Below are 71,152 nucleotides of genomic sequence, written 5' to 3'. Positions count from 1 at the left end.
TTCCATCAGAGGTTGCCAACCCCCCCAAAAAAGCACACACAATGGCTGCCACTTTGGCTAAGGCTTTTGGCAAGGCAGGAGGTGACATTGTGACAGCCCTTGAGGTGTTGAAGAGGGCTTTCTTCTCTCCTCTCAGTCTCCTCTTTTACAGGCTAAACACACCCAGCTCCTTCAACCGTTCCTCATCAGGCTTGGTATCCAGACCCTTGATCATCTGACTGTAAAGAATAGCCCCATAAGAAACCCATTTTTACAACTCAAACTGACATGTCAGAATAAAAACATTCCTTCCAGTAACACCTTAGAGACCAACGAAGTTTGTTATTGGTATGAGCTTTCGTGTGCATGCACACTTCTTCAGATACATGCACACGAAAGCTCATACCAATAACAAACTTTGTTGGTCTCTAAGGTGCTACTGGAAGGATTTTTTTATTTTGTTTTGACTGCGGCAGACCAATACGGCTACAACATGTCAAAGTTTAGCTGAATCTGAAAAGATGATTGCCCCGATCAAGAAGCCCTTAGAATCATAGAATTGTACAATTGGGACCCAAGGGTCATTTGGTCCAACCCCCTGAAATGCAGGAATCTCAGCTAAAGCACCCAGGACAGATGACCATCCAACCTCTGTTTCAAAAAACCTCCAGTGAAGGACAGTCCACCACCTTCCGAAGGAGTCTTTTCAACTGTCGAACACCTCTTACTGTCAGAAAGTTAATCCTGACATTTAGTTAGAATTTCCTTTCTTGTAACTTGAATTGGTTCAGGTCCTGCCCTCCAGAGCAGGAGAAAACAAGCTTGCTCCCTCTTCCATGTGACAGCCATTAAGATATCATATCTCCTCTCAGTCTCTTCTTTTCCAGGCCAAACATACCCAGCTACTTCAACTGCTCCTCATAAGTCTCGTGTGCTGGGCCGGGCAATGCGGTCCAGGTCCGGTCCCAAATCCAAGGGTTCTGCAAGGAGTCAGTCCAACAGGGTCAAGACAGGACACGAGGCAGGACAACAGGCAAGGCCAGGTACAGGATCTAGCATACAGCAACGTTGCTCCCGCAACCTGGGGCAGGGTCCAACAGCCTTTTATCTTTGTCGGGGTAACGGCCGGTCCTGATTCCCCAGTGACTCACATCCCTGTCTCACCCAAAGGCCTGTCTCCTCCTGCGAGTAATCAAGTCTCTCCTTCTCTCAGACCTGAGTCTCTGCAGCTCGGGAGACGTCGGTGGGTTACTAGACCCAGAGTCCGTCTCAGCCTCCCCTGACCCAACCAGTAGTGGAGCAGCTGTAAGCGATGGCCCAGCTGAAGGCAAGGAGGTCATCCCTGCATCTGGAGCCAGGGCAGACTCAGGCCCCTGACTCGGCCCAGCTGGTGCTTGTTGCAGGGGGAACCTGTGCAGACTGGGTCTCTTCAGGATCAGGCCCCAGACTTGGTTCAGATGCCACCTGAGGCAGAGGATCCGGTGCAGACTGAGTCTGAGCCCAAGTCCCAGGCCATCACAGCTTGCTCTCCAGACCCTTTATCATCTTGGTTGTCCTCCTCTGCACACCTTCCAGCTTGTCAACACCCTTCATAAATTGTGGTGCCCAGAACTGGATACCGTATTCTGGGTGTGGTTTGACCAAGGCAGAATAGAATGGTACTCTTATTTCCTGGACGCTAGACTTCTGTGGATGCAGCCTAGAATAGCATTAGCTTTTTTCGCTGCTGCATCACCCTGTTGACTCATGTTCAGGTTGTGGTCCACTAAGACCCCTAGCCTAGATCCTTTCCGCATGTACTGCTGTCAAGCCAGGTCTCCCCAATCTCATATTTGTGCTGCTGGTTGTTCCTGCCTAAGGGCAGAACCTGACATTTACTTCTATTGAAATTCCTTTGGTTATAAAGGGTTATAAAGACTAGGACTAGCCGCCTGAGAAACAGTTTCTATCCAAATGCGATTTTGGTTTTAAACGCAGTGTAAGGTAGTCTCTATGGGAGTATATTGTATTTAATTATGGGGTATCAGAGTTTTTAGGGGGCTAACCAGGCTGGGATAGCTGGGATAGCAGGCTTGTTGGTTTCTGAATGTTTGATATAGATTATTTTCCATTTCATTGTTCTGTATGGGACACTGACAATAAAGATTATCGTATCGTATCGTATTTTGGGTGTAGTTCAAGCGTCAGCGAATTTGCTCCCAATAAACACCCCATTTTGAGTTTTGATCTCACTTCATTATCCGTGTTTTCTCCAAATCTTCAGATACTCCCTGAATATTCACTGAACATTTGAACTTTGCATTTGTCCCTATTGAGAGTCTTTTTGTTACTTTGGGCCCAGTTCTCCTTTCTGTTGAGGTCATATACTGAATCCCAATCCTGCCTTCTGCAGCATTGGCTCCCAGTGGGGCTGCGTACACCCCCTTCTGAAACGTTGTAGAGCAGCTGCCGGTCTGTGGGAACAATACTGAGCTATATAGACCAGTGGTCTGACTTGGTAAAACTATCTTCCTACCTTCCTGGGCCAACCACTAGGGAAAGCCAGCTGCTAAAGGAGAATGAAAATAAGTGAAAATAAACAAGAGTAAGGCCCACAGGGAAAGAGCTGCTCTGCTCACTAGGTCTGGCACTCCACTAATCTGTTTTGTTGGCAAAGCATTAACACCCACTTCATTGTTTTTTTTTTAGGTTTTGTTTTTTTAAATTTTACAAATAATCACAATACATAACATCGTATCCTCTTACTAAATCTCTTGGCTCAGTCGGGCCTAAACGGCTTCCCTCCCTCCCTAATAGCTTACAAAATTAAATTTTACATTTTTGCTCTTCACTTCCTTTCCTTTCCTTAGAATCATAGAATCATAGAGTTGGAAGAGACCACAAGGGCCATCGAGTCCAACCCCCTGCCAAGCAGGAAACACCATCAGAGCACTCCTGACATATGGTTGTCAAGCCTCTGCTTAAAGACCTCCAAAGAAGGAGACTCCACCACACTCCTTGGCAGCAAATTCCACTGTCGAACAGCTCTTACTGTCAGGAAGTTCTTCCTAATGTTTAGGTGGAATCTTCTTTCTTGTAGTTTGGATCCATTGCTCCGTGTCCGCAGCAGAAAACAACCTTTCTCCCTCCGCTATATGACATCCTTGTTATATCATTACTTAAAATATGAAATTACTCAACCTGAATAAGTAACTAATTCAACTTACAAATCTTCAGATAATCCTGCTAATGGTGTTAATTGCTTACAGTTGTCTTTCAAATATAATATAAATTAGTTCCAGTCTTTTTGGAATACTCGATCTTGCTGGTTCCGGATTCTACTAGTCAGTTTTGCCAGCTCTGCAAAGCCCATCATTTTCACATGCCACTCTTATTTTGTTGGTACTTCATGCCATTTCCATTTCTGGGCTAATAAAATTATTGTTGCAGTTGTTGCATATAACAACAATTTTTTAAAATCTTGTCTCGGTATCTCTTTACCCACAATACCCAGGAAGAAAGCTTCTGGTTTGTTTTTTTAAAAAACAAAAGTGTTTTTAAACATTTTCTTTAACTCATTATATATCATTTCCCAGAAAGCTTTTACCTCTTTACATGTCCACCACATGGGGTAAAAAGCACCCATGTTAACTCCCACTCTGAACAGTATGATATCCTGGTGGCTTGCTCTGTGACCCTGGGGCTGCAGAGGATTGAGCCTGGACCCTTCTGCGTGCGAGGCATACATCCTGTCACTGACTCATCTCAAGATGATGATGATGATGATTTACACCCCACCCATCCGGCTGGGCTTCCCCAGCCACTCTGGGCGGCTTCCAACAAAATATTAAAATACAGTAATGCATCAAACATTAAAAGCTTCCCTAAACAGGGCTGCCTTCAGATGTCTTCTAAAAGTCTGGTAGTTGTTCTCTTTGACATCTGGTGGGAGGGCGTTCCACAGAGCAGGTGCCACTACTAAGAAGGCCCTCCGCCTGGTTCCCTGTAGCTTTGCTTCTCGCAGCGAGGGAACTGCCAGAAGGCCCTCGGCGCTGGACCTCAGTGTCCGGGCAGAACGATGGGGGTGGAGACGCTCCTTCAGGTATACTGGGCCGAGGCTGTTTAGGCCTTTAAAGGTCAGCACCACCACTTTGAATTGTGCTCGGAAACGTACTGGGAGCCGCACGCAGGGCGAGGTCTGGCTCTCCGACTCTTTGACAGCTCTTGCCGCTTGCTTTGCTATGGGGTTGGCGATGCCCCCTCTGCTCACGTGCCTGCTCCTCCCACCTTGCCTGCAGCTCCTGAGCAAATCCACCAGCAGCTTGGAATGAAACTTCACCCATCTCCTACACACCTAGCCTCTGAAGCAAACACGTTTCCTACGCAGCTTCTTCTGCCGAAATTATACTTTCTGCCTCCTCCACTATCCATCACTGCTTGGAGTCACATCTCAGTTCCAGCAGCTCTTAAGATTCTTCTTCTTCTTCTTCTTCTTCTTCTTCTTCTTCTTCTTGGTGGGGAGGGGCCTCTTGTTGGAGGGAGATGGGAAAATTAGGGTCCTCTGTGTGTGGATGGGAGAGAGAGAGAGAGAGAAATGTGAGTGTGTGAGAGATTGTCAGTGTGAGAGATGGATTTGAATGCGAACCTTCCTGATTTGCATTTCCTGAAACAGTGGATGAGCAAAAAGCGCAGCTCTCTTTCCAAATCCACACTTTCCCAGATTACGATATGCCACGTGGACGTGTGCAAAAAATGCACATCTTGCGGGAATGTGTGCATCAAGTTGCATATGTTATTGAAAAGGCACTGTAACACAGGAAACCATTTGCAAAAAAAATGTGTGTGTTCAGGCAAAATTGCATAGAAAATATGTGTTGAAGGAGAAATGGGCCCTAAAATGATGGTGAGTTTTGGTGAGACCTTTTTTATATAAAATTTTAAAAAATGTGCAAAGTGATGCAGAGCCGACTCTTACTGGAAATATTTTCCTTAATGGGATTGTGCAAAGGAAGGCAAAGACTCCAGCAAAGGTAAATGATTATATAATTATTGGCTTGTTTTATTATCCCCAAGGATATGTCAATACTTCCTCAAAACTCCCAATACACATTTACCCTGAAAACAAACAAATAAAGTGATTCAATAACCGAATTTAGGTTGGAAAAAATAAGGAGATGGATCTGTGGTTGTAGCAATAAAGAACAGAACTGAAGACTGGAAAATAGAAACAGAAATAGAGTTGTCTGTCTCAACGTCTGAGTAATTCCTACTTTTACTCTCAAAGGCTCCATCCTTTTCCCCTGCAAAAAGTGTTTTGCCCAGTTTTGACTCAGAACTGTGTGCACCTCAGCTATCAAACAGTTGGGGAACGCTGATGCAGAGAGCGAACGAAAACAGAAATCCAAAATCTGTGGGTAATCATACCAAACGTTCCCGTTAGAAAAGGCCACGCTGACACCCAAGTGCGGCTTGCGGCTGCTAGTCTGAATGAGCCCCCGGGCCCCCCACCCCAATGGCACAATCAAATAATTTCTATCAAAGGCGACTTTAACATATTATCTTTAAATAGCACCCACACTGAACTAGGTTATAATTACTGACAGCTTCTAATTCTGGGAAGCTGTTTCAACTCCCTGCAAATCTCTGCGTTGTTATTATGAGAATAATCTTTTATTACTCAGTCCCCATAGCTTCATCTCTGATTTCCTTAACTTGAAAGAGAAGGAGAAACAATTCCGTTCCATTATCGCGGTGGGATCCCGGTTCCTTATCAGCAAATAACAAAATTTGCTATGAACCGGCTGGAATAGTCGCGGCGAATGAGGAGCCTTGCGCCTGAGTGTTCGTTCTCTTTAATGGAAGTGGTTACGGTTCCTCGTCTGACCCGGCCATCTTTGAAAGTGAGGCCCATTTAATTGACAGCTGATATATAGTGCTATATCAAAGTGATATCAAAGTGAGGCCCATTTACGTAGCTGGCAGCTGATATAGATGGTGCTATATCAAGGTGATATCATTGTGGTCTTTGCGGAGGGGTCAGTCTGGATGATGCCCCGAGCCCCCTTCCGTTTCTTGGGCCACGGGGAGTTACAAGTTTGTGCCTCCTGCATCTTAGCATCTGGCTGCTATTTCAGCTCCTAGCTTATTTAGAGCTTAGCGTCCATTGGATCTGACGCTCGCCAGATGTTCATTTCATCATATAGGGAGATTCTTGGCCCCAGGAGAAATCACATGATGACACGTCCCTGGACTAATATGCATCCGATGGAGACCAAAGATCGTGGCAGATTGGAAGCAGGCTGTTTGCAGCGAGCTGTTTGCGGCCGCATGTTGCCTCTTCTGTGTTTGCGGGGGGGCGGGGAGAAAATGTGCTCACACCAGAGAGGCACTAACTCTAGGCCTGGCAGGTTCAAATCTCCACTTGGCATGAAGCTCTTTGGATGACCTTCGACAACTCACTCTTTCTTCCCCAAAGCTACCTCACAGGGTTGGTGTGAGCATAAAATTACTTTTCAAAGTGCTGGTGTTTGACCCATAAAGTCTTACTGTGCTGGGCCCGGGGGTAACCCATGAAACTTGGTCCAGGACTGGACCAGAATCTGGAGGTTCCGCTAGAAGTCAGTCCAACAGGGCCAAGGCAGGACACGAGGCAGGAAACCAGGCAAGGACAGGTACAGGATCTGGCATATAGCGATGTTGCTCCCGCAACCTGGGGCGGAGTCCGACAGCCTTTTATCTTTGTTGGAGTAACGGCCGGTCCTGATCCCCCGGTGACTCACCTCCCTGTTTCGCCTGAAGACGAGCACTCCTCCTGCAAGTACTCAGGTCTCTCCTTCTCTCAGACCTTAGTTTCTGCAGCTCAGGAGATGTCGGTGGGTTACTAGACCTAGAGGCCGCCTCTGCCTTCCCTGACCAAACAGATAGTGGAGCAGCTGTAAGTGATGGCCCAGCTGGAGGCAAGGAGGTCATCCCCGCATCTGGAGCCAGGGCAGGCTCAGGCCCCTGACTCGGCCCAGCTGGTGTTTGTGGCAGGGGAACCTGTGCAGACTGGGGCTCTTCAGGATCAGGCTCCAGACTTGGTTCAGATGATGCCTGAGGCAAACGATCCAGTATAGACTGCGTCTCCTCTGGTTCCGAGTCCAAGGCCATCACAATTACATTGCTCTGGACCTCCATACCTTAAGGACCTCCTCTCCCCATACACACTGTCCTTGACCTTGCACTCATCAACTGAGGACTTTCTCCATGTCCCCCATCACAGAGAGGTTTGAGGGTAGCAGCATGATAACGGGCCTTTTCGGTGGTGGCTCCCTAATTGCGGAATGCTCTCCGCAGAGAGGCTCGCCTGGCACCATCCTTACATGTCTTTAGGTACCAGTCGCGCCTGCCCTCCCATCAGATTTCAAGGAAATACACAACCATCTGACTTTTAGAAGACATCCGAAGGCAGCCCTGTTCAGGGAAGTTTTAAATATTTGATATTGTATTGGGTTTTTTGTTTTTGTTTATTTTTTAAACATCTTTATTGAAAGTTCAAGAAGTGCATAATTATACGTGCACCAAACATGGTGAGATACAAACAGAAAAAGAGAAAAAGAGAAAGAGAAACAGAACCCGGCCAGAAGGGAAAACAAAGTAGGGAGGGGGAACCCAAAACTATATTTTACAAGGTTGTTGTTTTACTTCACCAGATCTTAACATATTGCAGTATTTGTAAGAATGGATTCCAAATATCATTGAATTTGTCCATGGCAAGTCTGCGTTTATATGCAAGTTGCTCATATGTTGCGAATTTGTAGAAATCTTCAATCCAATCGTAGAAGGGATGTTGTATTGTGTTTTAATTTGTTGAAAGCCGCCCAGGGTAGCTGGGGGAACCCAGTCAAATGGGCGGAATATACATCATCATCATCATCATCATTATTATTATTATTATTATTATTATTATTATTATTATTATTAAAGGTAAAGGTACCCCTGCCCGTACGGGCCAGTCTTGACAGACTCTAGGGTTGTGCGCCCATCTCACTCTAGACGCCGGGGGCCAGCGCTGTCCAGAGACACTTCCGGGTCACGTGGCCAGCGTGACATCGCTGCTCTGGCGAGCCAGAGCCGCACACGGAAACGCCGTTTACCTTCCCGCTAGTAAGCGGTCCCTATTTATCTACTTGCACCCGAAGGTGCTTTCGAACTGCTAGGTTGGCAGGCGCTGGGACCGAGCAGCGGGAGCGCACCCCGCCGCGGGGATTCGAACCGCCGACCTTTCGATCGGCAAGCCCTAGGCGCTGAGGCTTTTACCCACAGCGCCACCCACGTCCCCATTATTATTATTATTATTATTATTATTATTATTATTCCTCTTTACCCAGTCCTTTGACCATTAAATAATCTGTGGCCTGTTAAATGTGAAAGGGATGTTATTATTAATTTGGGGATGGTTGTTTTAACTTGAGAAAAGTACCATTTTTGATAGCTGTGTTTGCATATTAACTTGAGAAGTGTGAATTAGATCGTTTCTGATTAAAATACAAACAAAATCTAATAGAAAGATCTCAGCTGCATCCTTAGTTCCTGCAGTGAAATTATCTCTTCCGTAGCAAAGAATCTTTCCTGAGAGTTGCTGCTATGAGCCAGTCATGGAAGACAATACTAGGCTGCTTACCTGATAGTTTTGGGCTGAATTCTCATATTATGCTAACCAACAGTTTAGCAGCACAAACCATGGTGTCCTGGTTTCACATGTCTCAAATAGTGTCAGAGATCAAATTGCTGAAATCAAATACCCTAAGATTTCAGCCGCATCTGTCAAATGCTCAGTGAATACAGTGGTACCTCGGGTTACATACGCTTCAGGTTACATACGCTTCAGGTTACAGACTCCGCTAACCCAGAAATAGTGCTTCAGGTTAAGAACTTTGCTTCAGGGTGAGAACAGAAATCGTGCTCCAGCGGCGCGGTGGCAGCAGGAGGCCCCATTAGCTAAAGAACAGTTTCAGGTTAAGAACGGACCTCCAGAACATATTAAGTACTTAACCCGAGGTACCACTGTATTCAACAAGTATCTGAAGATTTGGAGAATACATGGACAATACGTGAGATCGAAACTCACAGAGGGGAATTTATGGGGAGCAAATTCACTGCAGCTCAAGCAATAAATAAGGGGACACCAGCAACTACAGGGTATCCTTCAAAAATGGTAATTTAATCCGCTGACGTTAGCGAGGCATCCGATGTTGATATGATCTCGGTTTTGTTGACCCATTCATAGCTAGGCTTGATGGTGATTTGAGGTGACAATGTTCCTGTTGCAAAGAACACTGGCTCTAATCTTCTCGACTCTCTGGCTGGTCCCAGGGCCGGAGCTAGGAAAACAGAGGGGTCAGCGGGGCAGATAGTTGCTGAGATAGTGGACAAACAGGCCCCTTCACTCGCTACATTACTGTATTAAAGAGCCAATGAACCAAAGGAGTGTTTCTGCCACTTTGCAATCTTCACCAGAGGAATTTTTCACCCCGTAACTCTAACACTTCCCATGAGAGTTAAGGACAGACCAGAGGTCCCAGGTCCATTGGTGTCTGATCCAAAAATGGAAATCTGGACACAAAGTCATTGAGTTTTTTTGCCATGGTTGTTGAGCTTTTTGGGGGAGGGGGTTGTCGAGTAGGGATGGTCCTTAGTCTAGGGTTACCAGACATCCCTGGTTCCCGGGGACAGTCCCCGGATTTGTAAATCTGTCCCTGGACAAATTCCGTCCCCGGAATGTCCCCAGATTTGCAAATCTGTCCCCAGGAAACGTGGCAGCGGGAGCCTCAGCAGCCCGGAGCCAGCCTGCTAGCGCAGTTGGCTCTGGCTGGCTTCAGGAGCTGCTTGCTGCTTGCTGCCATGGCGCCTGCCATTTTTCCTTGCCCGAAGCCCCCATATGATGTGTCTTGTGCGCAACACATCATATGGGGACTTCTGGCGAGGAAAAATGGCGGACACCACGGCAGCGAGCAGCTCCTGAAGCTAGCGTGCTTTCGAACTGCTAGGTGGGCAGGAGCTGGGACCGAGCAACGGGAGCTCACCCCGTCGCGGGGATTTGAACAGCCAACCTTCTGATCGGCAAGTCCTAGGCCAGGGGTCAGCAATCTTTTCCAGTCGTGGGCTGGTCCACCGTCCCTCAGACAATGTGGTGGGCCGGACTATATTTTTTTTTGGGGGGGGGGGGAATGTGAACAAATTCCTATGCCCCACAAATAACCCAGAGATGCATTTTAAATAAAAGGACACATTCTACTCATGTAAAAACACGCTGATTCCTGGACCGTCCACGGGCCGGATTGAGAAGGCATCCAGCCCCTGGGCCTTAGGTTGCCTACCCCTGCCCTAGGCTCAGTGGTTTAGACCACAGCACCACCCGCATCACATCTTAGCAAGTCTATTCAGAGTTAAATACCATCTATAAAGACAACTCTGAATCTCATGCTCTCCTCTGCTGACTTAGCTATCCCTCAGGTGACCATATACTGAGTCACAGCATTGTTCCTTCTAGCTCAGCTCCACTGACCGTCAGCAGCTCTCCTGAGGTCTTTCAGCAGGGAGTTTCTCCCAGCCTTCCCTGAATATGTTGAAGAGGTTGAACCTGGAGCCTTCTGCATGCAAGGCACATGACCTACTGCTGAGCTGCGACCCTGCCCCAAAGGCACAGCTGCAATGGAATGCAGAAGGAGCCAGGTTTCAAGACTTTCAGGCCCCCTCTCATGCAGCGACTGCCGTGCAATAAAAAGGGGGTAGTCCTTTTTTACAATGGTAAAAGGTAAAGGGACCCCTGACCATTAGGTCCAGTCGCGGATGACTCTAGGATTGCGGCGCTCATCTCGCTTTACTGGCTGAGGGAGCCGGCGTACAGCTTCTGGGTCATGTGGCCAGCAGGACTAAGCTGTTTCTGGCGAACCAGAGCAGCGCACGGAAACGCCGTTTACCTTCCCGCCGGAGCGGTACCTATTTATCTACTTGCACTTTTGACGTGCTTTCGAACTGCTAGGTTGGCAGGAGCAGGGACTGAGCAACGGGATCTCACCCCGTCTCGGGGATTGGCAAGTCCTAGGCTCTGTGGTTTAACCCACAGCACCACAGTGGTACCTCGGGTTAAGAACTTAATTCGTTCCGGAGGTCTGTTCTTAACCTGAAACTGTTCTTAACCTGAAGCACCACTTTAGCTAATGGGGCCTCCTGTTGCTGCCACGCCACCGGAGCACAATTTCTGTTCTCATCCTGAAGCAAAGTTCTTAACCCAAGGTACTATTTCTGGGTTAGCAGAGTGTGTAACCTGAAGCGTATGTAACCCGAGGTACCACTGTACCGCAAAGAGCCCTTGAGCTAAATAATAGCATTTATTGACACATGGGGTACCTTTGGTGCGCGCACACGCAGAGGAACGTTATTCTGATTTCCCTGGCAGTTCCAGATGTGTCACAGATGCATCTGCTAAATTGGGTTGCATAACCACTTTTTTACAAAGAGAAAGCACTCTAACGCATGCTGCTGGTCTTGTTAGCTCTCTTATCTGGTGAGTGAAAACGGAAAACATGGTTTCTTTCCTTAGAAAACGGCCCCTGGCAATACCAGGGAACTCCAAACCTGTCTTTGCCAAGCGTGAGAAGCTGGGGGCGAGGGGGCAGTCGAAGTCTGAACCCAAAGGAGATGCGTCTCCTTTGTGAATCCACAACTTCCAGGGCCAGGTGGGGATTCGAACCCTGGTCTCCCAGCTCCTAGTCTGACACTCTAACCACTACACCACGCTGCCTCTCAAAATTAAAAAGCCAACCAATGTGGGAATCCACTGCGTCTGCATGCTGTGAATGAAAGAAAGATTCTGGTTGGCAGGAAGGACAGGCATCAGCTTGATGCCAGAGTTCACCTGGCTTATACTGGACTCCCCGGTCAAATTTTGACCTCTAAAGCCTTAAACGGCTCAGGACCGCAATACCTCAAGGACCACCTTTCTCCATATGAACCTACCCAGACCGTGAGATCACCTTCTGAGGCGCTCCTTCGTGTGCCCCCTCAGTTAGAGTTCCGGAGGGTGGCAACACGAGAACAGGGCCTTCTCTGCAGTGGCTCCCCATTTGTGGAATGCTCTCCCCAGGGAAGTTCTCATGGTGCCTTCATTATACACCTTTAGGTGCCAGGCAAAAACATCCAGACCTTTGGATGATGTGATTGACTTCCTATGCCCCTTTAAAATGTGGGGTTTTGTTTTGGAGGAGGTGTTATTGGGTTATCATTTTTATTTTGATCAGTGCTTTTTTCGGGGGGGGGGGTGGTATGCAGGGGTACGCATACCCCTAAACATCTTGTGAATCTTTGTACTTTTGTCCATTTACTGTATTTATTTATTTTTATTTACTTCTTTTCCCCGATTTGAACTATAAAATGGTGATTTTCTTGAGTCAAAATGAGAGTACCTCTGAACATTTTTTTAGGGGGGGGAAGCACTGATTTTGATTATGTATTTTGTAGTTTTATATTTTGATTTTATTCTGTGAACCGCTGAGACCTCCGGGTATAGGGCGGTATATAAATTCAATTAATAATAATAATAATAATAATAATAATAATAATAATAATAATAAATAATAATAATAACAATTCATTTCATTAGTCACCATGAAGGGGTCCACTTTGCTCCTGACCTTACGCAGACGGCTACAATGGCTTAGGCGGGAGGTCTTTGGCATTCCGAGCCAAATTCCTAGAAAAAGCTAATTAAATTATGCCGACAGCCTCGGTGTGCTTTATTCCGCCGCGGCTTCCTGCGGCAGGCCGGCAATTCAACACTCTGCAACTGCCTCGCGGCGCTTTTGTGCTTTGTTTACCCTCTCTGGTCACTGTTGCCGCGCCAAATGACAGGGTCGCTCCAACTCTGGGGTCCCTGAAATCTGTATAATCAAGCCTCTGAGCCGCAGGTCTCTTTACGTGTGGGTCAGGGCCGGGGGTGCCAATAAGCGGCGAAAGGGTCCTTGTCGGCGGCTGCTACGGTCATCTCCGTTATGCGCCTCGGCACATCTGTGGCATGTGGAGAAAATGACACGGAGGGAACTTTATGCTGCAGGGTTTGAAATGTGCGCATACCCAAGCGGGGTGGGTAACCTTGGGCCAGTGGGCCAAATACGGGGCCCCCAATAATAATAATAATTTATTATTTGTACCCCGCCCATCTGGCTGGGTCTGCCCAGCCAGTCTGGGCGGCTTCCAACAAAGATAAAAAAATACATTAAAATGTCACACATTAAAAACTTCCCTGAACAGGGCTGCCTTCAGATGTCTTCTAAAAGTCGGATAGTTGTTTATCTCTTTGACATCTGATGGGAGGGCGTTCCACAGGGCAGGCGCCACCACCAAGAAGGCCCTCTGCCTGGTTCCCTGTAGCTTTGCTTCTCGCAGGGAGGGAACCACCAGAAGGACCTCAGCGCTGGACCTCAGCATCCGGGCAGAATGATGGGGGTGGAGACACTCCTTCAGGTATACCCAAGCCACACCCCCTCTTCTCAGGCCACGCCCCCATCCAGACCATGCCGTTTGACGCAGCGAACGAGGGGTACCGGCTTGGCTGAGGATGCCAACCTTCAGAGAGAGGAGCATCCTCTGCAAATTAGGACACCCTGCCACCTTGCTTTCCCGGAGAGGTGGGTCTGATCCTGCTCCCATTCCTGCGCTCCCCAGCTGCGCAAGGTGCCAGCGGCCTTACTCCCTGCCTTAGACGCGGGAACGCCCAGCAAAGCCACTTCCACCTCTGTGCTTCTGTAGCGCCGAGTGGTGACTTCGCTGCTCCGCATTCCCATTCAGGCGAACGAGCTGCCGAACATCAAAGATGAGAGAGGGAAGACAGATTGCCATAGCAACCCTCTCCTTCAGTGACTTGATGATGGGATTGCCTTACATCACCGGCTTGGCTGAGGCAGGTCAAGCAAAGGTGCCACCTTATTTTGCCAACGGGCCTGTATTTTTTAGAGGCGACCGCCCACCCTCGCCCGGCAGCATCAAGCTGCACAATAAAACCCTGATATAAATAATAAGATGCTCCGTTCCATGATATTCCTCCCGCCGCCGCCGCTTGCCAACATCAAATCACAAGTTTTGCAAATGCTTTAAAAAAAAAAAAGGAGATTCAGGAGAGAGAGAGAGAGAGAGAGAGAGAGAGAGAGAGAGAGAGAGAATTTGTACAGGATTGTTGCAATTGCATATTAATTTTTCATCCGGTGCTGCTTTAGAGATGATCCGCTTGTATACCAACCTCGCAATCGCTGCCAGTTTGCAAATGAGGAACGCTCAGATTCTGCGTTCGAAGAGGAAAAGGGTTTAAGAGGGTCTTTAGCCAAATACCTTGCGGCGGGTCCCCTCTTAAGATGGTGTCCGTCTCCCAGCCCAAACATTGGCTAAACCTGTGGCAGTTAGGAGTTGGCTACTGGTCACCGTTTTAATTTTCCCACAATGCTTTTCATCTACAGCATTAAAGTTGTGAAAGACTCCCAGGAGAATTGCCACTTATTCTCTGTGTCTTTTATTGCCCTTTTGCGGGCAGAAATTCAAGGGGTGCCGTTCCTCTTTGCAGACAATGGGTTAGCACATGTCAAACTACTAATTTAAACTCAGCTAATCATATGCAGGGAGGAGACTCTTGAGAGTCACATGGACTGCAAGAAGATCAAACCTCTCCATTCTTAAGGAAATCAGGCCTGAATGCTCACTGGAAGGACGGATCCTGAAGCTGAGGCTCCAAGACTTTGGCCACCTCATAAGAAGAGAAGACTCCCTGGAAAAGACCCTGATGTTGGGAAAGATTGAGGGCACAAGGAGAAGGGGACGACAGAGAATGAGATGGTTGGACAGTGTCATAGAAGCGACTAACATGAGTTTGACCAAACTGCGGGAGGCAGTGGAAGACAGGAGTGCCTGGCATGCTCGGGTCCAGGGGGTCACGAAGAGTCGGACACAACTAAACGACTAAACAACAACAACAACAATCATATGCAGATCAACGGGTTAAATCTGCATAGAATGAAAACAGATCGGAAGCTGCCTAATATACTGAATCGAAACATCCGCTCCTCTAGATCAGCGCAGTCTAAACGGACAGGCAGGAATCCTAGCATATCACTTAACAGTGTAACATTACAAAATAAGAATACAGGTCTCTGCCCCTCAGAGCTTCCAGTCTAAATAGTGGCAATGGGAAAGATGACAGAGAGGAAGGGAGGAAATCCAATTATCAAAGTATTATGTCCTTGGAAGATGCAACTATTAATGGCTGTTTGCCTTTAAATCTCAGTGGAACCTCCACATTAACAGAAAGTATACCTCTGAATATTACACTAAATGTAATGGTCCATTTAGCTGAGTATTGGTCACACCGAGCGGATTTTAGATAGGCCTCTGTCCCAGTCCTACCTGGGACAGTGAAGCTGTGGCTCCAGAAAGGCAATCTTGAGGGATCCCCGTCCCACCTTGCCGGTGGTCTCTGGGCCCTGGAACCCAGCCTGACCTTGCCACGGTGTCCCTGGTTTCTTTGCTGAATGGTCGCGCGGCCAGCACTTCCTTGCTCCTCTCGAAGGGGTGACCCCAGCGTGGCCCAACCCCTCTCCATGGGCATCGGGGGCGTGGGGTTCGCCCACCAAGGGCTGTGTCGGCCGGCCGGGCTCCCTCCTGCGCTGGCGGGTGGGCAGGCAGCACGGCATGGCCCCGCTTGGCTCCAGGGGCAAAGGCTGGGCTGACGTGGCGGGCTCTGTGCCCTATGCCTGCCTAGCGTGTGCCCTGGGCACCAGCAACCCATGCTATGCTGCTGAGCTCCAGTAGAGACATATACAGCGTCCTTCCCCACTCCCCAAGAAATCTCACCATATTGCAACTGCCCCACAGGCATGTCTAAATCTGCTTTTGTTCTTCTTCTTCTTCTTCTTCTTCTTCTTCTTCTTCTTCTTCTTCTTCTTCTTCTTCTTCTTATTTTTTGCTAATGGCATTCGTACAGTTGATTGAGAAGACTGAGATTATCCTACATGCAGTAATAATCATCCGCAGAGGAGTTTGCTTGATTCGCGCGGATGCACAGTGGAACGAACGGGGTGGGTTGAAATAAAAGTTGAGGAGTGAGATTGAGGTTGAATCCTGACAAGACAGAAGTACTGTTTTTGGGGGACAGGACGCGGGCAGGTGTGGAGGATTCCCTGGTCCTGAATGGGGTAACTGTGCCCCTGAAGGACCAGGTGCGCAGCCTGGGAGTCATTCTGGACTCACAGCTGTCCATGGAGGCACAGGTCAAATCTGTGTCCAGGGCAGCTGTTTACCAGCTCCATCTGGTACGCAGGCTGAGACCCTATCTGCCTGCAGACTGTCTCACCAGAGTGGTACATGCTCTGGTTATCTCCCGCTTGGACTACTGCAATGCACTCTACGTGGGGCTACCTTTGAAGGTGACTCGGAAACTACAACTAATCCAGAATGCGGCAGCTAGACTGGTGACTGGGGGCGGCCGCCGAGACCATATAACACCAGTCTTGAAGGACCTACATTGGCTTCCAGTACGTTTCTGAGCACAATTCAAAGTGTTGGTGCTGACCTTTAAAGCCCTAAACGGCCTTGGTCCAGTATACCTGAAGGAGCGTCTCCACCCCCATCATTCGGCTCGGACGCTGAGGTCCAGCGCCGAGGGCCTTCTGGCGGTTCCCTCATTGCGAGAAGCAAAGCTACAGGGAACCAGGCAGAGGGCCTTCTCGGTAGTGGCGCCCGCCCTGTGGAACGCCCTTCCAGCAGATGTCAAAGCGATAAACAAATACCTGACATTCAGAAGACATCTTAAGGCAGCCCTGTTCAGGGAAGTTTTTAACGTGTGATATTTTACTGTATTGGTGGGTTTTATGGAAGCCGCCCAGAGTGGCTGGGGAGGCCCAGCCAGATGGGCGGGGTATAAATAATAAATTATTATTATTATTATTATTATTATTATTATTATTAGTTACGTATAATCCTGGCACCCAGTTTATGGAGTCTGCACCCGCAGCCGCTCTGCTTAGCTCCTGTTATCGTCGGCTGGAGCACTACTTGGGACATCTCTTCTTTCCACTTTCCTCTTTTTTTTCATTGCTCCATTGTTTGGGGGTTGGGGCTCGTTCCCGCTGCGCACAATGGCTCTATTCATACAAACCGTTGGCTCGGTGAAATAAATAAATAAATGAAATTAAAAAGGTGAATGATTAACCTCGAATGGAGGCAAAGAGCCCTGGGAACCTGCGGGCAGAAATGGGATCCAGAGCCTGAGGGGTCCAGCGCATGACTTTGGAGGTGGGGAAATTAAGGGAAGAATAGGTAATGAAACTTTCACTAAGCGGCGCGACTCTGGGCAAGCCAACCTGCTCTTTGAATTGCAGCAGCGGAGTTTCGAGTAACCTTGCTGTTGCCCTCCAGAGTTCCTCTGCCATGCTTGTGCACGGTTGCTATAGAGACGTGTCACACAGAAATCCGAGAGACACTGCTGCCATCCCCTGGGCAAGGCACAGATTGTCCCATTTTTGGACCTCGACAGTACAGACCCCCTCCAGACAAGCTGTTTATTCAGGGTTCCTCCCGAGTTGATTGCACAAGGCTTATGAGGGGGCTAGACAGCGCCCAGCCTTTACAGAGCATTTGTTCTGCTTTGTTTACAGGGCAGTCATACAGCAATGAGCGTCCGTCCTGATTTTTTTGCGCAAAGCTATTTTGGTGGTTAAGGGACGTGGGTGGTGCTGTGGGTTAAACCAGAGAGCCTAGGACTTGCCGATCAGAAGGTCGGCGGTTCGAATCCCCGCGACGGGGTGAGCTCCCGTTGCTCGGTCCCTGCTCCTGCCAACATAGCAGTTCCAAAGCACAAAGTGCAAGTAGATAAATAGGTACCGCTCCGGCGGGAAGGTAAACGGCGTTTCCGTGCACTGCTCTGGTTCACCAGAAGCGGCTTAGTCATGCTGGCCACATGACCCGGAAGCTGTACGCCGGCTCCCTCAGCCAATAAAGCGAGATGAGCGCCGCAACCCCAGAGTCAGCCATGACTGGACTTAATGGTCAGGGGTCCCTTTACCTTTACCTTTTTATTTCGGTGCTTAGACTGCAGGCCGCTCCTGATATATTTTTTCTACAAAAATATTATTATATTTTTACTCCACCTTCTCCTCCCAGGAACTCAAGGTGGCACCGTTCTGCCCCTTCCCCATTTTATCCTCACGACAAGCCTGCGAGGTAGGTTAGGCTGAGAAAACATGACTCTTAACTTGCTGACTTGCACCAAAAGGACTCAAATTTGTCTATGGTACAAGGAGTTGGCGCACACCCCATCCCACCAAATATTATGGCACATTCTCCAGCTGCGGTTTTCAGTAGTTTTATAAAGAGCTGGGAATTGAGGACTGAATAACAGGACATGTATATAAACTTAAGCACTGCCCAGCGCTGTTTCTTAATGAAGGAAAGGCAGATTTGGGAGAGGGGCAGAGAATCAGAAATAAATTTCCCGTCTGCAGCTTCTCTGCCCCAATGGGTGTCTCCCAATGCAGTTCAAATGAAAGCTAAACGCAGATTTTTGGACCATGGTGGTGCTGGGGTGGGAGTGGGGGAGGCAAACCAGAGAATCTGTAGCAGTGGCGTAGCGTGGGGGGTGCAGGGGGGGCCGGCCGCACCGGGCGCAACATCTGGGGCTTAGGGTTAGGGGGCGCAAATCCACGGTTTAGGGGGCGCAAATCCACGGGTTAGGGGGCGCAAATTACTTGCCTTGCCCCGGGTGCTGACAACCCACGCTACGCCACTGATCTGTAGTCATAGAATGGGTTAAGTTACTCCCCCTGCTTCTTCACGCCAAATTCCTTCTCACCTCCCGAAACTGCTTTTTTAATAGCATCAGGGCTGTATGCCTGATGTATGCTGATGAGATGAATAGCTAGCTGCTTTCACTTCCAGCAGATTTTCCTTGCTCTAAGGCTGCCTTGGGGTGCCTCTCCTCCCCACCCGATGTTGCAAACATCATGCTAACCTGATGTGGACCATGAAACAAGGTGACATTGCAACACGGGGAGAAAGGAAGACTTGGCTCCTGCCCACTTCTGAAATCTTAGGAGATGATGCTGACATCATCTTGGAAAAAAGGAGATGACTCCTACAGTCCTAAGCCATGCAAATGTATTTTCAGGGCCACTAGCTCTTTAGCAAACAATTCCTCCCCTGTTGTTGCCTCTCCTCCTTTGGATCCTTCTCATCGCTGCATAAGAAGTGGTACCCAATGTTATGTACTGAAGTTCTCACCCTGGGCCAGCAGGGGGATACTGTAGATAGTTTTCACTCAGGTCCACATATGCAAATAAGGAATTGAAAGTGACGTTCAGTGATTGGATAGTTACAGAAAGTTGTTACTGTTGCTTTGTAGTGGAGCTCTATATAAGCAGGTTGGTTGAACCCTTCAGCTCAGTTCTGTTCTGGCCTGCGAATAAACAAGAGCTGTCTGAAGAATTGCTGTCTGATATGTTCACCCACAACTTAACACCCAAACTTCAGCTGGTTCCTGGAGGCAGGATACATAAACCTGGAACTGGTGGTTTTGGAACAGAACACCAAACAAGACGTTGTTTCTTGCCTAGGTTTATTTGCCAACCTTTATTGAAAAGCAGTGTGATTTGGTTGGTGGTCACAACGATGGGCAGATTTGGATGCAATCTTCTCACCTTCATAAACAGCAGCTAGGAACAAGAGCTGGGCATCTATTGCTCCTCCCCTCCTGCTCTGGCAGGTTTTCTTTAAACCAGAATTCCCCACTACACACAACTCTATTTGACAATCATCACTTAATATCCTAGCTGGGACACTAACAGCAAAGCAGAGTTCCCCTTTTGGAACTTAAACAAACCAGGACTTTCCACATGAGGGTAGGGGTGAATTCATAGTTTTCACCTTCGTTTCAGGCTTCACAAACCATGGTTTCCGAACCAGGGAGTGCTGCATCCAAACCAGACCATTGGCAGGGTGTTTAGACTGTGCAGCAGGTTGTGGGCTTCTCTGTGGCGTTTTCGGCTGCGCTGACGCTATTCTTGTCTGCTGAGCTTCATCGCCAGAAAGCTTAGCGTGCTAGCTAAGCTCGCGAAGGCAAGGGACAGCAGGGCGATATAAAAACTCTCTCCTAGGTAACTGAGCAACTCGGCGTTCATCAGATCATCCCTGTAGATCCGTTCGTTAACCGTCACAAAACACCAGCAACAGATTCCAATGAGGATTACAAGGAAGATGCCTGCAGGGGGAGGGAAAAGAAAGGTCTCATTAGAGTCCAATTCTTCCTGTTTGTGTCACAGAGATGGAACAGGCAGGCAGGGCAGCTATGAGCTTATCTGTTGACAGCTGTTGGTTCTGGGAAGCCATGCACAGTGCTTAAATTTTATCTATCTATCTATCTATCTATCTATCTATCTATCTATCTATCTATCTATCTATCTGTTATGTACTGAGTTGAATAGGATCCAGAATGCAGCAGTCTGATTGGTCCTATAACAATAGGATTCAGAATGCAGCAGTCTGATTGGTCCTAGAACAATAGGACCCAGATTGCCGCAGTCTGATTGGTCCTAGAACAATAGGACCCAGATTGCAGCAGTCTGATTGGTCCACAGGAGCCACCCAATCCAGCTCCAGGTGGAAGTGAATCCGCAACCTGATTGGCCTACAGGAGAATCCCGGAATTAGCCAATAACGTATTAGCCAATAATGTATATAAAGCAGACATTCTGGGGGAACGCCTATTGCTCCTCACCACTATGAGCTGAATAAAGAGCATGAAATCTACTCTCGACTCCGACTATATTTCACTATCTATCCTGAGCCCTGCAGGATCAAGCCAGTGGCCCATCCTGGGTGATGCACAAGACTATTTAAAACAACACGTAAAATCTAAATGTCAGTTAAAAGCCATTCAACCAATAAAACAGTTCAGCAACAATAAAAAGAAAACAGATTCCACCTAGAGTGTTGCACCCAAATGCCTGCATGAAAATGGGTACTGTATTTTTCGCTCTATAAGACTCACCAGACCATAAGACGCACCTAGTTTTTAGAGAAGGAAAACAAGAAAGCAACGCAAAGCCTTTTAAGCGAAAAGGGAGGAGCGCTTCCGCTGCGCTAAAAAGGCTTTGCGTTGCTATCCCTGAAGCCAGAAGAGCAAGAGGGATCGGTGCACACCGATCCCTCTTGCTGTTCTGGCTTCTGGGATAGCCGCACAGCCTGCATTCGCTCCATAAGACGCACACACATTTCCCCTTACTTTTTAGGAGGGAAAAAGTGAGTCTTATAGAGCAAAAAATACGGTATATTATTGCCTTCTGTTATGGAGGGGGATTGCCTTATCTCCAGAGGTGTGAGTTCCACAACCAGGGAACCGCCATGGAGAAGGCTCTAGCCCCCATCACTGCAAGAAGCTGCCTTATATAGAGTCAGACCATTGGTCCATGTTTTAATTATTTTTTTAAGAAGAGTTTGGATTTGATATCCCACTTTATCACTATCCTAAGGAGTCTCAAAGCGGCTAACATTCTCCTTTCCCTTCCTCCCCCACTACAAACACTCTGTGAGGTGAGTGGGGCTGAGAGATTTCAGAGAAGTGTGACTAGCCCAAGGTCACCCAGCAGCTGCATGTGGAGGAGCGGAGACGTAAATCCGTTTCACCAGATTACGAGTCTGCCGCTCTTAACCACTGCACCACACTGGCTCTCACCATTGGTCCATTTGACGCAGTGTTGTCAACACTGACTGGCAGCAGCTCTGCAGCATTTCAGGTAAGGGTTGTTCCCAGTCCTACCTAGAGATGCCAGGGAAGGAACTGGGAGCCACCGTGTGGAAGACAGACCCTTTACAGCGGAGCTACAGCCTTTCCCCAAATGTTCAGCCCAGCTTGGGATTATTGATACCCTGAGCCAGCAAAGTTATTGACATAAATGTGAGGCAGACCCGCTCCATGGCATTTAGGGTGTGAGAAAATTAATGCAGACAAATACAACAGCATTCTTAACCCCGTTGCCTGCTGGCAATCTATGCTTAGTTGAATTTGTCTGCATTAAATCCCCCACAATCCCCTTCTCACCATGGACTCAGCTATACAGCGGCAAATAAAACGTTTTAAGTGTGTTCTAAGTACAATATACAATGTGACACTAGACGGCGATGGCAAAACTTATGGAAAACTCACTGTATTTTAAAAAATGCTTTAAAAAAAGCATTTTCAAAACAGTTTTTATATGTTTGTAGATTCCACCAGCATGGCATGCAAAGTTTTATTAAACTACTCTCAGTCACATTGTAACCTCACAGGGCCCAATTGGAGAGATACGGGTGGGTCGGGTATAAATTAAATTTAAAATCTACTCTGCCTTCTCTTTGTGGATAAATGTGCAAGGCACACCCAGAAAATTTATACCCATTACTTTTCTTCTCTCACTGACACCTAGATTTTGACTGTGGGCTCTTTGGGAATTTTCCGTGTCTTGTGCCTTATTCACTGGTGCATATTCCACAACAACCATGAAAACTATCAAGACCTGCGACAACACATTGCTGTGTGGGGTGTTCCTGTCCAGGGTTCAAGCCAGCCATGCCCCCTCCCAGATTTCCCCATTGCATTCCTCCACCTCGGTTTTCCATTCTCCACAAGAGTCACTTATTGTTCTGTGAGCCACAGAACACGTCGAGTCGGGACAAAGCACACAAGGGCCGCTCTCTTCTGCAGTGGCGTAGCGTGGGTTGTCAGCACCCGGGGCAAGGCAAGTAATTTGCGCCCCCTAACCCATGGATTTGCGCCCCCTAACCCGTGGATTTGCGCCCCCTAACCTGTGGATTTGCCCTAACCCCAGATGTTGCGCCCGGTGCAGCCAGCCCCCCCTGCACCCCCCACGCTACGCCACTGCTCTTCTGTGAGCCAGCTATGCATGCAAACTGAAGATTTCCCTTGCTCAGTTTTTTTAATACCAATGCAATTATGGGTTGAGTTGAAACTGTCCCTTATCAGCGTTAGATGCAAAAGAACCGGCAAGTCTACGTAGAAACTGGCAAATTACCTGACAAAACGTGCAGGGAAGTAGCAACGGCTGTTTTATGCTTGCCTAGGATCTCAATTTCCATGAAATCCAGGAGAAAAGCTGCAAAGCCCAAGAACATGCCCACGAAACATATGCTGATAAACCACGGCACGAAAGCAGTGTTGGGAAAGAAATGAACATCCGCTGTCGGAATAGAAAGGAGAGGGAAATTCATATGGCAAACTGTAAAGGTAAAGGTACCCCTGACAGATAGGTCCAGTCGTGGCCGACTCTGGGGTTGCACGCTCACCTCGCTCTATAGGCTGAGGGAGCCGGCGTTTGTCCGCAGACAGTTTTTCTGAGTCATGTGACCAGCATGACTAAGCCGCTTCTGGCGAACCAGAGCAGCGCACGGAAACGCCGTTTACCTTCCCGCCGGAGTGGTACCTATTTATCTACTAGCACTTTGACGTGCTTTCGAACTGCTAGGTTGGCGGGAGCAGGGACTGAGCAATGGGAGCTCACCCCGTTGTGGGGATTCAAACCGCCAACCTTCTGATCAGCAAGCCCTAGGCTCTGTAAAGCACAACGCATCTGCTCAAAAAACAGAATCATTTTGTACCCATTTTTTCACCCAAACTGCCAAGGCCTCCCCCCAAAAATCCTGGGAAGTGTAGTTTGGTGAGCTTATTGAGGAACACAGGAAGTTGCCTGATACAGAATCAGATCATTAGACTACCAAGCTGTCCAGGCTGAGAGGCAGTAGCTTTCCAAGGTTTCATTCAGGCAGGACAATAGCCTTTCCTAACTTTAAATGGAGATGCTGGGGGCTGAACCCACACACTTCTGCATGCAAATCAGATGCTCTGCTACATGCTATGGCCACCTCTCTGTTAAACTATGGAACTCACTGCTACAGGAGGCAGTGATGAACACCAAGGTAAAGGTAAAGGGACCCCTGACCATTAGGTCCAGTCGTGGCCAACTCTGGGTTTGCGGCGCTCATCTCGCTTTACTGGCCGAGGGAGCCGGCGTACAGCTTCCGGGTCATGTGGCCAGCATGACTAAGCCGTTTCTGGCGAACCAGAGCAGTGCACGGAAACGCCGTTTACCTTCCCGCCAGAGCGGTACCTATTTATCTGCTTGCACTTTGACGTGCTTTCGAACTGCTAGGTTGGCAGGAGCAGGGACCGAGCAACGGGAGCTCACCCTGTCGCGGGGATTCGAACCGCCGACCTTCTGATCGGCAAGTCCTAGGCTCTGTGGTTTAACCCACAGCGCCACCCACGTCCCGAACACCAATCTATGACTGTGACAAATTCACGGACAAGAGGGCTGTCGATGGCTCCTAGCCAGGATGGCTCTTCTCTGCCTCTACAGTCAGAGACAGCGATGCTTTTGCATACTACCGGTTGCTGGAAACTACAGGAAGGGGAAGTGTTCTTGTTCTTAGGTTCTGCTTGCCAGTTTGACACAGGCATCTGGTTGGCTACATCTTGTGAGAAAAGGATGTTGGATCCACCTAACCCCAAGGCTGTCTGTTCTGACTGGCAGCAGAGCTACTAACCCAGCTTGTGGTACCCATGGCGCTTTTATCTAGAGATGCTCTGGTTTGTTAAACAGGAACCTGATACTTTGGAGCATATTTTCTTTTCTTGTGATTTTGGCATTTATGCCAGAAGAAAATGATTAGAGGCCTTACAACTCAATAGGCAGATTTCTATGCTACCAACGGTTCAGGGCCTGCTTTTGGATGGGAATGATCAAATTACTTTAATAGTGGCTGAATTTTTGAGTGCTGTCCATGTAGAAAGACTGAGCCATTATAAAGAAAATTAGTGGTTCTTAATTGATCGGGGATTTGGTAGTGCTGTATTGTATTTTTTTATGCAAATTGATCTTCTCTGGAGTCAAAGATATGACTGGGACAAACCTTGTTGAGTTCGTATTTTGCACAATTTGTATACGGTGTCTGTTTGATAATGTGTGGTTTGATATGCCTAATAAAGGATCTTGATTAATAATTGTTAAACCTTGCCAGTCTGCCTACCAAGCCCTGAAGCAAGACTTTGGAACTCCCTCCCTAAAGAAGTCAAACTGGCCCCCTCCTTGTTGTTCATTTGCTAGCAGGTGAAGATTTCTTGGTTCAACAGGCTTTTGGGAACAGATTGCTTTTAATGAAAAGGGTGGTGCTGTGCTGTTTTAATTATACCAATGTTTAATTGATTTTCAGTTGTTTTCCCTCTGTGTTTTTAGCTGCTCTTACAGTGGAACCTCGGGTTGTGGACGTAATCCGTGATGGAGGCACGTCCGCAACCCGCAGTGTTCGTAACCTGCAGCGCCACGTCTGCGCACGCGCGTGATGTGATTTAGGGCTTCTGGTGAAGTGGCGAAATCCGGAAGTAACCCTTTCCGGTACTTCTGGGTTTCCTGTGGCCCGCAACCTGCAAACGCGCAACCTGAAGCGTCTGTAACCCGAGGTACCACTGTATTTTTATCTGTAAACGGCCTTCACTGTCAGTGGAAAAGACGGAATAATAATAATAATAATAATAATAATAATAATAATAATAATATAATAATAATAATTGGGGTTCAACTCCCAATTTTAAAATAGTTTGAACAGCGAACCACAAGAGCAAATGAAAGCACTGTAAACATACCCACCTACGCCTAGCTGATAACACCAAGGTTTCAGGTTTGATCTCTATATGGGATAGAGGGGGTTGGACTAGATTTGTGCCCACTTGGTGCAGAATCCCCACCCACCCTGAAACAGCGCAGGAGCAGGGGCTGTTTGGGGGAAGAAGGCCCTCTTACGAATTTCTGTGCCGTTGGGTTGCTGTGTCTCGTACACTTCCATCACGTCGGGCACCCCGAAATTGTACGTCACCCACCGCTTCGGCTGCCTGGTGTACGGATATTGAACCACGGCCACCCACTTGAGCAGGGAAACGGCCACGCAGAGGCTGGCCAGGCTCAAGCACTGCATCAGAGCGGCCAGCAGGCAGTAGATGGTGGACAGAGACAAGCCATCGAGCTGTTCGTGGATGGAGCGGGCCCGCACGCCTCTCGACGCCAGCAGGACGCTCAGCACCTCTGCAGACTGGATCGATTCTTGCTGCGACTTGCACACGTGGGCCTCCTGCAAAGACAAAGGGTGGGGCCAGTTCCATACATGCCACAGACGCTCGGGTTGAGGTTTCTGCCTTGCAGGGGGTTGGACTAGAGGACCTCCAGGGGTCCCTTCCAACTCTGTGGTTCTCTGTGTCCTGCTCACTGTGGCTCTCAATGCACCCAGGAAGCTATTTTTCACAATCGCTGCAGGCCTCCTTCCAGTGGAAAACCTGAAGCTGTCTTTGGCCCCATGTGCATACCTCGCAGGTAAAAGGTAAAGGTACCCCTGCCCGTACGGGCCAGTCTTGACAGACTCTAGGGTTGTGCGCTCATCTCACTCAAGAGGCCGGGGGCCAGCGCTGTCCGGAGACACTTCTGGGTCAGGTGGCCAGCGTGACATCGCTGCTCTGGCGAGCCAGAGCCGCACACGGAAACGCCGTTTACCTTCCCGCTAGTAAGCGGTCCCTATTTATCTACTTGCACTTTGACATGCTTTCGAACTGCTAGGTTGGCAGGCGCTGGGACCGAACAACAGGAGCGCACCCCGCCGCGGGGATTCGAACCGCCGACCTTTCGATCGGCAAGCCCTAGGCGCTGAGGCTTTTACCCACACCGCCACCCGCGTCCCTGCATACCTCGCAAGTATCCCAGAAAAACATTTCTCTGACGCAAATAGGGATGTCCTATTCCTCCATCATCATCATCATCATCATCATCATCATCATCATCATCTTATTATTTAGACCCTGCCCATCTGACTGGGTTGGCCCAGCCACTCTGGATGGCCTCCGACATACATAAAAACGTAATTAAACGTTTCAAAAAAACCTTCCCTACACAGGACTGCCTTCAGATGTTTTCTGAAGGTTGCCTAGTTACTGATCTCCTTGGCTCAGGGGGTCGGATAACTCTAGACCCGTGGTTCCCAACGTGGGCCATATTAAGGGGGGGGGCAATTCGAGAACGAGTTATTAACAGTTAATGGCCTTTTAGGCTTCCTCCATGTGAATAGGAGTTCACTATTTGAATAATAAGAATTATATGTCACAGGGGGTGGTGGGTGGCACCAGGATTTGAGAGATGCTAAAAAAAAAGGTTGGGAACCACTGCTCTAGACCCTCCAACATAATCATCATCATCATCATCATCATCAACATCATCAATTATTTGTACCCTGTGGCTTCCAACAGGGATTAAAAATAGGGACATCCTAAGGGAAGGTGGGACATTCCAGGCTCAAAAAATTTACGGCTTCTGTAAATCTGGGATTGTCTCTGGAAAATAGGGATACTTGGGAGGGATATCCCATTTTTTAATCACGAGATAACGGCCGCCATATAGGTTGTGGCTCCTGTGTCTGCGAACCTTGGGGAAGGGCGCCATCTTGTCCTCCGCCTCAGGCCGCAAAATGTCTTGGGAAGGCCCTGCGAGAAGCCCATGCTTCCTAGGGCCTCAATCTGAGGCCTAACCTCTCATTTATGGCATGGATTCTGGATTCTGGCCTCATGGCTTGCTCCAGCCTTCGGAAAGGCCTTCGCTTTGCCACATACACGGACGCCTGAGGCGCAAGGCTTTCGCCTGCGCACCAACGATGCCGGCTCCTCAGGCCTGTTCCTCAGGCCCAGCCTCAACTGTTGCTCGGCAACTGTTATGCGCCCAAGGGAGGTTGCGCTCTCCAGCCCCAACCACAACCTCCCCACAGTTGCCTTGCGCCCTGCGCATGGCGGCTCACCGGGACTTCTTCGTTCTGTAGCGCCATGGCTGCGTGTTTCCCTCCAGTCCCATGTGGCTGTGCGCAGACCAGCGCGCGTGGAAGCGACAGCAGGCCAGAGAACCTCTGTGGCAAAACAATGGAAGGGCAACTGTTCTGTTGCCACAACTGCCGGCGCATCGATCACATCAGCGCCAGGGATGGGGAATCGTAGGCCCGCCACATGGCCGAACTGTGGAACTTGCTCCCTCAAGAGGCAGAGATGGCCGCCAGCTTGGATAACTTTATGAACACTGCTCTATAGCAATTGTTGTTATACAATTCCATTCACCATATAGATGAGTTTGTGAAGCATTTCTGTATCCTTCTGCTGTGCTGAAGAATTCCACGAAACAGTGGGTATATCCTGAGGTTGAATCCTGACAAGACAGAAGTACTGTTTTGGGGGGACAGGGGGCGGGCGGGTGTGGGGGACTCCCTGGTCCTGAATGGGGTAACTGTGTCCCTGAAGGACCAGGTGTGCAGCCTGGGAGTCATTCTGGACTCACAGGTGTCCATGGAGGCGCAGGTTAATTCTGTGTCCAGGACAGCTGTCTACCAGCTCCATCTGGTACCCAGGCTGAGACCCTATCTGCCCGTGGACTGTCTCGCCAGAGTGGTGCATGCTCTGGTTATCTCTTGCTTGGACTACTGCAATGCGCTCTACGTGGGGCTACCTTTGAAGGTGACCCAGAGACAACTAATCCAGAATGCGGCAGCTAGACTGGTGACTGGGAGCGGCCACTGAGACCATATAACACTGGTCTTGAAAGACCTACATTGGCTCCCGGTACGTTTCCGAGCACCATTCAAAGTGTTGATGCTGATCTTTAAAGCCCTAAATGGCCTCAGTCCAGTATATCTGAAGGAGCGTCTCCACCTCCATCATTCTGCCTGGACGCTGAGGTCCAGCACTGAGGACCTTCTGGCAGTTCCCTCACTGCGAGAAGCCAAGTTACAGGGAACCCGGGAGAGGGCCTTCTCGGTGGTGGCACCTGCCCTGTGGAACACCCTCCCGCCAGATGTCAAACAACTACCAGACGTTTAGACGACATCTGAAGGCAGCCCTGTTTAGGGAAACTTTTAATGTTTAATAGGTTATTGTATTTTAGTGTTCTGTTCGAAGCCACCCAGAGTGGCTGGAGAAACCCAGCCAGATGGGCGGGGTATAAATATATAGTTGCAGATGGGTAGCCGTGTTGGTCTGCCATAGTCAAAACAAAAAAAATTCCTTCCAGTAGCACCTTAAAGACCAACTAAGTTAGTTCTTGGTATGAGCTTTCGTGTGCATGCACGTATCTGAAGAAGTGTGCATGCACACGAAAGCTCATACCAAGAACTAACTTAGTTGGTCTTTAAGGTGCTACTGGAAGGAATTTTTTTTGTATAAATATATAATTATTATTATTATTATTATTATTATTATTATTATTATTATTAAGCACTTCTGTCAAAAATACCTGTTGGGAGTACTTGAATCTCAGTGCCGTCCTGCTCAGAAGTTGAACTGAAGTGTTCCAAGTCGGCGTTCCTTCAGGTATACTGGGCCAAGGCCGTTTAGGGCTTTAAAGGTCAGCACCAACACTTTGAATTGTGCTCGGAAACATACTGGGAGCCAGTATAGGTCTTTCAAGACCGGTGTTACGTGGTCTCGGCGGCCGCTCCCAGTCACCAGTCTAGCTGCCGCATTCTGGATTAGTTGTAGTTTCCGGGTCACCTTCAAAGGTAGCCCCACGTAGAGCACATTGCAGTAGTCCAAGCAGGAGATAACCAGAGCATGCACCACTCTGGCGAGACAGTCTGCGGGCAGGGAGGGTCTCATCCTGCATACCAGATGGAGCTGGTAAACAGCTATTATTAAGTATGTACATTCAGTGAGCCCCAGAAACCAGACCCGGTGAGAAAATGTGCTGTGTATTAAATAGCCAGTGGCTCTGCATCTATAATGTTAGACATCTCCGTTGAATTTTGTGTGCAACACTGCTGTTCCTAATAATCCGGCGAGATGTGCTATCTGGGTAGTTTTTCTGCCCTAAAATCGTGAGCCTACTCGAGGGGTTGACAGTGTGGTGCTGTGGGTCTAATGGTACCCTTGTGGTCCTCCTCTGGCACCCACAAAGTCCTCTGCCAACTGTGAAAAAAAGGACTTCCTTTTGTTTCTCTGGAGCCTTCCGTTCAACTTTATTGTTTGCTTGTTTTAAAATCATTTTTATTAGGTTTTACAATTCCGTCATTGTAATAACATATCAAATCACATACTGAATAGTACCCAGATTCCCCCCCCCCCCCGCAACTTCTCTCAACTTCTTATTCTGGTTTTTAACACATTTCCTTCCCCTGCTTGCTATATTACCCTTTATATCAAATTCTTTATATCGACGGGGGGGGGGGGGATTGTGTGGTCTCCGAGAAGGCTGATCGATCGCCACATGATTTATATCTGTGGAATACAGTTCATTTACATTGCAATATTGCATACAGGCTGCCCAACAATCTATAGTAACAACTCAACAACGTGGAAGACACTGCGTCACTAAATCTCAAAAGAAAGGTTTGGACAACAGCCCGGATTGGAGTGATTTAACAACTTGGGAGTTGCTGCGTTGTTAAACTTCAAATGATAAACCTGGATGGGAATGAAGTCAGGAAAAGCTGCTCTGGTAAATAGACAGTTGAAAATATATATATTTACAAATAAAGCTGTATTCGGTGGACGAAAGGACATATGATTTTTGACATGATTGAGAATCGCATAGCCAAGGACGGAGAACTTTAAAGCGTTAAGACCAGAAGGCGGAAAATATGAAAACAACGAAAAGAGGTAGGACTGAAGATTTGGAGATATCCAGGTCCAGACTATGGGGAGCTGGAAAAATTAATAATTACAATTTGGACTACAATTTGGTCTTATTTTTAATTGGTTTATGATGTGGATATGTTGATTGACTGTTTTTATTGGAAAATCAATATAAATGTTTTTTTTTATAAATTCTTTATATCCAATAGTATTCTCTTATCCTTTTTACATCAGTTGTAAGTGTTTACTCAACTTTATTGAATGTCCCCTAATTCAAAATGTTACACCAAAGTCCTCATCACACTGTCTGGAGATTTCCTCTGGTTTTCTGGCATTTTTCTCCCCTCCTGAAACATTTTTTTATTTTTATTTTTTGGACTTCTGCAAACCTGCAGGTTTGTTCAGTCCTACCAATACCTCTCTCTTGTGGAATGTGACACTGGTTTGACTATAGAAACAATGGCACTCACGGTGTGAAAAGGAGCAGAGGGAATGATGACACCATTTAACAAAAAAAATTATTTGTCATATATGTATTTGTTTACTTTTCTTTTTTTTACACACAATTTTGGCCTTCCGCCAAGAAATCAGGTGATTTCTTCACCCGAGTCTCCTGTTTTAATTGATACACAGTTTTCATTTGATTATTTTATTGAATGGTTTATAAAGAGACCACTTCATTATGCATTTTAATTATTCTGATTTTTTTTAAAAAAAAACGGCGACGACACCCGTCTTCTGCTTCTGTATGATACTGAACAAGCACAAGAAAGTACATAAAACGACAACGCTTTTTAATAATGTTGTATGGTTGGCATTTGGGTTTTGTAAAGTGCTTAGAAGCCATTGTGGCATATAAATTATAATATATTTTATATATTACTTTATATAATATATTAAAATATATTAAGTGGCATATAAATGAAATGACAAGGAGGAAAACAAAAACTCGATGGGGACACCCGTTTTATAACCACACTTTATTTCCTCTGTGCATGTAAAATATTGCCTTTTCATGCCACCCCCTTAGCGATTGCTCTGGCCTCGGGTTCCAGGTTGATGAGAGAATTGCTCTGCTGAGCCAGTTCTGTAATGGAGACGCGACCCCTCCGCCGAATGAAGTCGGCCACGGCCGTCATTTCCTCCGTCGTGATGTAGATGAACTTTCCTCTGTCATCGATTACGCCTAGAGGCAAGGCCAAACTGGAATTAAGCTCCACAGGCTGCATTTTTTACCTTCGTTTTATTGCCTAGCTAGGATTTCTTAATCAGCCCGTCTCCAAAGGTTTGGGTTCGGCTGCACGATATAAATACTTAGGCCTGTAACCTCTAATTGACAAATTGGTTCCATTAGGGGCCTAAATGTGATTTTAAGTGTCCCAATAATTAATGGGGGTGGGTGGGTTTGCTTTTACTCTTCTTGGCAGATTTGCCTACTCTATCACTCTATCATCACCAGCCAAGGGCGAGGCAGGATGTGTTGCCTGGAGCAGGTCGCTTGATGGAGGAAGAAAGAGTTGATGGCCCCCTCCACAAAAATTCAATCAGCGTTCTTTTTAAGCATCTCCTCCACCCCAGTATAGGAATGCAGCAGGCTTCTTGGCACCCTCCCTGTGGACTGCCCTCCCATCAGATGTCAAACAACTATTTGACTTTTAGAAGACATCTGAAGGCAGCCCTGTTCAGGGAAGTTTTTAATGTTTGATGTTTTCTTGTGTTCTTAATATTTTGCTGGCAGCCGCCCAGAGTGGCAGGGGAAACCCAGTCAGATGAGTGGCATATAAATAAACATTATTATTATTATTAGTTAGCTAACTAATAATAACTAATTAATAATAATTAACTAAGTTAACTAGTTTGCAGGAATTTCTGTTAGCAAGCTGGAGACAGAGGAGGCCTCCTTCCTCGAACAGTCGCCCAGAGTGGCTGGGAAAATGCTGGATGCTTTTGAATTATGGTGCTGGAGGAGACTCTTGAGAGTCCCATGGACTGCAAGAAAATCAAACCTATCCATCTGAAGAAAATCAGCCCTGAGTGCTCACTGGAAGGGCAGATCCTGAAGCTGAGGCTCCAATACTTTGGTTACCTCATGAGAAGAGAAGACTCCCTGGAAAAGACCCTGATTTTGGGAAAGATGGAGGGCACAAGGAGAAGGGGACGACAGAGGATGAGATGGTGGGACAGTGTTCTTGAAGCTACCAGCATGACCAAACTGCGGGAGGCAGTGGAAGACAGGAGTGCCCGGCGTGCTCTGGTCCATGGAGTCACGAAGAGTCGGACACAACTAAACGACAACAACAATTTGGACCCATCTGCAACTATTTTTACTCCGACGGCTGACATTTTCAGCACTGGGATGTTACCAAGCTGAAACAGCAGCTGAATATAAAAAATAATCAACTGGAGATGTTCAGGTGCTGCTGCTGCTATATTGCTGCTTCAGTCTAAACAAGGCGATCGAGCCCCATAATGTTTTCACTGTTACCTGTGAGCGTTCCATCAGCCATCAGGTCTTGCACTCTGTTAATTGCATCCTGTTGAGGAAAAACAAACCCCGTAAGCAGCAAATATCACACTTCCAGGTGCAGAGGCATGTTTTCAGACAACACCACGACACACCAGCCTTTCCACAAAGGCCTGGCAAGTGTCTGCTTCAGGGGACATTTCTCTTACATGTCAGCATACATTAAAAGCGAAGAGGGAATGCCTATATATTTATTTATTTCGATCAATAACAAGTTGAGAAGGTAGGAAGAAAGGAAAATACGTAAAACACAGTATGATACATTAAGTTCAATATTAAATACAGAATTTAAAAACAATGCAGAATATAAAAACAGATGGGAGAACTATAAAACAATGATAATTTAATGATGAGGAGCAACTTAAGGTGTTAGCAATTTTAAAGTTAGGGCAAGATCCTGCGCTGACAAGCTATTGCTGCCGCACAAAAACTATCTACCTTGGCGGTAATCTCGGGAGACTGGTCAGCCAAAAGATCATCAATATAAAACACTTCAGATCTGCCTGGTATACTTTGTAAAATTGGATTAGTGAAATGGTGGCGGATATCACAATAGGAAGAACAGGACATGCAATAAAACATGTTCCACAGTTTCTATTTTCTCTGTTTGACAGGGGCATAAGCGCCCACTGTATGGTGTTGTTGTAACTACCTTCCTGTACTGCAGATGGAAGCGCATTAAATTTAGCCTGGGTAAATGCTTTCCTAAATTTTGGAACAGTCAGGTGGATCAGATGATCTCCAAGAAGAAACACCCGCTCTGATCCTAAAAGTTGGGAAAATAGAAGCTGCGTTTATATAATTTTGCAACTTGGCATCCCAGATGCATTGGCGCATGTTTTCGTTGGCTTTTGCAGAATCCACAGCAAGAGTGGCATTTGGCGAGAATCCTAGATTTAGGGCTTTCTCATTTACTGTGCCCAATTTTCTCATTACGTCCAGGAACCCTTCCCCTGTGCTATGATAACACAGGGTAGCGCATTTCCCCAGCGAACGCCGCTGGATGCCAACAGAGAGGATATGCAGTCCTGATAGGACACCATCCCATGTGGTCGGTGTCAAAACATATGGATTGGCTTGGCGGTGTCTCTGTCGCTGATGCACCTGTGGCCTGGCTTGCAAACACGTACCTGTGTCCTTATGCCCAGGTGGGAGGCCAGGTCCTCCAAAAGAACCACTTTGGCACTCTACGAGGAAGAGGCAAAAAACTGAAATTAGCAAGTCAAACAGTGCACATTTTGCAGCTTTATTTCAACACAAACTGGTATGCACTATATTATCAGTTGATGAAAGATTTTGGGAATTTAGTTTTGACAGAAATTATAAATATTGCTAAAGAAACTGATGTTTGCTATCCAAGATGAATGTCGCTGAATATTTTTTGATGATACCAATGTAAAATACATTTTTCAAAATAATTGCTTTTCTGCTTGAACTCGGCAACGTGAGCCGTAATTGCAACTCAACGGAAAACAGCCCAAAATCTTACACTGGGCGCTTGGTAATTATTATCCCTACAGACACTTTTCCAAACGCAAAGTTGGCTAAAAAACAATAACCAATGTGAATAAAAGGTAAAGGTACCCCTGCCCATACGGGCCAGTCTTGACAGACTCTAGGGTTGTGCGCTCATCTCACTCTATAGGCCAGGAGCCAGCGCTGTCCGCAGACACTTCCGGGTCACGTGGCCAGCGTGACAAAGCTGCATCTAGCGAGCCAGCGCAGCACACAGAACGCTGTTTACCTTCCCGCTGGTAAGCGGTCCCTATTTATCTACTTGCACCCGGAGGTGCTTTCAAACTGCTAGGTTGGCAGGCGCTGGGACCAAACGATGGGAGCACACCCTCCCGATTCGAACCGCCAACCATGCGATCGGCAAGTCCTAGGCGCTGAGGTTTTACTCACAGCGCCACCCGCGTCCCATAACCAATGTGAATAGCAGTCCTTAAAAAAAAGGAAAGGGAAATGTACAGTGTGTAAACAAATAAAGCCATCTCATCGGATAAAGGCCAGCCTTTCCAAGTCCCCAAGTTATGAAGTCAGATGCAGCCGAGCTAGAGAACTGAGCATTATGGACTGAACATACTGAACTGGAACCAGTCCATGAAAACCAGTTCTCAGAGCTTGGAACTGCCAGGGTTCTGCATATCTTCTTCTAAAGGGATTAAAGGGGAAGAACGCCAACTGCGGTCCTGCTCAGCTGGGCACCAGCTTTGCCAGGACAACGCAGCCAGGATCCATCCTGCCTGCTCCCGACAGCCCATAGTCACCTGCACAACAACAGCCGTGGTGGACTGGATGAGGGTAAAGGAAATCAAAACTCTTGGTCAGTCGTGTAAGGCAGGACAGGGAATAGGGATTCAGCCTGTGTTGCGTGGGGTTACACTCCTCCTGAGGCTCGCAGTTAGAACATGCTCCTGTACTCAGCCCTGAGCATGGATGCTCAAGTCTCTGCGGTAGCCAGGAGTGAATTGGCACAGTTAAAGCTAGTTTGCCGGCTGAGCCCGTTCCTTGAGATGTCTGATGTGCCAGCACATGCCTTAGTTCCATCCCGCTTGGATTACTACAACCTGCTCTACATGGGGCTGCCTTAAAAAAGGGACCAGAAACTTCAACCGGCTCATAAAGCTGCAGCCAAATTGCTGACTGGGCTGGTGATAGGGAGCAGACGTGTGAGGAGCTAGCCGGCAGTAAATCACACTGTGCACATTGGAGTTAACTCTTTATTAGCAAAAATGTGATCTGCACAGGAGTAACCAAGTGTTGGTGCTGACCTTTAAAGCCCTAAACGGCCTCGGCCCAGTATACCTGAAGGAACGTGTCCACCTCCATCGTTCAGCCCAGACACTGAGGTCCAGCTCTGAGGGCCTTCTGGCAGTTCCCTCACTGGGAGAAGTGAGGTTGCAGGGAACCAGGCAGAGGGCCTTCTCAGTAGTGGCACCCTCCCTGTGGAACACCCTCCCATCAGATGTCAAAGAAATAAACAACTATATGACTTTTAGAAGACGTCTGAAGGCAACCCTGTTTAGGGAAGTTTTTAATGTTTTATTTGTTTTTAATATTCTGTTGGGAGCCACCAGAGTGGCTGGGGAAACCCAGCCAGACGGGCGGGGGTATAAATAATAAAAATTATTGCTATTATTATTATTACTACTACTACTGGGTGACATCACCCTGCCAACAAAGGTCCGTATAGTTAAAGCTATGGTTTTCCTAGTAGTGATGTATGGAAATGAGAGCTGGACCATAAAGAAGGCTGATCGCCGAAGAATTGATGCTTTTGAATTCTGGTGCTGGAGGAGACTCTTGAGAGTCCCATGGACTGCAAGAAGATCCAACCTCTCCATTCTGAAGGAAATCAGCCCTGAGTGCTCACTGGAAGGACAGATCCTGAAGCTGAGGCTCCAAGACTTTGGCCACTTCATGAGAAGAGAAGGCTCCCTGGAAAAGACCCTGATGTTGGGAAAGATGGAGGGCACAAGGAGAAGGGGACGACAGAGGACGAGATGGTGGGACAGTGTTCTCGAAGCTACCAGCATGAGTTTGACTAAACTGCAGGAGGCAGTGGAAGACAGGAGTGCCTGGCGTGCTCTGGTCCAGGGGGTCACGAAGAGTCGGACACGATGAAACAACTACAACTACAACTACTACTACTATAGCCCTAATGAGCGCAGCGACTCATCTCCAGCAGGTCTTGCTCCCATGAAGCAGGTGCTGAGACTGAAGGTCCCTGCCTTCCCACAGACATCTAAGTCCCCTTCCTCTCCAGGGTTTCCCCCAAGCAATCATAGACTGCGTATGCGTGCAGACAATCTCTCCTCCGCCTTGTTCATGCCTCAGAGGAACAAGCATTCAGGTCCTGCTGAATGGGCTTTTCACAGACATCTGGCTGGCTATTGTGAGAGCAGGAGGCTGGCCCAGATGGGGAAATGGCCCGATCCAAGAGAGCTCTTCTTACAAACAGCCGCTGTCCCGCCAACTAGCTAATACCAAAGCCAGAATCGGTGTTTTGTGCTCTGCTTCTTCTCCTCTTGAGAAAAGCTTTCAGTTAGCAGAGATCTGACAAAAGGGAAGATCTTCTGCTTTCATTTGGGCTGCGTGGGAGGGATTGCTTCAAGTTCTAAACTTGGTGGTTTAAGGCTTTCAGGTTTGAAAGCCTGAAGGGCAAGAACAGGGAGGGGAAGCAGCGTTAAAGGTTTTATGTGACCATAATCGTGTAAAATGCGCTTTGAGCGGGCAGAGGGTGGGGTGTACGGATTCATTCACCATAGAAACAGGAGAATCATAAGGGAAGGAACTTGACAATACAAGGCAGAGATGTGAATCCTGGCCTAATGTTAAGCTGTCGGGGGACTGGCTAGACCAGGGGTCAGCAAACTTTTTCAGCAGGGGGCCAGTCCACTGTCCCTCAGACCTTGTGGGGGGCTGCACTATATATTTTTTTTTTGGGGGGGATGAACGAATTCCTATGTCCCACAAATAACCCAGAGATGCATTTTAAATAAAAGCACACATTCTACTCATGTAAAAACACGCTGATTCCTGGACCATCCATGGGCCGGATTGAGAAGGCGATTGTGCCAGATCCGGCCCCGGGCCTTAGTTTGCCTACCCATGGGCTAGCCAGCGGTTCTTATCCTGTGGGTCCCCAGATGTTGTTGGACTACAACTCCCATCATCCCTGAGCTCTGGCCTTGTTAGCTAGGGGTGATGGGAGTTGTAGTTCAACAACATCTGGGGACCCACAGGTTGAGAAAGGCTGGGCTAGACACTGATGAGTGGGCACTGCGAGAAAGGGGGTCAGAGACTGACTTGGAAGAAGGGATCGGTGATCTAGGGGAGCCTATAATGGCTGGGAGACGAGAGCCAAGGCAGGAGAAGCTGCAGGACTGGAGAGTCAAGGACAGATGGGAGAGATAGGTCAGGCTGACGAAGTCAAGGGCTTCCACACCTCTCCTGCTCCACTGTCTTCCAGGACCAGAAGATTGGAGCGGGAGGAGCAGAAGCAGGTTGCATGCAGATGTAGCCTTTACCTGCTTGCGCACAGCTCAGGTATGGGAGATACAGAAGCTGGGGTTGGGGCCAAGGCCTCTCTGTTGCCGCAACTGCCTCATCAGGTGCACACCTAGGAGTCGCTAAGCAACGTAGGACTGATGGACATGCCTTTTTCCTAACTTGTCATTGTACTTTTGACAATGAAGAGTCGATTCCTCACTCTGGACACTCCTTGCCGCACAGCGCAGTGCCACAAGCACATACACACTCCACTTGTATTCCTCTGCAAATGCCCCCTTCCAATACGCAGTTGTCCAGAGCTGAAAAACCAGAGCTGAGAAACCTGGCACCCTTCAGGTGTTACTGAACTACGACTCCCACCATCATGCACGACCAGTGGCAATGCCGGGAGCTGGAATTCACCAACATCTAGATAGCCACTATTGCAATAATGCCATTTTCAAATCTCTCTCTTACACACAAACACAAATATACACAGTGTGTACAAACAAGAGGAAGGTCTTGATAGTGTCACTGCGCAAATGGATAAAAGCCCCCCATTCAAACAATGACTATCATCAGTGCAGGTAAGAAAAAAAATTAATTTTAATTTTTATCATCTACAATACTGTCTTATTTATTTAATAGCACAGAACATTGATTGTTGCTTTCATTTTATGGATCAATGGTCTTGTTAGATAGTAAAATTCATGTTAAATTGCTGTTGTTTTTAAATAGGGGTTGTTTTTAAAAGTCTGGAACAGATTAATCCATTTTGCATTACTTTCTATGGGAAAGTGCGCCTTGGTTTTGGAATGCTTTGGTTTTGGAACGGACTTCCAGAACCGATTAAGTTTGAAAACCAAGGTACCACTGTATTGTGTGGGTGAGTTGGATGTCCCCCTCAAATACCCCAATTAGTTTTCTTAAAACTTTTTTTTAATAAAAAAATCACTGTCAAGAAGGAGGCTTATTGTCCCAAATGCTGACCAATCAGTGCTGTGCATTGCCCTTCTGCTACAAACAGCTTCCCCTGAGCTCAATGATTAAGAGAAGGTTATACAGTCATACCTCGGGTTACAGCCGCTTCAGGTTGCGTTTTTTCAGGTTACGGACTGCCGAAACCCGGAAGTACCGGAACGGGTTACTTCCGGGTTTCGGCAGAAGCGCCGAATCGCAACCTGCGCGTGCGCAGTTGCGGGTTGCGAACATGCATCCCACACGGATCACGTTCGCAATCTGAGTGTCCACTGCACAGTCTGACCAAAATGGGGCAAGTCATTGAAACCTCTTCCCCTGAAAGCTATTAGCCCTTCCTTGCTTGTACAGTGGTACCTCAGGTTAAGTACTTAATTCGTTCCGGAGGTCTGTTCTTAACCTGAAACTGTTCTTAACCTGAGGCACCACTTTAGCTAATGGGGCCTCCTGCTGCTGCCGCGCCGCCGGAGCACGATTTCTGATCTCATCCTGAAAGTTCTTAACCCGAGGTACTATTTCTGGGTTAGCGGAGTCTGTAACCTGAAGCGTATGTAACCTGAAGCATATGTAACCCGAGGTACTACTGTATTCTCAGATTCCTGCCACCTCTTTTTCTTTTATTCCCCCGGCACTGGCCGCAAAGCTCATAGAATCACAGAACTGTACACTTGGAAGGGAATCAAAGGGTCATCTAGCCCAACCCCACAGAATGCAGGAATCAGAGCTGGAGAAACCCCAGCAGGTGGCCGTCCTACCTCTGTTTAGAAAGCCTCCATTGAAGGAGAGTACCAGGAGCATGTTCTGCAGCTGCGCTTTGGGCCTGCAAATGGCAGATACAGATCCCAGTTCTGCTGATGAACACGAGTGACCAAAGGGGCAGAGTATCAAAGGAACTCACTGCAGCACTCTCTGCCGCAGACCAAGCTGAGTAGTGAACCCATTTTACAGATGCAGCGCAGACAAGTAGCTTGCAAGAGACACAACTCTTTATGCGAGAGAACGAGGCGCATTGATTGTCGAACAACAGATGTGCAGCACAAAGGATGATATTCATTGTTAAAGGGAAAGAACAAAGGGAGTGTAACCTACCTTGATGTAGTCGAGAAGTTCTGATACGAAGCTGCGGGACTAGGTACAGCAAAAGAAACTATTATTAATCTGGTGCTGCTAAAGATTATAAAACCAATCTCGGCCTGGATTTCTACGCAAAGGGCCAACCGTGTCAGGGACAGAAGGCCCTCATTGCTTAAGTATGCATAGCTCCCTTGGAGTTAGGAATGTCCGGGGGGGGGGGGGAATTCCACTTCTGGAAAAACTTCTGCCCTGCAACTGACCACCCGGTTTATTGTGGATTTTGTCTGAAGTGGCTTTAAAAGTTTTCCACCGCCACCGAGAGCCAAGGTCTTGTTTCCAGGTGCCATGAAATCGGCTCGCACATGACTTTCGAACATAAAAGCTCAAGAAACACGTTGATCTACCCACACATAGTTGCTGTCTCTGGGAAATGTAGAAAATAACAGGATATGTTTATCCGAAAGTCTTCAAACTTACACGACCCTTTAAAAATTAGCTGATGAAACAGGGCCCTATCCTGGTTTCAGATCCATAATTGACTTCTGCTCAATGATTAAAACTAAGATCTTCACGTCGAATCTAACTATGAACTAACATGAACTTGTCTCTATTCATAAACTCTTATTTCTAATTCTGTAATGAATGATTGTGTTATCTTTATGAGTTTGAGTTTGTAATCTCTGTTAGAGTTTGTAAACTCTAGTTGAGTTTGTAATCCTTGTCAGAATACATACTTTTGAATGGATCGGTTTTTGTTAAAACTGATTATTTATTTGTGAGTAGGGACTACTCCCACTACTGAAACTTACATTGGCCTGAGTTCTTGGTGTGCTTTTTTCTTGGTATATTTAATAACAGGAACTCCAACTTATTTGACTTTCGTGGATGGCGCCACGCAAAAATGTGCTGCGTTCAGACGGCTCTGCATTCGTTAGGAACTTATGCCTGCGGCTCCCTCCCTGAAATCTTACTTATGGTCTCTCTCACCTCCTTCTTCCTCTTCAAATCCTTCCTGAAAACCCGCAACCGAAGCAGTTTTGTGTGACTGCACCTCTGCATGCTCGTTGCTTTATTGCTGTCCCCTCCCCTCGGTCTACCCAGGCACAGGCAAGCTCGGCCCTCCAGATGTTTTGGGACTACAACTCCCATCAACCCTAGCTAACAGGACCAGTGGTCAGGGATGATGGGAATTGTAGTCCCAAAACATGTGGAGGGCTGAGTTTGCCTATGCCTGGTCTACCCTCTGCAATCTCCTTAACTGGTGAGTCTAGGATCATTGGGGCAGGGACTTTCCCCCTTTCTCTTTGCATATATTTATTTTTAAAGCACCGTGTACATAATCGCAGACCACCTGGCATATCTCTCCGACGATTTGCGGTACATTGCTCTGGATTTCCAATTCCTCATCATTTAACAAGAGCAATGGTTTAAAACCAGTTGATGGTAAAGAATGCTGGGAGCAGGGAGAGAGACAGAGGACCAGGAATGGATTTTTATATGAAGGCCTTGTGAGCTTGGTTCTGGCACCGACCATACCGGTGAATTCCTGGACTGAGCATGCGCTCAGAGGCATAATGTTTCAACTCTTTATTGTAAAGGTAAAGGTACCCCTGCCCGTACGGGCCAGTCTTGACAGACTCTAGGGTTGTGCGCCCATCTCACTCAAGAGGCCGGGGGCCAGCGCTGTCCGGAGACACTTCCGGGTCACGTGGCCAGCGTGACATCGCTGCTCTGGCGAGCCAGAGCCGCACACGGAAACGCCGCTTACTTAGACAGACACACAAGAGAGCACCAAAATCCTATATGGCATTTTTTAAAGACAGCCCCTTGTAACTACTGTATGAACATGCTTTTTATATAAAAAAATCTGCATTAAATACGTATTTTTTTTAAAAGGGGATATCATCCTGGGTTCCATATTGGTAGCCGTTAATTCGGATCAGAATCTATAGGGCAAAGGTGTCTATTCAGAAGTAACTCTCTGTGAGTTCAATGGGACTTATTCCCACGTAACTGGGCAGAGAATTGCAGCCTAAGTGCTAAAAATGCAACAGTTGTAACACTCACATTTATTTTATTTTTTATTATGCCTGATGTATGCGTTTAGAAATACTGGCCGAAATGTTATGGGTCAACAACAAAATGAGGAGAAATAAAGCTACGCTGGAATCTAACATGATAGATGTTTATGATAGATTGTTTTTGTGCCAGACCAGCTCAACCCTGCCCCAAAACACTGTTTGCAAAATGACGGAATTCATCAAAGATGGCAAGTCTATTTCACAAGCTACCAAAAGACCGTAGGGTATCATCACCTCGGGGTGGAGTCAAATCACTTTTTCAAATTTGGCGCAGGGAACTTAGTAAATGCAGGAGGTATTAAATGTTTTGGGCTTTTGGTATCAGAAATGTTGTAACAGCACTGAGTATTTTTGGGTGAAATCCAACGCGGTCATACTTACGCCCGCTGATTTCAGTGGGTCTACTCTGAGTAGGACTATGTTGACCATCGCCATTTGTAAATAAAACTATGGGGAAAGGACTATCACTTGACCCATAAGCTTGCAATAAAAAAAACTTTGGCACAAGAGAAAATGAAAATTCATGCGACGTGACCTTAGAACAGGCATAGGCAAACTCGGCCCTCCAGATGTTTTGGGACTACAACTCCCATCATCCCTAGCTAACAGGACCAGTGGTCGGGGATGATGGGAGTTGTAGTCCCAAAACATCTGGAGGGCTGAGTTTGCCTATGCCTGCCTTAGAAGGTTGCCACCTCCTCAAGATCATTTTTGCTCTTAATAGAGGAAATTGTTTCACACCCTCCCTTCCAGCAGTGTCTGTTCATGTTCCACCTGAGAGCAGAATTTAGCTGGCGGCATTTGATGGGCTGTAACAATCGACATGAAAGAGACTTGGGCTGACAATGTGCCTTTTGTTTAATCATTCAACGGCAGCGGACGCTGAATTACTAAGACTCTACGGTGTTGAGTCCTGAACCTTCGGTGCTCCTGGTGCTTATTTTTTTTAGACTGACGTACGGCCTAAGCAGAAGCCGGTGAGAGAAGGCATCTGACCAGTCCCAAAAAGAAAAGAATTTTTTTTTGTCCATTTAGCCAGTCAAATCATATAATTGTAGAGCTGGAAGGGCCCGGAAGGTCATCTACCCCCAACCCCTGCAACGCAGGAATCTCAAAAAGAATCATAGTATTTTATCAAATTACCATACTTTTCCATGTATAAGACTAGGTGTTGTTGGTTTTTTTTACTAAAAAATAATGTTAAAAAGGAAGGGTAGTCTTGTACACAGGGGCAATCTCCTCCCCATTTTCTTAATTTTGAGTCCCCAAAAATAGGGGGCGTCTTATACACGGAGGCGTGTTATACACAGAAAAATTCAGTATATGTTTTCTTTTTTAAAAAATAAATTCAGCATTATGACATCAACCAAGAATAAAATAATCAATAGGTGTGAGTGTCAGTAACAAACCAAAAGGCAGATAGAAGTTATTATGCAGCAATACTGCTATTTCCGTTTTTTTTTAAGCAATAATTTTATTACAGAGTAATAGGTTTTTTGGTTTTTTAAAGACATGGTTTTTTTGGTTTTAAAGACATTTTATTACAGAGTAATAGGCTTTTTTTTGGTTTTTTTAAGGCATGTAACCATTTATTTTATTACCTCCTTACAGAGTCCCCATTCTAAACTCGCAACAGCCCCGCAAAATAAGACAGGCTAAGACTGCCCACGGAGCACCTTATCCTGGCTTATTATCCAATTTGATAATTGACATTTAGGCAAAGTTCTCTGCTTTGGACGAAACCGGGCTTCACGCAAGTGAGGATATTCACGAAGAATATCTACCTGCAGCGGTAAGACACTTTCTCCTAGCTTCATAAATTCTGGTTTACTAAGCCGAGAATGATTGCCGCAACTGAGACAGGGACGTTTTAGGGGATACCTGATAATATTGGACCGCAGTCAAATAATAAGTGGGTCGGCTGACTATCCAAATAGCACTACTCAACTGACCCATTGGCTGAAATGCAGCACTAACAGGGAGCCACTTTGATCCGATTCTTATGTATCTGCACTAGCTCCCAGTGAAGTACAGGGTCATGTTTAAGGTGCTGGTTTTGACCTTTAAAGCCCTATGCGGCCTAGGACCCTCATACCTACGGGACCGCCTCTCCTGGTATGTCCCACGAAGGACCTTAAGGTCCACAAATGACAACAACTTGGAGGTCCCAAGCCTCAAAGAGGTTTGATTGGTCTCAACTAGGGCCAGGGCCTTTTCAGTACTGGCCCCGACTTGGTGGAACACTCTGTCCCAAGAGACTAGGGCCCTGCGGGACTTGACATCTTTCCGCAGGGCCTGCAAGACAGAGCTGTTCCGCCTGGCCTTTGGTTTGGACTCAGTCTGACCCTTATGTTCCCCTCCCCTTATGGTTTGGATCTATGGGCTACTATTAAAATGAGGCTGTGTTTTAAATTCTATTTTAACCCGTATTTTAAATTGCCCCCCCCCCCAATATTATGTTTTTATCGTAATTTTACTGGTTTTAGCCGCCCTGAGCCTAGCTCTGGCTGGGGAGGGCGGGGTATAAATAAAATATTATTATTATTATTATTATTATTATTATTATTATTATTATTATTATTATTATTATTTTATTATCTTTGCTTTTAGGAACTTGAGTTCTACCTAACATGCCGTAGTTCTTCATCTAAATGGGGGTCTTTGGCCTCATGTCCTGTGCCAATCTAATAATTCCACCTCCCGCAGCTGACGTGCCGTGACCCTCCCTCTGATGCATACGGATTTCACCTGGAAAAAGAAGCCTTCTGAGCCCTGAACTCTTTGGGGTGAAGTCAGCCAAGTCAAGACTCAATGTAGACCCACTGAAATTTGCGACTTAGTCTAATCAGGTGTCTGCCATAGCTGGATCCAACCTTTTGTATCTATTCAAGAGAAGCACCTGCAACTATCCCTCAAGCCGGTCATCGCACTCCAGCCTGGCCAAACTTACCTCTTCTTCGGTCATGCCTTCATCCTCTCCTTCTTCTTCCACCACAAAACTCTCCTTCAGCTTCAGGTATTCCTCATATTCCCGCTTCTCCTCTTCCTCTTTGGCCTTCTTCTTTTCTTCTTCCTGCAAAGCGAGGGAAGACAGAACTGCATTATTTAATGGCGCATTGTTATATTTTTGCAAAGTGCGTCCTGCCGCCTGAACCCACCTCAGGACGGTTTAAGGGCGGCCAGTCACTTGCGAGATATCCTTTATATTAGTAGTGTTATACTTCTTTATATCCTGCCTTTCCCCCAGACCCTGGGACTCAAGGCGGCTCGCACAAATTCAAACGCCGCAGCTCCAAATACAAAAAAGCCCCAATCTTGTAAAAGATAATAGTCGGAAACCAATTAAGCAGAATTTAAAACAATGCAGATTATAAAACCTTGGTGGTAGCAAGCGGCTAATCAAACGAACAACAGCAGTCATAATGAATCAAACGGATTGCTGTAAAACAGGGGTCAGCAAACCTTTTCAGCAGGGGGGCAGTCCACTGTCCCTCAGACCTTGTGGGGGGCCGGACTATATTTTGAAAAGAAAAATATATGAACGAATTCCTATGCCCCACAAATAACCCAGAGATGCATTTTAAATAAAAGGACACATTCTACTCATGTAAAAACACACGGATTCCTGGACTGTCCGTGGGCCGGATTTAGAAGGCGATTGGGCCGGATCCTGCCCCCAGGCCTTAGTTTGCCTACCCATGATGTAAAACAATGGGAAATCAACCAACTGCCAATGCCAGTGTCAGATCAAAACTCGCTTTAACTGTATCAAGAGGGATTTCTGTAATAGAGAAGATTTTCTGATATATAATACAGGAGAAAAGGTTGTGAACGAAAGCACTGTGGAGGTATGGGTGGGAAGTCAATACATGAAGCTCTTTAATTTGAAGTCAGTTTGTAAAAAAAATGGAAATTCAATAAAAATTATATTATTTTTTTAAAAGAACTCGGAGGAAACCTGTTTTCGATTTCCAGCAAGGGGACGGGTCAGTAAGGGAAAGAGCTCAGAAAATGAAAGCAATGCAGTCGAAAGGGCCGTGGCAGACGCCTCGGGTTCAATTTTCAATATCTGCGGGTGGTGCTAGGAAAGACTTCTTGCCTGAAACCCTGGAGAGCCATGACTGGTCAGCGTGAGCAGGACCAAACTAGATGGACCAAGGATCTGACTTGATTTAAGGCAGCTCCCTGGGATTTCCCCATCGACACAACTCCTGCTTACCTTGCTAAGGGGACAGTGTTCCAGTTCCCCAGGAGGAGAGGCAGGCAGCGGAGACAGTTCCAGGGAACCCTCCTCTGTTTCCAACTCTTCATTTTAGCAAGCTGCCTCTTGAGAAGTTCTGTTTCTAGAACTGCTCACCTCCACACGCTGGCTTAGACCAAAAGGGAAACCAACAGTCTTCTAGAGAAAACAGCACTGCCAATTTGCATGAGGCCGTCTCTAATCATTCGCAGAGAAGAGGAAGTCCCCACCCCTCAAGCCAAGGTATCATTTCCACCCCCCAGTTATCAGATTTGACCACGATTTGGTGCAAAGGTGCAAGTTAATTTCTGAAATCCACAAAGATGCAATCTCTGTTCCAATGGCACAACCAGCCCTCTAAAATCATAGAATTGGAGAGTTGGAAGGGATCCCAAGGATCAAATATTACAGACCCCTACAATGCAGGAATCTCAGCTAAAACATCCATGACAGATGGCCATCCAACCTCATCTTAGAAGCCGTGAGTCCACCACGTCCCTTCCACTGTCAAACAGCTCTTACCATCAGAAAGTTCTATCTGATATTTAGTGGGAATCTCCTTTCTTGTGATTCCAGCCATTGGTTCGAGCCCTATTCCTCCAGAGCAGCAGAAAACAAGCTTGCTCCCTCTTCTATTTGACAGCCCCTGAGATATTTGAAGATGGCTATCCTATCTCCTCTCAGTCTCCTCTTTTCCAGGCTAAACAGACCCAACTCCCTCAACTGTTCCTCATAAGGCTTGGTTTCCAGACCCTGGATCATCTTGGTTTCCCTCTTCGTGGGGGAACATGAGAAAATTATTTAATAATAATAATAATAATAATAATAATAATAAATTTTATTTATATCCCGCCCTCCCCAGCCAGAGCCGGGCTCAGGGCGGCTAACACCAGTAAAATTTCAGTAAAAACATAATTAGGGGGGGGGGGAACCAATTTAAAATACAGGTTAAAATGCAATTTAAAATGCAGCCTCATTTTAATAATAGCCCACAGATCAAAACCATAAGGGGAGGGAAACATAAGGGTCAGACTGAGTCCAAACCAAAGGCCAGGTGGAACAGTTCTGTCTTGCAGTCCCTGCAGAAAGATGTCAACTCCCGCAGGGCCCTGGTCTCTTGTGACAGAGCGTTCCACCAAGTTGGGGCCAGTACTGAAAAGGCCCTGGCCCTAGTTGAGACCAATCTAACCTCCTTGCGACCTGGGACCTCCAAAATGTTCTCATTTGTGGACAACATACTGCTTAACATGCCAAAACAGGTTTCTAAACAGATTGCAAGCTGTAAAAACTAGTTACACAAACATTTAAAAGGTAAAGGTAAAGGTACCCCTGCCCGTACGGGCCAGTCTTGACAGACTCTAGGGTTGTGCACCCATCTCACTCAAGAGGCCGGGGGCCAGCGCTGTCCGGAGACACTTCCGGGTCACGTGGCCAGCGTGACATCGCTGCTCTGGCGAGCCAGAGCCGCACACAGAAACGCCGTTTACCTTCCCACTAGTAAGCGGTCCCTATTTATCTACTTGCACCCGGGGGTGCTTTCAAACTGCTAGGTTGGCAGGCGCTGGGACCGAACAACGGGAGCGCACCCTGCTGCGGGGATTCGAACCACCAACCTTTCGATCGGCAAGCCCTAGGCGTTGAGGCTTTTACCCACAGCGCCACCCGCGTCCCACTTACACAAACATTTAAGCACCCGCAACTAAAACATGCAGTGAATCCCACTGCAACAGACAAAAGATGGAGAACTTGCGGCACTGCAGTTGCTTCCATACTGCGACACCCACCATCCCTGACAAGATCCCTTGGCCATGCTGGCTGGCGCTGATGGGAGTTGGCTTCTAACACTACCTTAGGGCCACAGCAAGTTTCCCATCCCTGCAATTAAATGTAAAGGTAAAGGGATCCCTGACCGTTAAGTCCAGTCGCAGACGAATCTGGGGTTGTGATGCTCATCTCGCTTTACTGGCCAAGGGAGCTGGCGTACAGCTTCCGAGTCATGTGGCCAACATGACTAAGCCGCTTCTGGCGAACCAGAGCAGCACACAGAAACACCATTCACCTTCCCGCCAGAGTGGTACCTATTTATCTACTTGCACTTTGACAAGCTTTTGAACTGCTAGGTTGGCAGGAGCAGGGACCAAGCAACAGGAGTTCACCCCTTCGCGGGGATTCGAACTGCCAACCTTCTGATCAGTAAGCCCTAGGCTCTGTGGTTTAAATGTAGGTGGCAATTAAAACAGAAGAGCCAGGCTAGTATGTTGAGGGGATGCCTGCATAATTCGTTAAGAGCCTTTATTCTCCTTTCAAACCAATAAGCTGCATTCAAATGTTATTGATATAAAATTGGGTTTGCATGTAAAAAAACAAAACCCGGGGAGTGTGTATAACACAAGGGAGGCTTTTCGGCAGCAGCACGTCGCAAGGAGCTGAAGCTCTGCAATGTGAGATATTTGCTCTCGCTGATCAGGTGTCTGTGGTAAACCATTTCCTCCAACAAGAAAACTCCACGGGCGAAAGGGAAATTCCCAGGGCTGCTGCATGCTGAAGCAACGGGCGGTTGTGGGGTGGAAGCATCTATCGGGGCCGCTGGGGATTTTGAGAGGAAACAAAGCAATTTAAAAATATACATTTTGGTTTTTTCAAATGCCAGAAAAGACTTGTGGAAAAGACTGCGTGAGAGTGTGCATGAATGCTCAAAATCAGTGCTCCCCTTCCCCTCTAATAGTCTGACCAAGAAAATGCAAGAATAATGGAAGACCAGACTAGAAAATGAGTACAAAATAATTGCTCCCAGCTAGTTTTTATCAGCCATGAGTGCGGAGGGCACAGATTGGTGCCCAGTCTGAACCATGCCCTCCTGTTCATGCCCTTGAGCCATGCTAATTGAAACTTAATCGACACAACAGAACTAGGCAGAACTATGGACGCCTCTTGAGATTCATCTGCCGCAACAGTAGACTCAAGGTCTTGGTGGAGCCAAGTGATTTAATCTCTAAAATGCTTTGCAAAGAAGTCACAGCAAGCCCCCGTTGATAACTGTGGGCAAAAGGGCCCATGCCACCCAGAAAATTTCTGCTAAGTGGCATTTCTTTGTTGCATTGCCTTTGCTGCCACGGAGTAGGCGCGATATTAAGCACTCCCCAGCGTTTGACTGCATTTGTCTAGTTTTTCTGCAATTGCGTCCAAGCTGTCTCCCGGCTTGTTTCATTGCCCTGAGCTCCGGTATATGCTAAGGTGCTGTGGTCTAAACCACTTAGCTTCTTGGGCTTGCCGATCAGAAGGTCGGCGGTTCAAATCCCCACAACGGAGTGAGCTCCCGTTGCTCTGTCCCAGCTCCTACCAACCTAGCATTTCAAAAGCACACCAGTGCAAGTAGATAAATAGGTACTGCTGTGGTGGGAAGGTAAATGACATTTCTGTGCGCTCTGGTTTCTGTCACAGTGTTCTGTTGCACCAGAAGCAGTTTAGTCATGCTGGCTACATGACCCAGAAAGCTGTCTGTGGACAAACGCTGGCTCCCTCGGCCTGAAAGCGAGACGAGCGCCACAACCCCATAGTCGCCTTTGACTGGACTTAAACATCCAGGGGTCCTTTACCTTTACCCAAGTGGGCCCTATGAAGCAGGAGAGGACACTTGGGGTGATCGTATCAATAGCCCAAGCTGCCTGTAAGATCCATCAACCTCTGAGGGTGGGCCATATAATAATAATAAATTTTATTTATACCCCGCCCTCCCTGGCCAGAGCCGGGCTCAGGTCGGCTAACACCAGTAAAATTACAGTAAAAACATAATAGGAAGGTGGGGGGGGGGGACCAATTTAAAATACAGGTTAAAATGCAATTTAAAATGCAGCCTCATTTTAAAAGTAGCTAATAAATCAAGACCATAAGGGTAGGGAAACATAAGGGTCAGACTGAGTCCAAACCAAAGGCCAGGCGGAACAGCTCTGTCTTGCAGGCCCTGCGGAAAGATGTCAAGTCCCGCAGGGCCCTGGTCTCTTGTGACAGAGCATTCCACTAAGTCGGGGCCAGTACTGAAAAGGCCCTGGCCCTAGTTGAGACCAATCTAACCTCCTTGCGACCTGGGACCTCCAAAATGTTGTTATTTGTGGACCTTAAGGTTCTCTGCAGGGCATACCAGGAGAGGCGGTCCAGTAGGTACGTGGGTCCTAGGCCGATCTGAACACCTAAATCTCACCAGGAAGTGATCCAACCATGACAAGTGACTGATGCAACCCCCACCCCACTTTCAGATTATCTTCTGAATAATCTCGAGATCCAGAGTGTGGCCTGCCACATGAGTCAGGCCAATGACATGTTGGGACCACCATCTTGGGGTGGACACTGAAGCCCCTAAGAACCAACACTGGGAGCCCTCAACACCATCTCTGTCAGCTCAGGGAGGGAGACTGCTGGGCAGAGGAGCAGGCGGCAAACCAGCAGAATCCCTAATCTGTCCCAATTACCCTACGCCAAATGCAACAGGAAGTGGACAGGACTCATGGAGAGAGAGAGAGAGAGAGGATTTCTGTGGATCACAAAAACTCCCTGTTCGCCACCCTCAAGTCTGTTCTGATGCTGGACAGAGCACCCAGTTGGGCATAGCTGGGCAAGACCAATTCTTCCCTGCTCACCCACCCAGGTCTCGGTAATACAGACCAGGGCAGCCTCCTCATCCACAATCAAATTATGGATAAGGGAGGTCTTATTCAAGACCGACCTGGTGTTCATAAGAGGCAGTTGTAGACCGGAGGACAGGCAGATAGGACGACCCCAATTCCTCTCCCCAATGGAGACCCCCCACCTCCCACACGGTACTTTCCTTTACCCAGAACCATTATGTTTCAATGGAATTCAAATTGCCATACGATAAAACACAATATAGAGGAATAAAAGAAGCAATAAATTTGCAGTTAAAAACAGGGCATTAAAATTGCTACAACAGGGAGGAAAATCATTAAGTAGTCGGCCAAGGCCTTCGACTCTTTTCAGGTGGTTTGTGGCGGGGAGAGGAGAGTGACGTTTGGGAACCACTGGCCCAATTTATTTATTTTTAAAGCAAGAAACAAGTTTCGAACGGTTAAGCAAGCTCAACCAACATATGAAAACCAAAACTTCCCTTTGACACTTCTATTGGCTAGCCTTTCCCTTCTCTACTTTGGAATCAGCAAGGAATCTAAATTTTGCATTGCAAACAGACAACTGTTCGTTAAAGGCTTTTGCAAACGTGAACAAAGAAAGAAGAACCTGGAAATGCTTTAGTTTTGCTTGGTAACAGGGGATTTCCCCCCTGCTTTGAGGAAGTTAAGAAAATAGTCTGAGAATAAGCAATGCAAAGCTCAGTTTGAAGCGAGAGATTCCTGCGATCTCCCGTGGAAACTCAGGCAAAGCAAGCCGGTTTTCGGCATGGAAGTTTTCTGCACCTTATTACCAGTTGCAAACAGATTGAGTTATCTCTCCATTCCTTATACGATTTGCACCCCGCTGACTTATCCGTTAAGTCGCCAGCTTAGCGGTAAATAGCGGGTTTTGCTCGCAGAATGTCCCAGGTTGATGCAAGCTTTATCTACCGTATTTTTTGCTCTATAAGACTCACTTTTTCCCTCCTAAAAAGTAAGATGAAATGTGTGTGCGTCTTATGCAGCGAATGCAGGCTGCACAGCTATTCCAGAAGCCAGAACAGCAAGAGGGATTGCTGCTTTCACTGCGCAGCGATCCCTCTCGCTGTTCTGGCTTCTGAGATTCAGAATCCCCCCCCCCCCCCGTTTTCCTCCTCCAAAAACTAGGTGCGTCTTGTGGTCTGGTGCATCTTATAGAGCGAAAAATACATTATTTGGATCACTTCTATACTACTTCACCAATAGACAGCACCGGACTTTGAGAGCACAAGAAGCCAGCAGGAACTCCCACTAGTCCCACTCAGGTTGGGCAGAGGTCAGGGATGATGGGAGTTGTAGTCCAACAACATCGGGCGAGTGTCACCTTGGCCACCAGTGGCTCTGAAGAGCCGCCCGCCCGATCCCATGTGTTCGTGTACACTTGCACCGAGGGCACCCTCTTGCAACCATTATACTGTCCTGTAAAATATACTGATGACACAACATTGATGGCAGAAAGTGAGGAGGAATTCAAGAACCTCTTAATGAGGGTGAAAGAGGAGAGCGCAAACTATGGTCTGAAGCTCAACATCAAAAAAACAAAGATCATGGCCACTGGGCGCATCACCTCCTGGCAAATAGAAGGGGAAGAAATGGAGGCAGTGAGAGATTTTACTTTCTTGGGCTCCATGATCACTGCAGATGGTGACAGCAGTAACGAAATTAAAAGACGCCTGCTTCTTGGGAGAAGGGCAATGACAGGCCTAGGCAGCATCTTGAAAAGTAGAGACATCACCTTGCCAACAAAGGTCCGTATAGTTAAAGCTATGGTTTTCCCAGTAGTGATGTGTGGAGGTGAGAGCTGGACCATGAAGAAGACTTGATGCTTTTGAATTCTGGTGCTGGAGGAGACTCTTGAGAGTCCCATGGACAGCAAGAAGATCAAATCTATCCATTCTGAAGGAAATCAGCCCTGAGTGCTCACTGTAAGGACAGATCCTGAAGCTGAGGCTCCAATTCTTTGGCCACCTCATGAGAAGAGAAGACTCTGGAAAAGACCCTGATGTTGGGAAAGATGGAGGGCACAAGGAGAAGGGGACAACAGAGGACGAGATGGTGGGACAGTGTTCTGGAAGCTACCAGCATGAGCTTGACCAAACTGTGGGAGGCAGTGGAAGACAGGAGTGCCTGACGTGCTCTGGTCCACGGGGTCACGAAGAGTCGGACACGACTAAACGACTAAACAACAACAACAAATATATATATATACTGAATCCATGAAATATGGCTGGCGCTGCAGCTGCTGTCTCGCCAGGGGTGGAGTTGAGAGACTAAGGGGAAGGCTGCCTGCCCGTGCGGGACGTGAAGAACAAGGGGTGCAGGAGGGAGATCTGTAGCCCAGTGGCAAAGAATCCATAGGCATGCAGAAGGTCCTAAGTTCAACCCCCAGCGTCTGAAGGTGGGGCTGGAAGACCCTTACCTGAAACCCTGGAGAGCTGCTGCCAGTACGTGCAGACAATACTAACTAGACCAAAGGCCTTACTCCTGTGTGTGTGTTTTTCAGCTCTGAGCAAGCCTTAAGCGCCCAAATTTCCTGTGCCAATACTGCTTGGCTTTACTCAACGTCTATGCAATTCTCGTTTTCTCTCTCTCTATATATATGTGTGTATGTACAGTGGTACCTCAGGTTAAGTACTTAATTCGTTCCGGAGGTCCGTACTTAACCTGAAACTGTTCTTAACCTGAACCACCACTTTAGCTAATGGGGCTGCCTGCTGCTGCCACGCCGCCGGAGCACGATTTCTGTTCTCATCCTGAAGCAAAGTTCTTAACCTGAAGCACTATTTCTGGGTTAGCGGAGTCTGTAACCTGAAGCGTATGTAACCTGAAACGTACGTAACCCGAGGTACCACTGTACGTATAAACACATACAGTCGTACCTTGGAAATTGAACGGAATCCATTCTGGAAGTCTGTTCGACTTCCAAAACGTTTGAAAACCAAATCACGGCTTCTGATTGGCTGCAGGAAGCTCCTGCAGCCAATCAGAAGCCGCGGAAGCCCCGTCGGACGTTTGGGTTCCAAAAGAACGTTCGCTAACCGGAACAACCACTTCTGGGTTTGCGTCATTCAGGAGCCAAAACGTTCCAGGGCGTTCGGGATCCAAGGTACAACTGTATAATATATATGTGGGTGGGTGTACAGACACCCACACATGAAATTTAAGGTGTCTTGCGGCATAGAGGCAAAGATTGAGCTGAGAGCAGGAAGTGCCCAATACAATCGCACCTCGCTCATAAACCCGCCAGACGATTTCACACAACCCACTCTTTCTCAGCCTCCCCCCGCCCCCATTTGCAATGTGAGAGTAAGAAGGAACTTCTTTTGCAGGGCTGCAGAGCGAAGCATTTTGAGGGTATTACGAAACCTCCGTAACTGCATGCATTTATATAACTTGATGAAGAAACGGTGCCCTGAATATTCTCCTGCGCGCTCTCTCTCTCTCCCTGATCCCTTTTATCTTGTGCGTCATTTCTATTCAGATTGTAAGCCTGCGTGTCGTTTTTCAATCAAGCACCTAAAAAAAACTTAAGGTGTTGTGCAAAGAACAGCAGCAACAACAGCAACCCTTTTTTAGTGTCTCCCAACTTATGAAGTACCGGTCAGGTTGTAAGTATACGAAGTTTCTGAAGAAGCGACTGGGACCTGGACCAGGACAATGGCGGCCTACATAGTACAGTGGTGCCCCGCAAGATGAATGCCTCGCAAGATGGAAAACCCGCTAGACGAAAGGGTTTTCCGTTTCTGAGTTGCTTCGCAAGACGATTTTCCCTATGGGCTTGCTTTGCAAGACGAAACGTCTTGCTAGTCTTGCGATTTTTCTCTCGCTCCCCCCCCCCCTTTTTCTAAGTTGCTAAGCCGCTAATAGCCTTTTAGCAGCTTAGCCGCTAATCCTTTAATAGCCGCTAAGCCGCTAAACCGCTTAGCCGCTTAAAGGGTTGCTTCGCAAGACGAAAAAACCGCTAGACGAAGAGAATCGCGGAACGGATTCTTTTCGTCTTGCGAGGCACCACTGTACAACCTCTTGGTCTTACGATCGACAGCCAGATCCCTGCGGGAAGGCCCACAAACAGGACCCGGGTGCAACAGAACTCTCCGTGCTTCTGCACCTTCCACTTGTGTAGGTGCTCCAGAGAAGTGGCAGGGCACAGCCATTGGAACTAGTAGCTAGCATCTGACCCAGACTCTGCATTCATCCTCTGAGTCCCTTCTCCGTGTGCCTCCTCTGTGAGAGGTCAGGAGGGTGGCAACACGAGAACAGGGCCTTTTCTGCAGTGGCTCCTGTTTGTGGGATGCTCTCCCCAGGGAGGCTCGCCTGGCGCCTTCATTACGTATCATTATGTGCCAGGCGAAACCGTTCCTCTTTAACCAGGCCTTGGGCTGATTAATATTCTACTGCCTTTTAAATGTGTTTGTGGGAGGGGGTAAAGTTTTGTTGTTTCTGTTTAACTATTTATTTGTGCTTTTACCTTGTATTTTTATCTTGTGAGTTGCCCTGAAATCTTATGATGAAGGATGACACATCATCACCATGATCATTTGTCCAATCCTCTTTCAAAGCTGTCCAAGTTGGAGACAATCACCAGTTGAAATTATGACACATATCGCAGAACAATCACATCTTAGATGCGTGATTTCAACCATGTACAGGTGAAAGCTGTGTGATGGCCTAAGACTCGGGCTCGGAACCAGAGGAGTCTCAGTCTGTACCAGATCCTTTGCCTCAGGCAGCATCTGAACAGAGTTTGGGGCCTGATTCTGAAGAGTCCCAGTCTGAACAGGCTCCCTTGCAACAAACACCAGCTGGGCCGAGTCAGGGGCCTGAGCCTGCCCTGGCTCCAGATGCCTCCAGCTGGGTTATCACTTACATCTGCTCCACTTACATCTGGGTCAGGGGAGGCTAAGGTGGCCTCTGGGTCTAGTAACCCACCAACGTCTCCCGAGCTGCAGAGACTCAGGTCTGAGAGAAGGAGAGACCTGAGTACTCGCAGGAGGAGTGATCGCCTTCAGGCAAAACAGGGAGGTGAGTCGCCGGGGGATCAGGACCGGCCTTTACCCCGACAAAGATAAAAGGCTATCGGACCCCGCCCCAGGTTGCGGGAACCTGCCTAAGACCCTGTGCCTGACCTTGCCTGGTTTCCTGCCTCGTGTCCTGCCTTCGCCCTGTCTGACTGACTCCTCGCGGAACCCTTGGATTTGGGACCGGACCTGGACTGCGTGGCTTGGGTTAACCCCTGGGCCCAGCACAAGCTGGCTGAAAGTGCACAAGTTAAATCCAAGCTAGGGAAAAAGCTGAAAGGCTCAGCCCGCCGGCTCTAGGATGCTCTCGCGAAGCCATCTGAATTCTCACAAGATCTTGTGTGAGCGTCCCTGGCCTTCAGGAGCCGGCATGCTGAGTGGGTCTCCCCACCGATCCCCCCACAAGCAAGGCAGAGAGCTCAAAAGCTTTGCGCCAGCAGTGCGGGGCATTCTTTCTCTCTCCCCTTCGCTCGCTAGCCAAGGGTTTGAGACTACACAATTTCCATGGATACATGGAACCCTTTGAACTGAACCCCTGTGTAAGATGAATTGTATATTTATATTTTTGCCTTTTCTCGGGAAAGCTCCTGGTGGCGTACCAGCATGTCCCAAGCAGCCTCCTCCCTGGTGGTTTATTTTCTGATGTCTTTGCACCAGGTCCCACATGGGACATTTCTGAATTCACAGCACACCCGTCTCAAATCCCAATCCTTTCGCCCCACCTGCTTTTCCTCCTCCAGGCGCAGTCGCTCGTCCTCTTTGCGCCGCTCCTCCTCTCTCTTCTGCTCAAGCTTCTTCCGTTCCTCCCGTTCCGCATCTTCGGCCTTTGGAAATTGGGGAGCAGGGAGAAAAAAGCGAGGTTATTCTGTTGCAAGTTTGCAGGCTAAGTCCACCTACCTGCTACCTAACCACCTAACACACGTACACACACGTATGTAGGGCATGTGACCCAAGTACATCAGACAGGAGTGGGGAGGGAACCTTTCTCAGTCCAGGGTCCCAGATTCCCTTCTGAGTAACCTCCCAAGGGCTGCATTCCATCAGTGGGCGGGGCCAGAGGCAAAAGGAGGCAGAGCCACAAACGTAAATGTGACCTTTGTGCAGAAGGCTAGTCTGTAGCCACACCCTCCTCCAGCCTCCATCACAGCAAGAGACATAGCCAGACTCCAAGGACACATTCCAGGCAGGCAAAACCACTTGGCGAGACGAGCAGGGCTTGTGATGTGTGTGGCTTTGAAGGGCCAGGCAAGAAGGTATGGGGGTCCACGCCCAGCCCCTGCTTCTCCAACCTTGACCAGAAGATCATCTCCACCCATATCAACCTTCTCGGTTGGTTCTTGTAATCAGAAAGCCCTCTTAGTGGAGCCACCTCTTTGTGCTGCCTAGGTTTTGGCCCACCCGGGGCCTTCTCAGTTGTGGCCCCGTCCCCTTGGCAAAGTACCTCTGCCCCCCTTTGTTTATTTAATTTTATTTTTTTGCATTTATATCCCACCATTCCTCCAAGGAGCTCAAAGTTGGTGCACATGGTTCCCTTCCTCCCCATTTCATCCTCACAACAAGACAGGCGAGGCCGAAAGACTGTTGCTGGCCCAAAGGCAGTTTTTTTACCATTGCAACATGGGCGAATTTCTGCACACACTCATTTCCTTTCATTTCCAGGGGAAATGAAACATGGTGCTGACCGTCAGACAAGGGCTTTTCCCACCCGCCTTGCCTTCAGAACAGAGTTGCTGCCATGGGCCTTATGTCTCCGTGTCTTTTATGAACCGAGCGGAAGACTATGAGTCATGGAGGTGGGGAGAGAGAGCATGTGAATTCAGCAGTGCATCGTTCGTTTTTGGTTGCTAGCTTGCTAATGTTGCAAACATTGTTTCATGGGTTATTTGTGCTGTGATGCTTTGCAAGTCTTATAGTACCACTTTTGCTGTGGTTGTGCTTATTTTAAAGCAGCATAGAAATATATGCATCTGAAGGCAGCCCTGTATGGGCAAGTTTTCCAAATTTAATGTTTTGTCGTTCTTTCATATTCTGGGAAGCTCAGGGATCAAGAAGACAAGAAATTTAAAAAAGAATCGGAAATGTTTATAATGTATATACAAAATCATTGTAAACAGGTCAAAACCTTAGGAGGATTTTAAATACACTTGTAATGCAACAGAACAGTTAGATAATCTAGGAAGATGAAAAATTGGAGAAGTACTGATATGCAGTTGAAAATAGAATCAATAGGACCCATGGAAGGTTTGGGGGAAAGTCAGGAGATTCAGAGCAATATTGATATTTGGATTTTGTACTGTTTTGTGTTGTACGTTTATATTTTGGAAAATCAAATAAAATATTTATTTAATAATGATAATGATAATGATAATGATGATAATAATAATAATAATAATAATAATAATAATAATAATAATAATAATAATAATATAGTGGTACCTCGCAAGACGAATGCCTCGCAAGACAAAAAACTTGCTAGACGAAAGGGTTTTTTGTTTTTTGAGCTGCTTTGCAAGACGATTTTCCCTATGGGCTTGCTTCTCAAGACGGAAACGTCTTGCAAGTTTGTTTCCTTTTTCTTAACACCGTTAATACAGTTGCGACTTGACTTCGAGGAGCAACTCATAGAACGCGGTGTGGTAGCCTTTTTTGAGGTTTTTAAAGACTTTGGTGATTTTTGACGCTTTTCCAAAACTTTCCCGACACCGTGCTTTGCAAGACGAAAAAAATCGCAAGACGACAAAACTCGCGGAACGAATTAATTTAGTCTTGCGAGGCACCACTGTAGTGGAATGAAACGAAATACACTCACAAACCTCTCTCTATCCCCCATCCAGACAAGTATCACATTCCAGCCACGCAAAAGGGATTCGGGTACAAATAAAGGCTTGTGAGGTGTATGCCTTGGAGGGAGTCATGCAAACCAGGTCCATGAAGGGGGAATCCTGCAGGGCTGCGATTGGCGTGCAAGCAAGCCTGAAGTTCCCTGCTTTGCAAACTCTGGAGAAGACTCACCTCCCGCTGAGCCTTCCTGGCTTGTTTCTCCTCTAGCTTCCGCTGTTTCTTTGCTCCAACCTTCCCAGAAAACGGAGATTCAGCCGCTTCGGCTCCATCGTTCTCCTCTGCATAAGGATATTAAATGATTAAGAAGAGAAAATGAAAAAGTAACGAGAGAGAGCCCATTATCAAAGGGATCGCACAACAGGGGGCCAACTTGGCTGGCTCCTACCTGTCTTTCAGGAAACTTCTTAAGTCTTTCCTGGGGGCTGGGACGTGATGCTATTCGTGCGCGAATGATTCTGATTTTAGGCTATTTATATAGGGTAGTTATAAATTGTTCATCTGTTTCGCTGAATATTTATTGCCGGCTCCTGAGAGAACCTTTTGAGTCGGTTGGAGGGGAATCTATCTTAACACAAAAAATATTGGCGTTAGGGCTGGGCGATACCTGGTTTTTGACATCATGATGTATCACCAGGTAAACATTGCAAAAAATACCAATATGGCATGATGTCTGAAATAAGGATGGGGCTATGCAGAGGCCTTCACAGTTTTCCCTGCACCATGATTTCTACATAGTGCACACACGTACATCATGATACGTGATATATTGCAGGGCCAGAAATTATGAAACCCCTATCACAATCTGGACTTCAAACTGGTTTTGGATATTGATGTATCACCCAACCCTAATCAGATGATGGACAGAGAGAATGACCTGAAACAGGAGGCAAAGATTCAGGGCTCCAAGAAACGATAACTCTGGAACATACTTGGGAATTGGGAAGAGGGCACCAAGGCTTAGCTGATATCACTCTACTCCTTATCAGTTGTGAGCTGGTTGTGGAGTGGGAGGCCTGGAAAAGAAGGCTGGCTGCATTGGGAGAAGTCTGAACCCGGTTCATAACAGGTTGTGGCTTCCCAGACTAGAGGGGTTCATATTCTGAACCCCCAGTTTTGAAATATGCCTGCATCACTATAGGACACCTGCCCTGTTGCGACGACTACTTGCGTGCAATAAGCGTGGTTCTATGTTCTTGTTTCTGTTCAGAGATTCTGGCAGTTGCAACACGAGGCCAAAGGAGACTCTAAGGCAATGTGTGGCTTAACTCTGTGTGTGTTGGGGTGTGTGTATTTGCTCCTGAACGAAGGGTGCATTCAAGTTTGATCCTGACTCTTGCAGGGTCCGTGTGTGAGGGACTCTCACTCTTACTGTTGCCACTCTCATCAGATGACCCCACAACACAATCAAAAAGTTAGGCTGCCACGAACTCCCAGATGAGATCTTGGTGTAACACTAAACTGTGGTTTAACATCCACAAGCCTTCTCTGTATTCTCCTCTCCTCCCACAGAACAGCTGTGAGGAAGAGGATGGAAGTGCCTGCTTCCATTTTCAACTAACCAACGTTTGCTATATCCGAACCAGGATCTGAAGTTCAACTGTGGTTTATCCAGCTGTAAACCATGGTTTGCGCAAGGTTCAACGTTTGACAAGCTGCTGACACTAGGGAAATTTGTGGCTTAGTGTGTGTGTGTTTGTGTATTTGCTCCTGAATGAAGGGTTCATCCAAGTGTGATCCCGACTCTTGCTACGATGAGGAGGATGGAAGAAGCACTTGCTTCCATTTTGAACTAACCAAAGTTTCCTACATCCGAACCAGGATCTGAAGTTAGTTTTAACCATGGTTTATCCAGCTGTAAACCATGGTTTATGCAAGGTTCAAAGTCTGACAAGCTGCTGCCAGGGGACGGGGTGGGGGGGAAAGCTTCCAGTCTCCTTGTTGCAACCGCAAGGGAGGAGCGTACAAGCCAAAAGCTAAATAATGTAGCTACAGGTGGGGAAGTGAACTTCCAGATGTTGTGGATTCAAACTCCCATCAGCCCCAGCAGGCACGGTCAATGACCAAGGATGATGGAAACTGCACTCCAAAAATATCACGAGAGACACAGGTTTCCCATACGTGCATAATAATAATAATAATAATTTTATTATTTATACCCCGCCCATCTGGCTGGGTTTCCTCAGCCACTCTGGACGGCTCCCAACAGAACACTAAAGACAGACTAAAACTTCAAACATTAAAAACTTCCCTAAACAACTGTTCCATATGAACTAGGTCAAAATATTTTTGACGTGTCTGAGAATATCAAGCAGCCATGGTCAAAAAGCAAGGAGCCAACTTATGGCATTGGCCTGGTCAGCGGACAAGTGGCTCAAGCCTAATGCAGCCTCGACTCAATCCCTGATGGTGAACTCCTTCGCTGAACTGAAAGATTCAACACAAGCAGTGCCGTGCCTCCGAGATTACTTCAATGGGTTTGGTAATTTGACAGAAATTATAAGCAGCCTGGCCTGAAAACATCAAAAGCGCTTTTTTCTTATTTCACTCTTTCTGAAATGCCTTCGCACTTCAAAGAAATCCACCCCAAGTTGAAAAGTTCAGAGCTGTCAATTTGCCATCTGGGCGCCGCTAAAACGCAATCGTGAATTCAGCAGGCGCACGGTTCGTGCAGATCAAAGACGAGGCTCTGCCACTTTCAAAGTGGAAAAGCACAGTCCCCTTTCAAAGAGGGAAGCCAGCCTCGCACGCTTTTTATGTGCTACCAATTTCACAGCAAACAAAGCACCTTCCGTTCCAGCGGTTGTGCAAGTTCCCACCAACGGAATTTTTCCATGCCGCGTGGCAAGCTGGCTGCAGTGGCAAGGACTTCTAGTGTGGAGTTATCAACATAACCTATGGCTCCTGATCTACATTAACCCATGGCTCCTTCCCCATGGAACTTCTCTCACTGACTCTATGTATATGCTGGGAGCTACCATCTCCCATCTCTGGAACAGGGAAATCTTTTTTTCCAGCCAGAGGGCCACAATTCCATTGGAGGAACATTCCGGGGGCCACATGGCAGGGTGAAGGAAGGAATACGTGCTTTTAAAGCCTTAAACGGCCTCGGTCCAGTATACCTGAAGGAGCGTCTCCACCTCCATCGTTCTGCCCGGACGCTGAGGTCCATCTCCGAGGGCCTTCTGGCGGTTCCCTCACTACGAGAAGCCAAGTTACAGGGAACCAGGCAGAGGGCCTTCTCGGTAGTGGCACCTGCCCTGTGGAACGCCCTCCCAGCAGATGTCAAAGAGAAAAATAACTACCAAACTTTTAGAAGACATCTGAAGGCAGCCTTGTTTAGGGAAGCTTTTAATGTTTAATAGGTTATTGTATTTTAGTGTTCTGTTGGAAGCCGCCCAGAGTGGCTGGGGAAACCCAGCAAAATGGGCGGGGTATAAATAAATAATAATAATAATAATTTAAAATGTAGCTTTCTACGGTAGGCCATTTTGAACCCACTTTCCCATGCACCCTCTCTATCTTCCACCCAGAGAAACAAGAAGCATGGCCAGGGCACAAGGGCACTTTCCAGCCAGGCAAAAACACCCAAGGAAGATGTGAGGCAAAGCAGGTGAGGGGGCGTGGCTTGGGGAAGAGGGTGTGGCTGAGGCATGTGGCCTGGGGAGAATTGCAAGAGCCAAACACAGAGATATGGAAGGCTGCATTTGGTCCCCCAGGTCTGAAGTTCCCCATCTGTTTCCTATCCCACATGCAAACTCCAGGATAGATTACAGCCTCCTACACAGTTGTGGCCTAACCAGAAAATGGCCCCAGTGCTATCTGAAAGCCGCCTGTTTTTAGATGATCTATCATGAATCTGGAGGTGATATTCCTAGAATACTGCTATTTGTCAGCTGGCTCAGCTGCTTTTGTTTTCCAGATTTAGTGCTCTTTGCAATTTTACTGGCATAGTAGTAGTAGCAGTAGTAATAAAAATAAAAATAATAATAATAAATTTTATTCATACCCCACCCTTCCTGGCCAGAGCCGGGCTCAGGGTGGCTAACACCAGTAAAATCACAGCAAAAACATAATAGGAAAAAAACAATTTAAAATACAGGTTAAAATGCAATTTAAAATGCAGCCTCATTTTAAAAGTAGCCCATAGATCAAGACCATAAAGGGAGGGCAACATAAGGGTCAGACTGAGTCCAAAGCAAAGGCCAGGCGGAACAGCTCTGTCTTGCAGGCCCTGCGGAAAGATGTCAAATCCCACAGGGCCCTGGTCTCTTGTGACAGAGCGTTCCACCAAGTTGGGGCCAGTACTGAAAAGGCCCTGGCCCTAGTTGAGACCAATCTAGCCACCATGCGACCTGGGACCTCCAAAATGTTTTCATTTGTGGACCTTAAGGTCCTCCGTGGGGCATACCAGGAGAGGCGGGCCTGTAGGTACATGGGTCCTAGGCCGCATAGTAAAACAGTGAGCACGTAATGTTAAACCAAACCATGGTTTAGTGTGAACAACCAAGCATGCGGAGATGCAAGGGTGGAAATCGCAGCCGCTGCCACGCTACCCAGAGCTGAGTCGTGGTTTGGGCTTAGTGTTATGTCCAAACTTGGGTTCATGCAAACCGCAAGCCTGCATTTGGGTGTTCATGCTAAGCCAAACCATGGCTTTACTCTCAGCAGAATGGCAACACAAGGAGGAGAGCGAAGTGGCTGAAATTTCTGCTCTGAGTACCCCCGACCTTTGAAATGATTTTAGAAAGTTGTATCATTTTACTGTTGTTAGCTGCTCTGAGCCCTGCTTCGGCTGGGGAGGGCAGGATATAAATAAAATTTTATTACAGTGGTACCTCAGGTTAAGTACTTAATTCGTTCCAGAGGTCCGTTCTTAACCTGAAACTGTTCTTAACCTGAAGCACCACTTTAGCTAATGGGGCCTCCTGCTGCTGCCGCGCCACCGGAGCACGATTTCTGTTCTTAACCTGAAGCAAAGTTCTTAACCTGAAGCACTATTTCTGGGTTAGCGGAGGGTGTAACCTGAAGCGTATGTAACCCGAGGTAGCACTGTATTATTATTACGATTGTTGGCACTTGGTCATGGTTTGACTTGGTGTTAGCGTCCAAACTGGATCACTGTACATTTACTGTTTTTTAACCGCCGTGGTGCATTGTCTTGGATCCTCAAAAGGTGGGGTGTAGATGCTATAAACAGACATTTGTGAAGTGAGCACATGGGTCCTAGTTGGCCACTGTGGATGGAGATGGGATGCTGGACGAGATGGGTCGAACAGGCTCTTCGAATAGTCAAAAACTAATCTGACAAGGAGAAGCTGCTTGCATCGGTTACCTTCTGCCGCATCCTCTGCCTGCTGTGAGCGTCTCTGAACCAGCACCCTGTTCCCCAGGTTCCTCCGACGTCGGGGCATCCCCTCTCCCCGCTCGCTGGTGTGGGGTTGAGGCCTGCCAGCTGCCACAACGGCCGCCACATTCTGCTGGTGCTCCTCATCACCTAGAGAAAGGGGACATCTTTGATTGTGTCTCAACCACAGCTAGCTTATTCAGAACCGAGTCTTTTGCTTCAGTACTATTACTAAGGAATTTGTGCGCAAAATGCTTTGAAAAGAATGTAACGGCGCACCCTAAGCATGGAGTTAAATGCGTACTGAACTCATGGCTCAATGGCACCATCCACAGGACACACAGCTCAATCCTATGCATGTCTACTTAGAAGAAAGTCCCATTGCGTTCAGGCGACTGTGAATGGCATGGGTGGGGAATCCTGTGGCCAGATGTTGTGGAACATCTGCATCCCGCGTCATGAAGGCCATTGGCCTTGCTGGCTGGGGCTGATGGGAGTTGGGAGTCCACGAACCTCACGGGTCAGGGGGTAAACAGGTTCATCTCTTCTGCTGTACAGGATTGCAACCCAAATGCCCCAGAAAGCATTGCTCAGCAGAGATTGAGACGGCGATGCATCTGAAAATCTGATTTCCCCTGCTAGCTGCAACTCTACAGACAGGAAAACCAATGGCAGAGCTGACATGTTAAGTATTCAGTAAAGATAAAGGGACCCCTGACCATTAGGTCCAGTCGTGGCCGACTCTGGGGTTGCGGCGCTCATCACGCTTTACTGGCCAAGGGAGCCGGTGTACAGCTTCCGGGTCATGTGGCCAGCATGACTAAGCCGCTTCTGGCGAACCAGAGCAGCACACGGAAACACCGTTTACCTTCCCGCCAGAGTGGTACCTATTTATCTACTTGCACTTTGTCGTGCTTTCGAACTGTTAGGTTGGCAGGAGCTGGGACTGAGCAACAGGAGCTCTCCCCGTCATGGGGATTCGAACCGCCAACCTTCTGATAGGCAAGTGCTAGGCTCTGTGGTTTAACCCACAGCGCCACCTGCGTTAAGTCAGGAATTTTGAAATACGCCCTGAAGTTTCTCAGAGTTTTATACTATTGGAGAAAGTCGGGATATCCCAAGGAGTAAATTGCAACAGTCCTTTCAGACCTAGAGTGGTATTCTGTGTGTTTTTCCATGAGCACGAGGACTTCCATTTATGCAGCGGGACTTGGCCCAGCCCCAAACTTCTCCCTGCACTCTGCACTCTCTCAGAATCTGTTGGTGAAGCCCCCAAAACAGATTTTGGGGGCACGCAGGGAGAAAAGGGGTGCAGTTCTGTCGTGCAGCCAAAAGTCCTTGCACTGATGGAACCAAGTACGATGAATCTTGCCTCTACTTGCTGGGGTAATATTTACAAGACACTTTGAACCGGTCCTATCAGAAGGCAAGGTGGGTCTTGCCTGCCTCATCTCTTGTGAGAAGTGTCCATCATAAATAAATAAATAAATAAATAAATAAAGGAGTGCTTTAATCAGGTAATTTTTAGACTCATGAATTAAGGTTCTTAAGGGGAGAGGAGGGAGGCTCTTTTAGGTAGCAACATGTATTACTTTGCTTATTTCAAAACGTGTGGCAGGAATCCCTGTTGCAGCACATCCATGACTGTGTGGGTCTGAGGAAGCGGAAAATGTCTTTTTCCTTGTGCCCTGCATGATCAGCCACACAAAGTTCATCTGAGCAAAGTAATGGTTTCTACAGCAAACTGGGCTATGGGGTTAGAATATACAGTATATACACGTATATTAGGCACTTCAGCTGTAATTCTAAATGTCGCCTGTTATGCCTGCACTTAAATTCAACTTCTAAAGTTCATCTAATTGCAGTGGCTCCCTGTTTGTGGAATGCTTGCCTTATATACCTTCACTCCGGATCTTTGGGTGCCTGGCAAAAGCATTCCTCTTCTCCCAGGCCTCTGACTAATTAAACAATCTATGGCCTTTTAAAATGTCTGGGTGGGGGTATTTTGTTTGTTTGTTGCTATGGTATGTGTTTTTATATTTTAAACCACCCTGTGATCTTCAGATGAAGGGCAGCATTGAAATAATAATAATAATAATAATAATAATAATAATAATAATAGGATTAGGAGTACAGTTATTGCATATTCATTTTGTCTGTAAAAAAATCATAATTTATTACCTAGTTGTCTGTATAAAAAATAATAATCATAATTTTATTACCTATTTTTTCAGTTTTACAATTTGTTGTTCAGTTTCAATTTAGCTTTGTTGGCTGTTGGGCACACTATAAATGGACTGATGGGGGGGGGGGGACCTGCTAGAATTGGATATTAAAATGGAATGAGTGAACGCTTGCACAAAACTACAGAAACTTCTGTGTACAAATTATTTATCTAAGGAAATAGTCCTTCATAGATACACACTGCCAGGATGTGGATAAAGGACCACATGGTTTTTTAAATTTTATTTTGCATGTGCTTCATGGAAATATCCAAATAATAACAGCAACATAGCAACTTTGTTGGCTTGCCGCTGCAACCGCCCCCCCCCCCCCATCACAAGTGAACTGGCTTTTGAGTTCTACTGAACTCTCCTGCAGCCTTGATGTTAAATCAAAAAGGGGAGAGAGAAGATGCAACCATCAAGAAACATCGTATAAGACCCGCCTGCACTATGCAAAGAGTGTAAAGATGGAGAGTCAGGAAACAATTCTGCAGACCGAGAAAAGTTAGCTTGTGCCCTGAAAGGTTGCAGCAAGACATGCTGAGACCAAGAAGCAATGGCCACAATCCCTTTGAAAATACCATATTTTTCGCCCTATAGGACGCACTTTTTCCCCTCCAAAAATGAAGGGGAAATGTGTGTGCGTCCTATGGGGCGAATGCAGGCTTTCGCTGAAGCCTGGAGAGCGAGAGGGGTCGGTGCACACCGACCCCTCTCGCTCTCCAGGCTTCAGGAAGCTCTGCGCAACCCTCGGGAGACCGGCTCCGAGGGTTGCGCAGAGCTGCCTGCAGTCCCGGGCTCAGCGCAGCTCTGCGCGGCCATCGGGAGCGAAGTCCCACCCCGCTCCGGATGGCCGCGCAGAGCTGCCTGCAGTCCCGGGATCAGCGCACTTCTCCCCATCGCCAGCGCACTTCTCCCCATCGCCAGCCCCACAAGCTCGGGGGACAGCGGGGAGGCAGAGCGCGCCTTCCCGCTGTTCCCCGACCTGGTTCTTCCAGCCCCGCACCTGGGGGGGGGGAATAATTTTTTTTCTTTATTTCCCCCCCAAAAATCTAGGTGCGTTCTATGGGCCGAAGCGTCCTATGGGGCGCAAAATACAGTAATAATAAAAAGGCAGCACTAACTTGAATCTGACTCCAGCACTACCTGGAACTCACAGGCCCCTTCAAAGGAGGGGAGCAGAAGCAAGGACGGGTTTTTTTTAATTGCAAAACAGGAGATGAAATTTAGACAAAGTCCCATCATTGGGTGACAGAAAGCAATCTCGCCTGAGCTCTAGGATTTTCTCTCCTCTGCAGCTAACATTTGTACTTTTCCAATGCAGAAAAACCTTGCCTGAAGTGGACACAAATGCATGCAGTAGTTTTGGCTACTGGGGGGGGGGGGGGATCATAACAGGCCCCTTATCATGATACCCCATTAGGAACTGCCCGGAGATCTATGAATGAAGGGTGGTAGACCAATTTTAATAATAATAATGGCAGATTGTAAATAAATAAACAGGACCAACTGAAACTACAAAGCAGCGAGCTAGCTTTGGAATTTCACAGAACTCTTTCTCGGCCTCAGTGCTGAACCAAAGCAAAGAACTTTGTGTGGCTTGGGTGTGATATATATATCTTATCTTATTTTTGTTTCCGGGAGGGGCACAGGAACACAGGAAGCTGCCGTGAGCCAATTGGCACATTTAGGTTAGTATTGTCTACGCTGATCCCTGGCTTTTTTCTGGCCCATGTAGGACCAGTCTGGATAGTTAGCCTTGGTGAAGACTTGATGTTTTTATCCCCAAAAAAGTTTTTGATTGAGTTTCCACTGAAATGAGGTTGCATTTTAATGTTTTAATGTATTTTAATCTTGTTTTTTAAGCTGTATTTCAATCGTTTTTATATTTGGTGTTAGCTGCACTCAGAAAATGCCCTGTGCTGTCCCCTGCCCCAGAGTTATATGCAACTTATCCCACAAGTGTAAAAGTGGTGTGTGTGTGCGTGCGCGTGTGTGCGGACGCATGCACACGCATGCACACGTGCACAGAAGTGTCCTAGACACATGGAGTTGTGCAATTGTGCAGTTATCTTTTCCCAACTAAGCCCTCCTTGGCTTGCGAAATGTCAAGTCTGCTGACGTGGATGCCTGAAATGTCATTAATGATCTGCCGTGAAGTGCCATGAAGAAGGGATGTCAGACGTACAGAAACTCCCGCAGAAAGGACCAGAAATAATTTCTGGCTTCTCTGTCCGTCCGTCCCCATCTATACGGGGCACAGAGTTCAAATACCGGGTGCCGGGTCTGGTACACCTCTTAATGGTTCAGGGTGGAATTGCTTAAAAAGGCTCGTTTCGGGGCAACAGGGGCAGATGCTCTAAACACTTGATTGATGTGCCCTCAAATACAGCAGAACCCCAAGTGCATGCATGTGTGCATCTAATAAGAGTGGTTATTTTTTTAAAATTTCTGGTGAGCACTGCCAGCACAGCTAAAGCACAGTAAGGCGTGCAGCTGTGATTATATCCACTGTTTAAAATTACATTATATCTTGTAATTTTACATTGTGAAGCACACTGAGATCTTCAGATGATGGATGGTATACAAATTTAATAAATAATAATAATAATGTAATGGGCCGACTCCATCCTGTGTGAGGCACTCTGCGTGTAGGGTTGCCACCTTTGTTCTGGCAAAATACAGGACAGGGCGGGGCGAGTGGTGACCGATTTTATTTTATTTTTTAAAAAATCTGGCGCTGAAGTGACTTCAAAGCAATCCATTACAATCTGTTCCATCCTAACAGGATGGCCCTAACTTGGCAGAGAGGAGACCTGAAATGCAGGAGAAAACTCACTGATGAAGCACACAGCATTCGGTAGCAGAAGCAATAATAGGAATAATAATAATCAGTGCTTTTTTTCCTGGGGTGACGCAGGGGTACACATCCCCCTAAACCATGGGTAGGCAACCTAAGGCCCGGGGGCCGGATGCAGCCCAATCGCCTTCTAAATCTGGCCAGTGGACAATCTGGGAATCAGCTTGTTTTTACATGCGTAGAATGTGTGCTTTTATTTAAAATGCATCTCTGGGTTATTTGTGGGGCATAGGAATTCGTTCATTTCCCCCCCCAAAAAATATAGTCCGGCCCCCCACAAGGTCTGAGGGACAGTGGACCGGCCCCCTGCTGAAAAAGTTTGCTGACCCGAGCCCTAAACATTTTGTAAATCTAAGTTTGGCCTCATTGGGCAGCAGTGTTTCAATATGAGTAGGAAAATGAAAGTAACTCTAAATATATATTTTTTTTAGGAAAAAGCACTGATAATAATAATAATAATACGCAGCTGGGTGCAACCCAATCTGACTGGGTTGCACCAGGAAGCGAAAAGCAGCCTCTGGGGCTGGGGAATGGGTATCAGTCAGGAGGTTGGGAGGAAAGGAAGAGGCACTCGGCACATGCTCAGAGGCGGTCTTATTTAGACACCCACCCCAACGGGACAAAGCTCTTAAAGATGTTGTAATGTAATGTAATGTAATGTAATGTAATGTAATGTAATGTAATGTAATGTAATGTAATATAATATAATATAATATAATATAATATAATATAATATAATATAATATAATATAATATAATATAATTACTATTACACGTATTAGGACTCCCCCCCCATAGACTTCTCTTTCCCACAACCTTCCCCCCCCCTCTTTCCAAGCAGGTGGGAGATTCCGCGCCCCCCTTACGGACCAGGTAGAGAACTCGGCCCCCCGCCCCGTCCTACCCGCGCGCGCCTGTCCCCTGACGCGGCTGACGAAGACGAGAAGCGCCGCCAGCAGCGCCGCCGCCAAGACGTAAAGCACCGGGTCCATCTTCGCCTCGCAAGCTCCGCCCCTTTTGGCCACGCCCCTCCCTCCGACGCCGAGAGGAGCCCGGCCAATCCGGCAGAGGCGACGTGTTCGGCGCGGCTCGGGAAAGCAAGCCACGCCCACTTCTCGGAGAGAGGGGCGGTTCCAGAGCCAACCGCCGACGAAGCGTCCGGAGTGAGGAAACTGAAGCGCTAAGGGGCGTTCTCCCGCGGCGTAGCCTAGCAACCGGAGAGGACCCCGCCCGGCCGTTGTTATGGCTGGCTAGTGAGGATGCCTGCTTGGAAAGTGGGCTGCGCCAGTTTCCCCTCTCTTTGCCATTGACAAAGCAGGCCAAGACCCTAAATGGACCCCAGCGCCGGCGCTTTCTGTGACGGTGACGCTTTATGTAGCATAGGGCCCTTTTAAAAAAAAAATGGATTCGAGGGGCTGGCTAAGTAGCTGCCTGCTGAGCAGTGGGTGTGGGGCGGGTTGGGTCTTGCCTCTTCAGGTACGCTATGGCTGATGGGAGTTGTAGTCCAAAGACCTGGAGGGCATTAAGATGCTGCTGCCCGTGTATTCCTTGGGGATATTCCCCCTCCACACACAAATAAGAGTGTGCCTGCAATTTCCTTGTCTGACCACTAGATGTCGCTGCAGTTCCAAAGATGCTCCATAGACG

The 71,152-nt window shown here is 47.4% G+C and overlaps 2 protein-coding genes across 5 annotated transcripts; both read right to left on the bottom strand.

Annotated features, from left to right (window-relative positions):
- Positions 1-19,574: 19,574 nt before the first annotated feature.
- Positions 19,575-28,472, bottom strand: LOC114604703 (uncharacterized). Of its 4 annotated transcripts, none has more exons than XM_028745095.2 (4): positions 28,163-28,472; positions 25,824-26,148; positions 23,043-23,207; positions 19,575-20,233 (listed from the first exon to the last, which is right to left on the bottom strand). In XM_028745095.2, exons 1-4 carry the CDS (start codon positions 28,184-28,186, stop codon positions 20,031-20,033), a joined length of 717 nt encoding a protein of 238 aa, XP_028600928.2. In that variant the 5' UTR covers positions 28,187-28,472; the 3' UTR covers positions 19,575-20,030. The 4 variants fall into 4 exon arrangements, with proteins under 4 accessions (XP_028600928.2, XP_028600927.2, XP_028600930.2 ...); XM_028745094.2 differs by lacking the exon at positions 28,163-28,472 and adding an exon at positions 27,853-28,133; XM_028745097.2 differs by lacking the exon at positions 28,163-28,472 and adding an exon at positions 27,486-27,843.
- Positions 28,473-31,632: 3,160 nt separating this feature from the next.
- On the bottom strand, positions 31,633-70,564 carry DDRGK1 (DDRGK domain containing 1). The gene is made up of 9 exons (XM_028744189.2): positions 70,410-70,564; positions 64,409-64,570; positions 59,248-59,354; positions 56,958-57,059; positions 45,270-45,392; positions 40,254-40,292; positions 34,322-34,378; positions 33,153-33,201; positions 31,633-31,853 (listed from the first exon to the last, which is right to left on the bottom strand). The coding sequence occupies exons 1-9, from the start codon at positions 70,495-70,497 to the stop codon at positions 31,681-31,683; spliced, it is 900 nt and encodes a 299-aa protein (XP_028600022.2). The 5' UTR covers positions 70,498-70,564; the 3' UTR covers positions 31,633-31,680.
- Between the last annotated feature and the right edge of the window lie 588 nt (positions 70,565-71,152).

The sequence above is a fragment of the Podarcis muralis genome, chromosome 9 (assembly GCF_964188315.1).
Source record: "Podarcis muralis chromosome 9, rPodMur119.hap1.1, whole genome shotgun sequence".
NCBI lineage: Eukaryota > Metazoa > Chordata > Lepidosauria > Squamata > Lacertidae > Podarcis > Podarcis muralis.
This window is presented reverse-complemented; position numbering and strand designations above follow the sequence as displayed.

Excerpts from the sequence above, each read along its gene's own strand:
- LOC114604703 (XM_028745094.2), bottom strand. The coding sequence starts at position 28,011 with ATGCGCCGGCAGTTGTGGCAACAGAACAGTTGCCCTTCCATTGTTTTG. Across the intron at positions 26,149-27,852 it reads TACAGAACGAAGAAGTCCCG|GAGGCCCACGTGTGCAAGTC; the intron begins GTGAGCCGCCAT and ends TTGTCTTTGCAG. Across the intron at positions 23,208-25,823 it reads ACCCAACGGCACAGAAATTC|CGGATGTTCATTTCTTTCCC; the intron begins GTAAGAGGGCCT and ends CTATTCCGACAG.
- DDRGK1 (XM_028744189.2), bottom strand. The coding sequence starts at position 70,497 with ATGGACCCGGTGCTTTACGTCTTGGCGGCGGCGCTGCTGGCGGCGCTT. Across the intron at positions 40,293-45,269 it reads AAGGCATGACCGAAGAAGAG|TCCCGCAGCTTCGTATCAGA; the intron begins GTAAGTTTGGCC and ends TGCTGTACCTAG. Across the intron at positions 33,202-34,321 it reads ACCTGGGCATAAGGACACAG|GATGCAATTAACAGAGTGCA; the intron begins GTACGTGTTTGC and ends TTTCCTCAACAG.